Source organism: Rhineura floridana, chromosome 1 (genome assembly GCF_030035675.1).
Source record: "Rhineura floridana isolate rRhiFlo1 chromosome 1, rRhiFlo1.hap2, whole genome shotgun sequence".
Lineage (NCBI taxonomy): Eukaryota > Metazoa > Chordata > Lepidosauria > Squamata > Rhineuridae > Rhineura > Rhineura floridana.
In genome coordinates, this window is record NC_084480.1 from 179,030,553 (window position 1) to 179,091,500 (window position 60,948).

At 42.6% G+C, this 60,948-nt stretch overlaps 2 protein-coding genes across 4 annotated transcripts; one reads left to right on the forward strand and one right to left on the reverse strand.

The window, feature by feature from the left end:
* Positions 1-23,191: 23,191 nt before the first annotated feature.
* Positions 23,192-40,020, reverse strand: CCT5 (chaperonin containing TCP1 subunit 5). The gene is made up of 11 exons (XM_061588035.1): positions 39,718-40,020; positions 38,848-38,908; positions 38,584-38,748; positions 33,897-34,095; positions 28,968-29,160; positions 28,608-28,757; positions 27,410-27,529; positions 27,140-27,325; positions 26,289-26,426; positions 24,657-24,837; positions 23,192-23,445 (listed from the first exon to the last, which is right to left on the reverse strand). The coding sequence occupies exons 1-11, from the start codon at positions 39,820-39,822 to the stop codon at positions 23,318-23,320; spliced, it is 1,626 nt and encodes a 541-aa protein (XP_061444019.1). The 5' UTR covers positions 39,823-40,020; the 3' UTR covers positions 23,192-23,317.
* A 3,092-nt stretch (positions 40,021-43,112) lies between these two features.
* ATPSCKMT (ATP synthase c subunit lysine N-methyltransferase) lies at positions 43,113-54,132 on the forward strand. Of its 3 annotated transcripts, XM_061588050.1 has the most exons (5): positions 43,113-43,222; positions 45,795-46,096; positions 47,987-48,124; positions 51,813-51,863; positions 53,956-54,132. In XM_061588050.1, exons 1-5 carry the CDS (start codon positions 43,132-43,134, stop codon positions 54,121-54,123), a joined length of 750 nt encoding a protein of 249 aa, XP_061444034.1. In that variant the 5' UTR covers positions 43,113-43,131; the 3' UTR covers positions 54,124-54,132. The 3 variants fall into 3 exon arrangements, with proteins under 3 accessions (XP_061444034.1, XP_061444043.1, XP_061444052.1); XM_061588059.1 differs by lacking the exon at positions 51,813-51,863; XM_061588068.1 differs by lacking the exons at positions 51,813-51,863; positions 53,956-54,132 and adding an exon at positions 49,789-50,222.
* The last annotated feature ends 6,816 nt before the right edge of the window (positions 54,133-60,948 follow it).

Below are 60,948 nucleotides of genomic sequence, written 5' to 3' on the forward strand. Positions count from 1 at the left end.
GAATGCCACATAGAATGGTTCTGTTTAATGTACTAAAAGCGAAGCCAGAAAGATGTTCCGAGAATCATGTAGTCACTGTAACCCAAATAGAATTAAATTAGAAGTGCAAACAGGTTAGGAAAGCTTTGTAAGACAAGTGTATACAATCCTTAGACTTTAGACCAAAAAAGGTCACCATGATTAATATTTAATCTCTTTGCTCTATTCTTTTTGTTTTATGTGAGAGACAGTAGATGCATGTCCAGCATGTCGAGCTGGCATGTTTGAAATGACATTTTAAAATGATGATATATTGTAATTTGTTACATGTGCTTTGGGGAATCAGGGCCGGTTCTAAAGGGCAGCCAGATGGGGCACTGGCCCGAGGGCCCCTGGAGCTACAGGGGCCCCTCCGCTCCCCTTCCGTGATCCACGGCAGCACCCATGGATCGCAGGACAGGAGGAACTTTTGAGCCGCCCGCCATCCCCTCGCTTCACCAACCTTTCTCTCTGCTGTTTTTTGCAGTGCGCGCAGGATTGCCATCGATCAAGATGGCGGCCAAGGTTACTGTAAGGGGCTGAAGCCTCTGCCGCCATATTGGTAGATGGCAGCAATGCGCATGTGTGCGTGCCATCAACCAAGATGGCAGCAGAGGTTTCAGCCCCTTACGGAAACCTTGGCTGCCATCTTAATAGATGGCAACCCTGCATGTGCAGTGCATGCAGCCACAAAAAACAGAAGAGAAAGGTAGGTGAAGCAGGGGGATGGTGGGCGGTTTGGAAGCTCCTGTCCTGCGATCCGCGGCGGGGCCTGGGGCAGGCTGGTGCCCAAGGGCCCCGGCCCTGAGAATGGTATAAATATGTGCTGTAAAAAAATGAAGAGACAGAAAACTTTGTAAGTTCTCTCTGAACAGCTGTTTGTCAAAACAAGGTGCTTCTAACTGATCTGAAATAAACACAACGGAAAGCTGGTTTTCCTTACTTAACACTCATCTATCTCGTGTCTGTATAGTACACACACACACACCCTCCCCATCCCTCCATGAACACACAATCCCATCTCTTGGTCTGTCTCTATCTATACACAGATACCTTATGTTAACTTACCTTACCCCGTCCATCTATCCACCCACCCACAAACACGTGTTCCCCAGCTGCACATAAATATGTCCCCTATATGCACATACACATGCCCCCCACCCACAGAACAGCTCCCCTGTCTACCCCCCCCACACATACTACTCCATACACAAAAACAGTCATCCATCTGCACACACACATCTTCCCCAATACGTACATCCAGCCCCTCCCGTACTAACTCACACAGCATGTCCTCCATAGACACACACATCCCTACATATCCTACACCCCTAAGCACACACCTCTCCCTAGCCTGCATATCCATATCCCTCCCCTATCAATACATACGCATGCTTCCCTACCCCCACCCCATCTGTCATCCACTCAACAAACTCCTCCACTATACCCACATACCTCCTCTTACCCCTGCACACAAACTAGTCCTCACTGGTCGGTTGGTCGGTCAGTCGGTCTCTCTCTCTCTCTCTCTCTCTCACTCACACGTGTGCAAACCATTCACACATGTGTCCCTCTCCCATTCACACATGTGTCCCTCTCCCATTCACACATACTTTCCTTCCCCCATGCACACACATGTGCCTCCCTCTACTCACACATGACCCCATACACACCTGTCTGCCCATGCCGCACATTCATGTGCCCATTCCCACACATGATCCCCCGTGCCCACACACAAACATGCCTCCCCTCCCCACACACATCCCCCATGCACTCCATGTCCACAGACACACATCACACACGGGTCCAGTGCACATGTCCACTTGCCACACAGATCAACACATATGTAACTCAACCGTACATGCACATCCACATCATTCTGTCCTACATCCACACACATATCCTCAAGTCCATGTGCATGCATACACACACCTGTCCAGACATAAGCACTCCCATTCACACAGACACACCCACCTAGACTGCCCTGTTCACACACAGATGAACACCTCCACATCCATATACATACATGTGCACACTTACCCATTGTTCACAAAAACAGACACCCGTTCTCTCTTATACACACACACGCACACACCTATCTCTATGCCCACACACTCATACACACACACAGGCCTATGTCTTCAAACACAGCACTCCTGTGCATATATGCACGCACCCCATCCACACACATCCTTCAATAGATTCATACCTGTCAAACACATCCCACAAGGACATTTTCCTGTCCCCAAACACACATGCCCTAGGGCAAACATATGATCTTCTCCACACACGTAAACATTCGCTTCTCCCACAAACACATCTCCTGTCCTCACACACAGACTCCACCCACACAAACACACTCTTGTCCATACAGACATACAGTCATCTGCACATCCACCCAGATTATTTTTTATTTTAATTAAATTTATATCCCACCCTTCCAGGAGGAGCCCAGGGTGGCAAACAAATGGCAAAACACTAAAAACATCTATGAAACATCTTAAAAACAAAACATTTTTTAAAAAAATCTTTAAAAATATAGGTAAGAACTATTCTAACACATATGCAGACTGGGATAAGGTTTCCACTTAAAATTATCATCATCCTTTCATGCAAAGGTCCCAGGGTGGGTTACAACAATTTAAAAAAGCATAATTAAAAGCAGTTAAAAACCACCGACATAACTTCACAGAAAATCGGGTGGGTCCTAAAATTATACATCTCAGATGTTGAAGGCCAGGATAAAGAGGTGTATCTTCAGCATTTGCCAAAAGTTCTACAATGAAGTTACCAGATGCACCTTGGTGGGGAGGGAGTTCCATAGCTTAGGGGTTGCCACAGAGAATGCCCTCTCCTGGGCCACTACCATCCAAATTTCTGAGGGTGGCAGAACTACCAAAAGGGCACCCTATGCTGATCTCAGCACCCAAGAGGGCCTGTAGGGAAGGAGACTATTTGGGACCTAAGTCATTTAGGGCTTTAAACACTAATGTGAGCACCTTGAACTGGGCCCAGAAATGAACTGGCAACCAATGCAGCTGTTTTAAAATAGGGATTATATGAGTTCTAAGGAGAACCCCAGCCAGTAATCAGGATGCTGCATTTTGAACCAGTTGAAGTTTGAGTCATCTTCAAGGGCAGCCCCATGTGGAGCGCATTGCAATAATCTAGTCTGGAAGTTACCAGAGCATGGAGCACTGTGGAAATGTTTTCTCTATCCAAAAGGGGCTGAAGCTGGTGAACCAGCCAGAGCTGGAAAAAGGCACTCCTAGCCACCAAGGCCACCTGAGCCTCCAGTGACAGTGTTGGATCAAGGACTACCCCCAGACTGCAGACCTGCTCCTTCGAGGAAAGAGCAACCCTATCCAGATCAGGCCGTCTGAAGAGTTGCTTTATTCAGCAGAGTTCATTGGAAATATTAAAAGAATATTAAAAGGAGTGATGTTTATCTTTTAACAAGCCTTTTAAGTAGAGACCTTATCCCAGTCTGCATCTGTGTTGGAATTGCTTTTTAATATGTTTTTAAAACTTAAAAAAAATGTTTTTAAAGCATGTAAAATATATATATTTATTTAAAGATGTTTTATTTTAATAGGTTTTTAAGGATGTTTTGTTGTAATGCATTTTAATCACTGGTTTTATGATGCAGACAGAGCTTGGAAGATTACTTTTAAAAAGTAATAAATTACAGTTACAATTACATGGCCCCAAAAGTAGTAATTACCGTTACAATTACAATTGCTCTGAAAGTAACTGATTACTTTTTCCAAAAGTAATCACCACAATTACATTTCAGTTACTTTAAAAAAAACACCTACAAGGTGCTGGCCTTGGCTGCTGCACATCTAAGTAGCCTAAAACAACATTAAAAATAAACACACACATACAGAGGTAGTAGAATAATTATTTTTATCCATAAGATAGCAGTGGTGGTCTCTGTGATGTCCCTGTATATAGATATTACTGTAAATATGGTAAGTGCAGGTTTATTAAAGTATATATGGTAAGTGGACTGAGTGAGAGGGGGAGTACATGGGCTAGAATGCTGGAGAATGCTGGATGATTGGCTGAGTGTTTGCGTGGCTGAAGGTATAAATGAAAGGATGACAGTTGAGAGGTAGAGGTAGGTTGTTGTGGGTTGGAGTTGGTTGTGGGTTGGATTGTATTAGGCTGGTACTGAGGCATATTATATATGACTAGAAACATAAAGAGTAATGCAATATATGAAACCATACGCTTGTTAAATATTCCTTAAGTAATCTTGTTGTTTCCTGGTGTTTATAAATATTTTCTTGGTTTACCAAAAGCCTGATCCTTCGCTGGGGCTTTCATAGACCAGAAGGGTGCACAGGGTTTTTACCAAGGTGGAGAAACAGTATCAAATGGTGGCAGCGGTGAAGAGATAGTGTAACATCATCAAGTATCCAGAGCAACGCAGGGCTGTATGCTTTATAGGCACAAAGATACAGGGGGGTTGTGGCCTGCAAGTGCACCCAGACACAAAGTAACAATAAGCCAGAAGGAGACTAAGGCAAAGTCCCAAGGCAATATTGTGAAATAGGGAGTGGCTGGTGGTGCTGCCTAGCAGTGGGATCTTGCGAGATCTGTGCTAGAGCCGGTGAGAGAACAAATAAAAACCAGGGACCTGACAGGTGGTGGCAGCAGGAGGGATCCTAACAAGTGGTGGCTGTAATGGTGGGATACGAACAAGAGAGAGTCCCTAAAAAGTGGTGTGACTGTGAAGGGAATAACTAATAAAGATTACTTGTGAGCATGTGGTAAAGTGTGTGAGCTCCGAGAAACATGGCTGAGTTCATGACAATGAAGAGGAAGGAGCTGCTGGAGAAATATATAGCTTTTCATTTACCTCATGAGGGTAAAGGGGTGGATGAATTGCGGGTAGCATTAATAACTTATACATCAGTCCAAACCAAAGAACCTGTAACAGAAGAAACCCCAGAAGGGTGCTTAAGTAATCCTGCCTATGTGGAGTATTTAAGAGAGAAGTTAAAATTGGAGGCTGAAAGATTGAGAATGGAGGCTGTGGAAAAGGAAAAGCAGCGAGTGTTGGAGACTGAGAGATGTCAAATGGAGGCTGAAAGATTGAGAATGGATACTGAAAGAGTGAGAATGGAGGCTGAGATACAAGTGGAAAGGTTAAAATTAGAAAGAGAGAAGTTCAATTCTGAGGAGACAAGAAAAGAGATGAAGCAAAAATAAAAGTTACTCCAAAAGATTTTGCTGTGCATGAGCCTGGTCAAGATCCACAAGTTTACCTCACAACATTTGAAAAGGCAGCTCAGATGTGGGGGCTACCTGAAGATAAATACATGCAGTATTTATCAAACTTAATTAAAGGGGAATTGGCTGAGGTGTATCAATATTTCCCCTCAGACAGGCCAGTGACATATGCTGAGTTTAAAGAAGCAGTGTTCAAAAGATTTAGACTGGGGCCTGATTATTTTAGAAAACTTTTTAGAAATTGCCAGATACAGACAGGGAGGTCTTTCGTGGAGTTGGGGGCAAAACTGATGGACATATTTGAGAAATGGCTGACAAGTGCTAAAGCTCAGTCTGTGGAAGAGGTGAAAAGCGTCGTGATATTAGACCAGTTATACCATCAATTGCCACCAGAAATTAGGTTGCTAGTTAAAGATTGTTCCCCTAAATCTGTGCAGGAGTCAGCAGAGCTGACAGATCATTTTACCTCAAACTGAACTGGTTGGATGGGAAAAGCACAAAGAGATTTTAAAACAAGACCTAATACTAATGGCAGAAGGGATGTGGCACCACAGAGAGTAAACCCCCTAATAAAATCAGAAGGGCACAGGACACCTCAGATTGGGTCTGTGTATCCTAAAATGGAGGAGAAACTCTGCTTCAAATGTGGTAGGCCAGGACATCTCCGTTTTCAATGTGAAGCTACAAACCCCATCAGTAATCCTGTTCAAGGGAGAACAGTGAAAAGTGAACTGAGAGAAGGGAAAACGAAGAAAATACAATTCTGTCAAATAAGCGGGTCAAATGTACAAGATTTTGACTCAAACTTGAGAGAAGTGTGTGTGTGTAAGGGGCAAAATATTGGGCTTTGCTGGACACTGGTGCTGCTCAGACCTTACTGAGGCCAGATTTGGTAAAAACTGAGGAAATTTTACCTCAGAAAAAGTTAGTAATCCAAGGTGTGAGAGGTGAACCAGAGAGCATTCCCATGGCCCTAATAAAATTGAACTGGAGAGGAAAAGAGGAGACTTATAAAGTGGGTGTCAATGTCCAGCAACATGAACCCGTAATATTGGGCAGAGATGTAATGGGATCACAGGGAAAGATTTATGTGGTGACAAGACAACAGCTTGGTAAAGCTGCAGAAGCCATTTTGTCTGATGCTGAACAGAACAGGGTGGAACCTGTAACTGAGCCTGAGGTCGCCATGGCAACCCCTAGTGAGCCTGGAGAAAATGAGACTTTGTTGCGAATGTTTTCTACAGCAGAAGCACAGCAGTTTAGGGATGAGTTGGAAAATGATATCAGTTTAAAACCAATAAAGGAGCAAGCCCTACCACAGAGTAGAAGCACCAGCCCAAAAGGACTGGAACAGTGTTAAAAGACTTCTCAGATACTTAAAAGGTACTCTGCATAAATGTTTGTGTTTATCAGCCACTGGAAAAAATGATGTAGTATCCAATGTTGATGCTGATCATGCAGCAGATGAAATGAACAGGAAATCAACCTCAGGCATCGTGCTACAATATAATGACTCAGTTATAGGTTGGTATAGCATAAAAGAAGGTGTAGTTGCTATATCAAGCACAGAGGCAGAGTATATAAGCTTATCAGCTGCTTGTAATATACTTATCTGGTTTAAACAATTGCTCTCAGATGTAATGATGGATGTAAATACCCCCTTCACAGTTTATGAGGACAATCAAGAATGTGTAAGATTGGCAAATACAGAAACAGGAACTAATAGAACTAAGCACGTCCATATTCGTTATCACCATGTAAGAGACTGTGTGCAACAAGGCCTAATAACCCTACGTTATTGTCCCACTAACATGATGATTGCTGACCTATTTACAAAACCTCTCACCGCAGAAAGACATGACTGTCATGAACCTGTACCTGTTCATGAGTTATTAAAAATCCCATAAGTAATACCTTGGCTCAAGCAAGGGACTCTGGGAGATTTTACAGTTAGAAAAGCCTAGCCTCTGCCAATTTACAATCCTGAGTTTCACTTCTAGCTGAAGACGGTTAGAAGAAGCCTCAACAAGCTGCACCTGGTTATCTCTGCTGATTACGAAGTGCCTGGCACTCAAGGTCATCCCTGGCCTGTGAAGTTTGAACATCCAGTTGGGAGGGGGGGCTGTAAGGCACGAAAAAGTGAGAATCATCCAGAAAGAAGTTACATCAGCCAAATCCTGATTGGTCAATTAATTTTGGACCGTTAGGATTCTTTTCCTTAAGTATAGGGCTTGAGATCCATAGCTTTTGTTCTCTGATGACTTGGTACCAGAGTTCCAAACCCTTCTGCCTTTCATGGTTCCATGGGGTTGCCTATGGGAGGTAACCTATGCCTGGTTCCATTGCTTTATGTTTAACATCCATCTCTCTTAGGAGAGATGCCACTGCAACCAACTACCTCATGTGTAAGTAGTTAGGTAAGCTAGTTTGTTATTTTCTTGTTGTGTGTATGAATTCTCTTATAAGTACCTAAACCCCTGTTTGGGTGAAAGGTCTTAAAGGATTACTTGCTGCTATATTTGATGTGCACTTATATATCTTAATAAAGCTACTTCTATTTAACCTGGTGTGTTCATTAAGAGAAGGGGTGGTTCTGGATTCAGTACCTTGACCATTCTCAGTCACGTAACTACCAAAGAGGGAAAAGAAGTTAAAGCTTAAACTTAATTGGAGGTATTAAACCAGAGGTTCCTGGCAAGGAGTGTAACTGTGGCTCTTGCCTCAAAGGATCTTGGTTTGACCTATTTTCTGGGCTCAGAGATCCCCTGGCTCTGAGTGGACCAGTAACAGGGGTGGTGGCAGCCTACCTTCTACCTTGCAGGGTTGTTGTGAGCGTACACAGCCTTGGTAGGGGTGAAGTAATAGTTTTTCGGTTCCAGTCTCATTTCCCTAAGGGGGGAGTTTGGGACTGATGCATGGTCCCTGTGCCTTGACGGTAGGGATTCGTGACATGGTTGGCCGTGGTGTGGATCGAGACCATTCTTGCTCTTAGTGAACACACTGTGTGAGATAAGTGCTTTGCAGCAAGTTGTAAATTAAAAGAGACTTCTGACACAACCGTTTGTTACTTTGGGTAGTAAAGTTAGTGCAGAATGTCACAGAAGGTAAAAACCCGATCTCAAAAGAACGGAGCCACGGAAGTGGAGGAGATGGCAGAAAGCGTGTTGACTCGATGGCTTGCACAGCTGGAGGAAGGCGCGTCTGCCCCGTTACTTGCAGCTCAACCTTCTGTAGATGAGGAAGATGCAGTGCTTAAACAAGCTGAAGAATATGAGGAGGAAAGTGAAGAGGAAGAAGCCTCTGATGAGGAAGAGGAAGAACTGCCTAAAAGTATGCAGCGTTACCTAGCAAAACAAATGCAGTTGCTGTCTCTACAGTTTAAGGCTATGAAGGAGGATCACCTGAGTAGAGAGAGTTTTGCTCGTGAGCAGAGACAACCGCGGGCTGGGAGACCAGACCTCCATAAAAAAGCTTTACCGACTTTCCGTGAGACGGATGACATCTTTACGTTTTTTCAAATTTTTGCCCATGCTTGTAGAGACCAGGGTGTGGCAAAAAAGTACTGGATGAGTGCTTTAAGAATTAATGCTGAAGGTGAACTGAGAGAACTTTTGAACTCCGTCCCGGTGGAGTATGCTGATGACTTTGACCATTTCTACGCCCTAGCCAGATCACATTTTGCCCTGACTGCGGAGGACTGTTTCCGGCGCTTGGAAGCAGATCAGAAGAAGCCCAAGGAGAGCTTTGCAGCCTTTTCCGCTAGAATGGGTAGGAATGTGGAACGCTGGGCAAATACTGCTGAAGCAGCAACCCGAAGTCAAGTTTTAGATTTGTTTGCTAAAGAACTGTTTTACAGACGTCTTCCTCGAGAGTTGGTGGCTCTGGTCAGAGACCAGCAACCCCATACGTTGGCTGAAGCTGGCATGTTGGCAGACCGCATGTTTAAAAACAGAGCCGGAGGGGAGAAGTTTACCCTGTTTCAGAAGCCTGAGAACGTTCCTGTTAAACCGCTGGGGTGAGAGACTCCAGGAATGCAGAAACCATGGCAACCATCAGGAGGGGCGAGATCCCCCCAACCAGGTCCTGCTGTACCGGAGCCTGGATTACAAAAGAAATTCCTTGGAGAAATCCTATGTTTCAAATGTGGGAAAAAAGGCCACAAGGCTAATTCCTGTTCTGAAGCCTTGCCTAAGCCCACTCCTACTGGGAAGAAAAACCCCAAAGTTGCGCCAGTCATGCGTGTGAGAGACTTGGACGCACCGGGGGTGGAACTCCCAGAAATTTCTTCTTGGTCGGCAGAGGATGAAAATGATGGGGCAGAGGCGGACTTTGTATTCTCTGCTCCAAACTCACAAGACCACCCTGAAACTCCTTGTGGGCCTGCAGTTAAAACCGCCTCGGTGAGTGTTGTTTGAAATACGAACAGGGAAATGGAGGGAGGAGCAAATAATAGCCCTTCTACTAAGAAAAACTCCACCAGTTTTCTTTCACCTGAATGTAAGGAATGGGTTCAAACACAGTTCTCAGAGCCCATATATGTTAACTGTGTTCAGACCATGGGGAGAATAGACACGGGCAGTGAGATAACCAGTATTGCTGAACATTTGGTCAAACCAGGACAATATGTTCCTGAACTTACAGTGACCGTTACAGCATATCGTCAACAAACAGTTCAAGTGCCCGTAGCCGACGTGGTGCTTTCATACAAAGGCTGGACTGGACACCATAGAGTCATAGTCCATTCGGATGACCATTTATGGGATGTTTTAATTGGAGTTGATCTGCTGTTTCTAAGTCATCAAGAAGCTGTACGTGGGGCTGAGATAAATGCTCTTACTAGGTCTCAAACCTTGTTGAAACCTTTAGAAGACAATGTGGAGAAATGGCCACTAGATGGCGAGGAAGAGGAAGTTTCAGAAGGGAGGGCTGTGAGCCTGCCTGAGCAACAGGAAAAAAGTTCCTCTTGGCAACCCAGAGTGGGGGGGGGCAGAGGAATGTAAATTACCGGCAGCCCGCTCTCAGGAATTTAAGACAGCTTTATTAGAGGATGGAAGTCTGCAGAGCTGCAGGGAGGAAGCTGAAAGAAGCCCTCCTGATTTATCAGAGACTGTAGAAGTGAGATTTTATTGGGACAAAGGGTTGCTTTACCGCGAACATATTCCCCGTGGGAACTCCATGGACTGGCAACCGGCTAGGCAGCTGGTTGTCCCAAAACCCTTTCGACTGGATGTATTGCGGCTGGCCCATGATGTTGTGACTGCAGGTCACTTAGGGGTTAAACGAACTTTGTTTTCTGTTACCCAACACTTTTATTGGCCCTCAGTCGCTAAAACTGTCAAGGAATACGTGAAATCCTGCCCTATTTGTCAACGTACAGGATTTGCGCGTGATCATCCCAAAGCACCCCTACAAGTGTCCCAGATTGTGGCAGACCCCTTTGCTCGAGTGGCCGTGGATGTGATCGGCCCTTTTAATCCGACCAAGACTGGGAGGAGATTTATTCTGACAGTAATTGACTTTGCCACGAGATTTGCAGAAGCTATTCCTTTACGCTCCATCACTGCTCCAGTTATAGCTAAAACTCTGCTGGAGTTATTCTCTCGTTGGGGTTTCCCTAAGACTAACCTGTCTGACCGAGGGCCTGGCTTTGTTGCCAAGTTAATTAAAAAACTTTGGGAACTTGCTGGTATGGAACACCACATCACCACTGCTGGGAGTCACTCCTCGAATGGTTTATGTGAGAGAATGAATGCCACCATTAATAGGATGTTAAGAGCGTATGTGTTAGAACATCCTAAAGACTGGGATGTGGCTTTGCCTTTTTTAATGTTTGTCTATAGGGCTACCCCTTCTGCTAGCTTGGGCTATAGCCCCAACCAACTAGTTTTTGGGAGAGATTTGGTGGGGCCTTTGTCATTGCTCAAGACTGAGTGGGAGGGAAGATTGGAGTCTGTACCCGTACCTGTGGTGTCCTACCTGCAAAACCTGCAGAATCTTCTGAGGGATGTTTTGGCTGTTGTTCATGAGAATTTGGGAGAGGCTCAACAACAACAGAAGGCCTATTATGACACCCAGACAAAAGCAAGGCAATTTGCTGAGGGGTCAGAAGTTCTGGTATTGAAGGCCCAAGTGGACAATAAGTTATCTGTGGCCTGGGAAGGTCCCCTTATTGTCAAGGCCCAGTTGAGCGATACCAATTATTTGCTTGTTGATCCTAATTCCCATAAGAAACCCAAGGTTTATCATGTCAATATGATGAAACAGTATTTTTCTAGGAGACACCTGGTTTTGACTTGTATTCCTGCTCATGAGATTGCTGAGGATGCCTTCTCCTGTCTACCTGTTCCAGTCGACTGATACTCTTGTTCTTACCTGACCTACTGACTGATTTCCCAGCTCTGATGACCTTTGGACTGTTTTTAGACCTTGTTTTACTCTTTTACGCTTTTAACATGTTTTTTGGACTTTTACATGATTTTTATGGCTTATGACCTTTTTTGGAATTTGGACCAGCTTTTGGATTACCCCATTTTTTATCCTAGCTCTTTATTCATTTAATAAAGGCTTCTTTTTTATTGTTCCTATTTTTTGGGTATTTTAAGGTCCCTTAATCTGCTTTGGTGTTATTTTGTAATCTTTTTTTTTTTTTTTGCATTCTTTGAAATTTATTTAGAAGGCATAAGTCAGAAGTAGCTCACTTGCTTATTGTATTATTGATATATTTTCTTTTAATGTTGTATATTGTGCATTTTGATGTATTGATTGTATTTCCTTGATGTTTCTCTTATTCTTGGTTGCTGTGGCGATGAAGCAGAACTGTTTAGAGTTCTGACATCATCTTCCCGAAAAGGAGCGTGTCATGAACCTTCTACCTTGCAGGGTTGTTGTGAGCGTATACAGCCTTGGCAGGGGTGAAGTAATAGTTTTTCGGTTCCAGTCTAATTTCCCTAAGGGGGGAGTTGGGGACTGACGCATGGTCCCTGTGCCTTGACGGTAGGGATTCATGACAATGACGACTTTGTGAAACAGTTGGGTGTGACTGAACAACAGTAATCAGCTACGAACACCTACGTTATAAAGAATGCAGCCTCTCAGCCTGAGCCGACCGGGAGGGAGCGAGCGAGAGAGACAGTGAGGGAAAGGAATTGCTCATGTGTGTGTGGAATGCTGCAGCTGATAAGAGCCTGGTCGTGCTGTGAAGAAAAGGACGTACTGCAGACTGGAAATAATCACTCTGACCGTCTCATGTAAGAAGTGCTCTGTATATATGTTTATGCTGATATTGTGCCATATCTGAATATAAAGACAAAGACTGCTATCTACATGTGTTCTGCTCCTTTATCACGCCACAGTTCTATACAGGACATCTTGGTATAAAAAAGACAAAGAAAAGACTGACTGCTCATTATTATTGGCCGAACATTTCCAAGGATGTCAAACAGTACTTTTCCTTATGTGTTATCTGCCAAAAAGTGGGGTAAAAACAAAAGCTCCATTGAAGCCCCTTCCTATATAATAGGACAGCCTTTTTATAAAGTGGGAGATATGGTCATGGCATTCATTCCCAGAAAATGTGATAAACTGCAAGCCAGCTGGGAGGGACCATATGTCATTAGAGAAAAACTTGATACATTGACTTATAACAGCAGACAAACACACACACACACACGTCACCTTTCACGTCCACAGTTGTTCATCTCCATTCTGCTGCTACCTCCTTCTCCTTTATTCATGCTCTTGCCCTCTGGCTCCTTTTCCCCTTCACTCCATTATTCTCCACCAGAATCCATTTTTTAAAACCATTGTTTTCTCCACCCCATCTCACTCTCCACCTCCTCCCTCATCGCCTCCTACCCACCCACAGAGCACGAGGGAAGGGTGATGCTGCACAGAAGCCCAGTTTGAGGTGCATGATTTTCATCCACAAATCAGAGGAGCAGAAGACTTCCCCTGCTTCCCACCCAAGTAATGCCCAAAAGTAATGCTGGAAACTACAATTGCTCCACAAAAGTAATAAAATTACTCCTAGTTCTATTGCAATCAATATGTAAAGGAATTACCTACTCGTCCCTCAAAAAAGTAACGAATTACAAGCTCTGGTCCTGTACTGAATGTTGTCTTGCAGTGGTTCCTTGGTCTCACTGTCTTTAAATAAACCTACTTCCATTGGTGTTTCTGCTACATTGGCTTCTCTCAACCTAAGGTGCTCTATCAGGTCCATTATCTTCTCTTTCTGATTAATGAAGAGGCTTCAATTTTCTCCCCTTTCCATCTGGATTCCAAGATAGTAGGAGACATCTACCAGGTCTTTCACTTCTATTCCTTTTAAAGATTTCTCACAATTTCATCACTATCTTCCTTGTCTTGGTGACACAAGACCAAATCATCCACACAGTGTCAATGAACATGCATGTAATTCTTGAACCTTGAGTATAGTCAGGGGTCAGCCTTTGCTTGTGTGAACCCCTTCTTAAGTAGCAGTTGGTTTAAGTTTGTCATTCCAGGCCCTAGCAACTTGCTTGAGGCCATAAATGCTTTTCTGAAGCTTGCACACCAGTCCTTCTTTCCCAGGTTCTTCAAACCCTGGTGGTTGCTGCATATATATACAGTATCTTCCTCAATGTCTCTATATAGGAAGGCTGTCTTTACGTCCAGGTATTGAACTTGCGCCTTCCTTGAGCAGCAATACTGAGGATTGTTCTTATAGAAGTGTGCTTGACCACAGGTGTAAATGTTTCATAATAATCTTCACTGTACCTATGGCAGTATCCCTTAGCAACTAGCCTAGCTTTGTAGTGCTGGATATCCCCTTCTGCACCTCAGTTGGTTGTAAAGACCCATTTACATCCAGTGGTCTTTCTCCCTTTTGGTAGTTTGTAAGAGTCCATGTTTTGTTCTTGTGAAGAGATTCTGTTTCTTCTCCAGCAGCTTGCAGCCATTTGTCTGTCTCAGTATCTGGCATCCCTTCAATGTCTCGCCAATTGGAGGGCTTTGGTGTCTCCTCCACTCTGGTTAGCAGAGACAGCCTATTGGGTAGCATCCCTTTGTTGGGTCTGCTTGAGCGACTCACCTCTGGATCAGCTCTTGCACCCCCTTCTTGCTCGGGCTCACTTAAAGTTTTAGAGGTCACAGCCTCTTCTTGCTGTGACTTCTGCACTTTCTTCTGTTGGGATGCCTAGTTTGATTTTTGACATTTTACTGATGTTTGGTCTTTGTCTCTTATCAAAGTATGCATCTTGATTGTTTCTGTGGTAGGATCAAATATTCTGTAGCCTTTGCAGCCCAATTCATAGCCAACAAATATGCCTTATTCATTTTTGCAGTCTAGTTTGTCTCTCTTTTTTTTGAGAATGTAAGCATACATCTTGGATCCAGACACTCTAATATGCCTTACACTTGGTTTGGTTCCATTCCACAGTTCAAATGGTGTTACTTCTCTGTCTTTAGAGGGTAACTTGTTTTGCAAGTAAGTGGCTGTTATGATTGTTTCCCCCCAATATTTGTTTTGCAATCCAGCATCGAGCACATTTCTTGTCATTTCTAACAGTCTTCTATTTTTCCTTTCTGACACTCCATCTTGTTCTGGGGTATAAGGAATTGTTTTTTCATGTTTAATGCCTTGTCCCTTTAGATATTCTTCAATTATCTTTCCCCTTGTATTCAGCACCATTGTCAGTATACAAAATCTTGGGCTTTTCCCCAAATTTATTGCTTGTTCTGGCCACATACTCCTTAAACTTTTGTAACACTTCATTTTTCTCTTTAAGGAGGTAAGTGCAGACATACTTTGAAAAAATCATCTATAAAAGTAAGGAAATTAACGATTGGTTCTCATCTGAAAGGTGATTTTATTGGATGCCAGTCCATCACATGAGTATTAGTCTGCCATCTGGTGTCCAAGGACAGGAAATGCACTGAAAGTTGAAGCTTTGAGGAAGTACTTAGGTGTTGTTGGCTTGCAGAGCTCAGTTCATTTTTGGATGCAGTCCTCTGAGAGGTGTGCAGGTATGTGGGAAAGGAAGAAAAAACAGATGGAATAGAGAGGTAGAGCTGGGTGTCATCTGCATATTTTTTTAAATAGTTTTATTTGTGCATTTTCAAGAGTAAATGCAAACAAACTTACTCAAAAGAACCCCTAACTCCTCCCCTCCCCCCAGACATTCCATGTATATATATCATTCACAAAGAGCTAATTTGTTTAACAAGTTATGTGTAAGTATTGTGGTCAGTTGTAGGCTTTAGTTAATGTCATGTTCATTGTCTCAGCAGGTTACTCCAGAGATTGCCATGAGTTGATGGAGGTGTCCTAGGCAGGTTGCCTCTAATATGTTGAATAAAAATGTGCCACGTTTCCTCCACATCATCTTTGTTTGATGTGTCTTTTAAAGCCTAAACTTGCTTAGAGTTTTTCCATAAGTGCAATGGTCCATATTTTCTCCTATCAAGCCTCCAGTGTCATCTGCATATTGATGGCATCTCACTCCAAATCTCCTGATGACACCTCCCAGTGCCTTCATATAGATGTTAAATAGCATGGGGAACAAGATGGAACCCTGTGGAACACCACAGAATAATTCCCATGGTGCTGAACAGTAGCCTCCCATAACTACTTTTTGTAAGTGGCTCTGGAGGCAAAACTACTGAAGCGCAGTGCCTCCAATACCCACCTCCTCGAGATGTTCCAGAAGGACACTATGGTCAACAGTATCAAAAGCTACTGAGCGATCAAGGAGAATGAGCAGGGTCACATTTCCCCATCTCTCTCCTGACAAATGTCATCAACCAGGGTGACCAAGGCAGTTTCAGTGCCATGACCCCACCTGAAGCCAGACTGGAACAGATCCTAGTAATCGGCTTCCTCCAAGCATGCTTGAAGGTGGATCACTGTCACCTTGCCCAAGAAGAGGTTATTTGCCACTGGGCGATTGTTGTTTAATGCTTCTGGGTCCAGGGAAGTCATCTTAAGGAGGGGACAAACCACTGCTTCCTTCAAGGCAGAGGGGACAAACCACTGCCTCCTTCAAGGCAGATGGTACCTCCCACTTTCCAGCAAAGCATTATTCACTCCCTGGACCCACCCAGTCAGTCCACTACAGCTAGTTCTCAGCAGCCAGGATGGGCAAGAGTCAAGGGTGGACTGCACTTCTTCAAGCAGCTTGTCTACACTTTCAAGTTGTAATAATTGAACTGATCCAATACAAGTGGAACAGACATTGATCTGGACGCCTCTGTTGGATTTGCTCTAACTGTGGCATACAACTCTTTCCAAATCTGATCAATTTTGTTCATAAAGTGCCTTGCAAAGTTGTTATAGCAGGGTGCCATAGCAATGCTCTCTTGGCCAGATGACAAAAGCCTATTCACCCCTTGGAAAAACTCCGCCAGCCTGCTACTTGCAGATGCAATGATGGCAAAGAAGCAGGCACAATAGTGCAGCCTTACCCATGTTTAAGCAGGTTCGGACTGAGATTTGCACCACCTACACACCAGCTGCCAACCCTCCTATTTTATCGCACTCAGATCACTGAAATACCATGGCCGGGGCACTCAGAAGTGATCAGTTCGTTGAAAGAGGAAGGTCTTCAGTAAGTGCCAAAAAGACAACAGAGACTCTAATATTTAAGGGGAGGGAATTCCCAATGGCTGGTGCCACAACACTAAAGGTTCGCTTTCTATGTTGTGCAGAATAGATGAGATGGTATCTGCAGGAGGCCTTCACATGCCTAGCACAGTGAATAACTGGGTATATAAGGAATAAGGCGATCTTTCAGGTATCCTAGTCCCAAGCTGTATAGGGCTTTATACACCAAAACCAGCATCTTAGTCTGGTAGCTAATGGGCAGCCAGTGCAATTGTTTCAGCAGCAGGGTGACATGTTGACTATGTCCTGCCCCATTTTGCACTACTTGCAGCTTCTGGACCAACTTCAAGGACAGTCCCTCATGGAAAGCATTCCAGTAACTCAGCCTGGACATAACCAGCACATGGACAACAGTGGTCAGGCCATCTTGGTCCAGAAATGGCCACAGCTGTCTTACCACTGAGGTCACCTGGGCCTGTAGCAACAGAGGTGGATCCAGGAGCAACCCCAGACTATGAACCTGCTTTTTGAGGGGGAGTACAACCCCATCCAAAGCAGATGCATCAACTAACACAAACACTTGTCTACATGTGCACACACACACCTGTCCATACTCATGCACAGGCCTTTGTCTACCCCCCCCACTCCCGTGTACACATGCAGACATTCCTGTCCACACACTCCTTCTACACACATACATTTGTCCACAAGCCCTCCCAATTCACTCATATGTGCCCTGCCTAGAACCCTGTGCATATGCACCCCAGATTTATTTAAAACATTTCTATCCCACCCTTCTACCCTCTAATAGGGCACTCAGGGAAGCTTACAAAAATAAAATCAAACATGTACATAATAAAATTGTAAACAGTAAAATCACAAAAGCATTAAAATAAATTAAAATACATAAAATACAATACACACGCACACACAGGGATTGGTACTAAAGAGACTACAAAGGTAAAATTTAACATAGAAGGCATAAAATCAGTGTCAGGCTCTACCTTCAGTCCCTCCCAAAGGCTCTCCAGAACAAGATCGTTTTCAGAAGTCTCCAGAAAACCAACAGGGAGGGAGCAGAACAAACTTCTTGGGGTAGAGAATTCCAAAGCTTGGGGGCCACAGCTGAAAAAGCTCTCTCCCGCGTGCCTGTCAATCTAACATCTTTCACTCCAGGCATGCAGAGGAGACCAGAGGCAGATGATCTTAAATCCCAGGCAGGTACATATGGGCGTAAGCTGTCCCTCAGGTACATTGGTCCAAGGCCGTTTAGGGCTTTAAAGGTCAGAACCAGCACTTTGAATTGGGCCTGGAAACAAATTGGGAGCCAGTGAAGTTGATAAAGCACAAGAGTGATATGCTCCCTGCACCGTGCTCCAGTTAACATTCTGGCTGCTGCATTTTGAACCAACTGCAATTTCCAAACAGTTTTCAAAGGCAGCTCCACGTAGTGTGGGTTACAGTAATCAAGCCTCAATGTCACCAATGCATGTGTCACGGTGGCCAAGTCAACTGCCTCCAGGAACAGACGCAGCTGGTAGACCAGTTTGAGTTGGCCAAAAGCACTCCTGGCTACTGCAGCCACCTGATATTCAAGCAGCAAGGCAGGATCCAGGAGGACTCCCAAACTGCAGACCTGCTCCTTCAAGGGGAGTGCAACCCCATCCCTGGTGCAGTTTTTCCCTTGACCAGCAGTACTTCTGTCTTGTCTGGATTAAGTTTCAGTTTGTTACCCCACATCCAGCCCTTCACAGCCTCCAGGCACCGGTTTAGGATCAGCACTCCCTCCCTGCAATCAGGTGGTAGGGAGAGAGCGAGAGCTGAGTGTCATCAGCATATTGATGACATTGTACTCCAAATCTCCTGATGACCTCTCCCATCGGTTTCATATAAATGTTAAAGAGCATGGGAGACCGAATGGAACCTTGCGGTACCCCGCAGACCAATGGCCAGAGCAGTAGCCTCCCAGCACCACTTTCTGGGTCCTGTCTGTCAGGTAGGACCAGAGCCACCATAAAACAGTGCCTCCCAATCCCATCCCAGCTAGATGGTCCAGGATACCATGGTCGATCGTATCGAAGGCTGTCGAGAGGTCCAGCAGCACCAACTGGGATGCACTCCCCATCTGATGCTCGGCGTAGGTCATCAAGCAGGGCGACCAAGGCAGTCTCTGTCCCATGGCCAGGCCTGAAGCCTGATTGAAAAGGGTCTAGATAGTCCGATTCATCCAGGAAAACTTGGAGCTGAGCAGCCACTACCCTCTCAATCACCTTGCCCAGAAAGGGGAGATTAGAGACTGGGTGGAAGTTGTTAGGATCCACAGCGTCTAATGAAGTCTTTTTTAAACAAAGGTCTTATCACAGCCTCCTTCAACAATGTTGGGATAGAACCTTCCCTTAGGGAGATGTTAATTAAATATGCCAACCAGTCAGCCGCTCCCCCTCTGGCAGATCTGATTAACCAGGATGGTCAAGGGAACAAGCAGTGGCCCTCGATTCTCCCAGAATCCTGCCCACATCCTCAGGCTTTACAAGCTGAAAAGTATCCACAGAAAAATGACAAGAGGAAGCTTCGGGGACATCTGGCACAACTGTAGTTAAAAAGGAGTCCAAGTCAGTCCGAATGCGAGCAATTTTATCTGCAAAGTGCCTCACAAACATGTCACAGTGAGTGACTGAGGGCTCAGGGTCTAATGTAGGGCCAGAGCCCAAAAGACCCCGGACCACATGTGACCCCCTGTCCCGTCATTCACATAAATACATACATGTCCCCCTGGCCATATATTCACCCTCCCGTCCCGTCCCCCCCCGAAGCATGCCTTCCATCCTCATATACATCCGCCATTCACACTCACACATGGTTACACTCCATCACTTTCAATTTCTTACCTGGCATACGTCTGCCTGAATAGTGAAGTGCAAAACATAACATATTAACCTTTCTACTCAACAAACATCTCTACATATATCAGTAATATTTCAAACAGAAAAATTAGGTATCACTGTGAATGTATAAATGGAATATAAATCAAAACTTACACATAAATAAAATGCATAGCTAAACTAACAATAAAGCAAATTAGTTAACCATTTCAGATCTATATCGCAAGTTGCTAGCCTCTCCAGCTGTACCAATGGCTCTGTTAAAAACAAGTCTGTGATGTCTCCACTCACGTTTTTGCTCTGATCATATACATGAAAAAATTAACACAATCCTACCTTTAAGTAAAATTTGTAATGAACTAAGTATAGGCCTAACTGATTCAAAATATATTACCAGACTAAATGAACAAAACATGCAAATATTAAAAAAAAAAAACTATCACTATAATCCACCCATCTCTTTGGCTTCACCACAGCTCACTTTAAGAACATCCAGGCAGCAACTGCTTGGTGACATCAGCTACAGCAAGACAGAGCATTGGGGGCAAGCATCATTGTGACCATTCTTACACAGTAGTTAACAGATTTTTAAGCTTGAAAGGACATGCTGCTTTTCTACCACAACAGCCCACGAGACATCTTTCACAATTCACTGTTAACAGTTAAGATGAGCCTTGCCTGAGGAAAGCCAAAGGAGATACAAGGGGCTGAGTGGGGACTGGTGCAGGAGGGTGCAGGAGAGCTGGGCTGAGAATCCAGGTCCCCCAAATTCATTTACTTACCATCTGTGCTGAAGACCTACAACAAAATATCACATTGGGTTTCCTCCCTGGTATTAAATGGCTTTGCCTGCAGGAAGAAGTATAGTCAAATGTAACGCATTAATGGGGCCTACCTGACTTCACTCCTTAACTTACTAATACTTGAACAACTAAGTAATGCTAATTAATGCTATAAATGAAACATAAATTAACCCTTATAGGCAGGGTTAGCTAAACTAGCTACGATCTGTAATCCACAAAGCTCCCCAACTGTGCCAACAGCTGTCAAGAAATGAAAAGCAGCAACTGTCATCAGCTGGAACTCAGAACACTGTTGTGGCAGCGTCATTGTGATCTCAGAGCTATGTCTTTATTTTAAAGGTATATCCTGATTTCTTACTGCAGCAGCCTGCAAGGCAGCTTGGGAATATGAAACAAAAACCACAGCCATAGACAAAAAAAACACTAAGTCTGGCTGTCTTGCTGCTAGGCTGGTGGTTTCTTCCAATGCCAAACAAGCAGCTTAGAGGCTGAGTAACTGATGAATGGGAGGAGTGTGCCTTTCAGGAACAAAGCAAGAACAGAATGAAAGTAGCAAGCAACAGGGATGGAGTTTGCACCTTGTAGTGGCATCCCTACAGAGGGACCCCCTCTGCCCTCTAAATCAACCAAAGATGGGTTAGGGGGGCGGCAGTTGACTCTTTGTAATCTTAATTATCCAATGACAACTCTGCCCTGAAAGAGGCGGTGATCTGACCGCTCCTGAAAAAGCCCACCTTGGACCCACTGGTTTGCGACAAGTACTGACCAGTTGCAAATACCCCCTTCTTAGGGGTGATTAAGAGGGTTGTGGTGCAGCCATTGCAAGTACTCTTGGATGAAACAGATTATCTTGAACCATTTCAATCTGGGTTCAGGCCTGGTTATGGGACTGAATCTGCCTTGGTTGCCCTGATGGATGACCTTTATCGGGAGGACAGGGGAAGTACGACCCTGTTATTTTTACTTGATCTCTTGGTGGCTTTTGATACCATTAACCATGGTATCCTTCTGGGCCAACTTGGTGAGATGGGTATTGGAGGCACTGTTTTAAGGCTCAGAAGGGCATGGTGATCAATGAGCAATTCATCATATACATAAATATCAGTTTGTCTATGGGCCAAATATTATTTAAAATGCTTGTTTGAGGTTACACAAAGCAACACCTCTCCCTCCCCTAAAATTTTATCTGAGGAATCAGACACTACTACCTTTCCTGTGACAATCCATTCAGTTCTCTAATGATTAATTTGAACTCATTTTGAATATTTTTCAGCATTTTGAAACTACTAGAGATGGACACTCAGTTCCATGCATGCATACTCTTGTTCTTTCCACTGGGAGTTTGAGCAATCTTTGCGGGACTATAGTTATTTCCCCCCCCATTACAGATTTTGTTCTTTCTGGTCCTGTGCTCTTCCCAAGCTGCTGCTTGAACAAAGTGTGGCATCTGCAGTTAAAACAGCGTTCTCCGCCACCAAGGGGTAATCACCTCCAGCCATCCACCAGTTGATACTTTTCAAAGCTGCAGTCCCTAGTCTGGTACCACCCTCAACCCCCCCCCCCAAAGTGCCTGACAAGGCCTGCACCTACCTTTAAAAAATGAGCTTTTGGGGAGGATTGACCATAATCTCCGTTTTGTTTTGGAGTGCACGTAGGTGCTTTCCGTTACTGATTTTCTTCTGGGAAAAAGGAATTGTATGGTGTCTAATGCAGTTTCTCTAAATGTGCCTCTGGGCCCAAAAAGGTTGGAAACCCTTGCTATAAAGCGTTTTGATGTGGAATAACATGTGACAATCAGTTATTAGTATGATTTCATGTAAGGTATCTCTTTTTAAAATCTCCAGCAAGTCATCCTGTCAGCTATTAGTTCCTTGCAACAGAAACGTATGCAGTGAACCCATTCAATCCCCAGATAAGCTTTGGTCTACTCCATATAGTAACCCCCCTTGAGTGGGGGACTTTCCCTTTTGAAATCCACAATAATTTTCACCAATCAAAACACACACTTGCTCTATATGCATACAAAACACAGCCCCTTACATCAGAGGCAGAGTGCCTGTAGCACCCACAGTATGCTTTGGGCCATTCCAAAATCACACATGCAGGAGACTGCCCTCTATGAAATGGCATTAAATCATTTCTGGCTCAATGGTATCAGCATATCGATGACACCCTGCTCCATAACCACAAGAACCCTGTTCCATTGCTGTTCCAAAATCTACATCTCCTTTTTATTTTGAGTTCCTCCCAATTACAATTCCACAAAGCACCCTCTAAAACAATCCATGCAAAGATACAAAAAACAGGGAAAGAGGCAGTGGGCAATACTCAACTATCTTTCTGTGCTAGCACCAGAGTTTGCGCTGGTACAATGGGGTCCCCCTCCCGACTTTCTTCAAATTTGCTTTGGAGGAATCTCCACAACAGATTTTAGGGGACATGTAGGGGAGACTGTTCCATCATGGAAGGAGAAATCCTTGCGCTGACATAACAATTGCCTCATACAACCCAATGTTATACAAGTCACATTAATTTCTGTACTAGCATGAGGAGACTGGATAACAGTGGATGAAAGACAATGTGAACTATTTAAGCTTTATCTTTCCACAGTATCTTTGTATAAAGGGAGCTTAAACACATCCTAACAAGAAAATGCACAATGACACTTCTGAAAAAGTACTGACACAACAGCAATTTATTGATATGTATATAAGTGTATCAAACAGAAACACAACCCTATGAGAAGACACTGGATGTGGCCACTGCAGTTATCACATTTCAGATCTAATATTTTATTCTTCAGATTCACCCGGCTTGCGAATGTCATCAATCTTCAGAATCATTCTAACCATCTGAGTAGCCAGAGAGATCTGTTGCTTTTTGCCAAGTAAAGTTTCTATGACGTGTTGTTCCTTCATATCTGCCAAAAGAAAAAATTAAATGAACTGCATTCACTTGAAATAACATTTCCACTGCAATACCAGAAAACATGCCTGTTCTATCTACAAATAGTATTATCTGTGATATTATATAATGTTCTTGTAAAGCAAGTTATCAGTCACACTTGTCAAAAGCAGTTGTAACAATTCTTTGTTTTACTCAGGGTTAGAAGCAGCACCTTGGGACTAGGGTTGCCTGCATTCAAGAAGCATTTATCCAGCCTGTACCTTAGGACGAATGGCTGGCACAAACAGAGTTAGAAAGACCTGAAAAGACAACCACATAGTATGTATAATGCAAGAACATAAGAAGAGCCTGCTGGATCAGGCCAATGACCCATCTAGTCCAGCATCCACTTCTCAGCAGCCAACCAGATACCTATGGAAAGCCAACAAGCAGATGTGAGAGCAACAGCAATCTTCCCACCTGTGATTCCCAGCAACTGGTAGTCAGAGGCATACTGCCTCCAGCACTGAAGACCGTATGTAGCTCCTCTCAGTATCAATGGCACAAAAGGGATGACGTTTTTTATTAAATCCAGCTAAATAACCAATTATTTGTGGGGGATAGCAAGGCTGAAGTAAGAACGGCATTCATGTGTTAGCTGCATATTCAAGGACTTGATATCCTTTTTTATTACTAGCAGTGTGATAAACAGTGACTCAACGATTGAAGGACCTGGAGGATTTAAATATTACTAGTTGACTAAAAATGTTTGGAAGATAGCATTATTGCAAAAGATCTCTTATAAACTTCATTTTTTGCAAGGATGAGAACAACCAGAGACTTATATTGCCATATGGTGAGAATGTATGATTATGATGCAAGACATAATCTATATGGACACCTATCATCAGCAGTAAGACAAATATGGCTGTCATGAAGAAATTATCTTTATTTTTCCAGCGTACTTGCTATGACTCATTCTGTGATCTAGGGAGGTGGGGGAGAGTTGGGAAGGTTTGTTGTTTCAACTGAATTTTATGAATACTGTTTTTTATTATTTTTATTCTTGACTGCGTTACGCATCCCACTTTTGTTCTTTAATTGGTTTTTTGTATTTGTTGGATACATAAATGAACTTTTAAAAGACATTCCTGTGTTGGTATTTCTAATGCAATAATGCGTAACAGAAATATGATAAAACTATTGTTACATTCGCTGACACTTGTAGTATAATAAAGTTCTTACCATTTGTCCCTTTGCGTAAGCAATCAATACCCAAAGCAGGGTTTTCCTCTTTCACTTGCCGAGCTCGTATTGCAGCCATTGTCTGTATGGGATTCATACCACTATTCTCAGCAAGTGCCATTGGAATCACTTCTAAGGCATCAGCAAAAGCTCTCATGGCATATTGCTCCAGTGACGGACACTAAAAGAACAAGTATCAGAACTCAGTAGTGTCTAAAATATTCTATTTATCTAATACATACTGTTCTTGGGAAAAAAAGGAGAATCAAACAGAACACTGACTGCAAAACAGCTACAAGAAGCTCCTTATAAGCCATGCCATTCAATCTTAACGGTCGACTTTATTACATTTTCCCCACTTTTTCATAGGCTTTCAGTTGTTGCTGTCGTTAGAAAGTAGATGCTCAAGTTTCACACAACACAAATAATGTTTCTATGTCCAGGGTGAAAAGTCTGGCCACCTCCCCTGCTCTCCAACCCAAAGCAACTACATAGAGTCAAAAATGATATTTAATACAAGTGGACTATTCAGATGCTTGAAGCAGATAAAGAGCAACCAGAGATTCTTCGATTTTATAAGCCAGAATTCTGACCAATAAGCCTAATCACTGCTGAGAGTTACCCTGAATATGCTGGTATTTTTCATGTCACCATTACATGATACACAACACCAATTTGGCTCTACCTGTCCCAAAATTTTTATTCTGTCTATCCTCTAAGCAAAGGTTAACAGCATGCAGTAAAAGCAGAGTTGAACTTGTTCAGTTCCAACTTCCTCCCAAAAGATCTAGGTAAGCAGCAGTGTTCCCAGCAGAGCTCTCAGCAGCTATACTGTTTATATATAAAGCCTTACAAGTCAGTTGGATTACTGGTGAGCTAGATCAATAGGAATAGCTCTGATGTTAACCACTGTGATCAAAAGATGTGTTATATGAAAGCATGACCTTTTAAGCCATGTCTGATATTTTTATGTTGTTTCTTCACTTTATATTGGATGCAAAGTAGGACTGAGATATAGTGAATATCATGACACTACATAACCAATCATATTTGGCTGAGTGATTATGTCAAAGAGTGCAAGTGGAGCCAATTTAAATAAGCAACTTTGCAAGAGGTGGAAAAAACATCCAAGGGGGTATCTGAAAGGGAGAAATAATGGTCCAAGGTCATCCAATAAAATTCATGACTGCGCAGGGATTTGGACACACATTTTTCTGGTTCAAATTTGACACTCTAATATACTACAGGGACTGAATTGTATAGATGTGCTTAGATGCTAATAATCTAAAGATTTATTTGTGTGAACACATAAATGCTTCTTTTTTTAGCCTTAAAGAAATATTACTCTTCTGAAAAATACTGTAGTTTTATCAGTGCAGGGAACAATTCACCTTTATCAATCCACAAGCATAGAATTTATTTTATTTCTATCCCACCCTTCGTCCCAGTAGGAGCCCATGACCACACATACAGCAAAGTGAATAGGGTGCTACTGTTTGCAAGTGCTTCACTAGAAACCATGAATACAAGCAAAATTAAATCTGCAGTGCATTTTTTTTAACATCAATAGTTCTGCAATTGCTTAGTGTAAGTTGGTTAGCACGATAGACTAATTTTATTTTATTTTTTTACCTTATCTGCTGTTTCGCTAACAGCCAGTGCACAGGAGATCTCAGAAGCACCTCCACCATAAACAATACGGTTGTCACGAACAAGATTCCTGATCACACACAATGCATCATGAAGAGATCGTTTGGCTTCTTCAATGATCTTCCATTATATAAAGCAATTGCAGACAAACAAGAAGGTGAGGTTATAGCAACATTTCCAATGAACAGAAAATCTAATATGCATACAATATTTGAACAGCACAACATAGTAGCAATTTTTTACAGCTATCATTTGCTCAATGATAAAATGCCAGCTTTATTCTTTGTAGTGGCTTAATACTGCTTTAGTCTCATCAGGTTCCTAAGGCACTGATGCCTAGAAACCCTATCAAAACCACAGGTGAGAGGATAGGATGGGGAATTTGTTGCACAAGTGGAAGTCTGCTGAACAAGGGAAATGACAACACTGATACAACCCATTATATATAAAGTATCCAGAGTAAGTAGGAAAGGTATGGATGTGCTTTTAATGCAAGTGTCTCATCCAACAGAACAGTTTCTTTCTTGAGTATGTCATCAGTATTTTCATGGCTGACTATCCACCTTAAGTATATTGAAAGAAAGGGTGGCCTTCTAATCTCTAATGCTCTGCCATGAACTTTCCTTGAACTTTAAATACCTTGCTTAGGTTGCCAATTTCCAAGATTAATTTCCAAGATCAATAAGGGCACATACATGCATACTCATGATTACTATTTGTTCTTGCCACAACTTAGCAATTAACATTAAGGCAGATCAGAACAAAACAGTAAAAAGACTTTAACAAACTTGAAAACAATTGTGGACATTATGTTATGAAATTAGCTCACTTACCATTTTATTTCCGCCTCTAATGAAGATGGTCACAGCTCTGGAATTCTGGCACTGTTCAATTACAAGCATTTTGTCTTTTGTGGTCCCAAATGAGAGCTCCTTAACAATGCCAGCAAAGCCAAGCTTTTCAGGTGTGAGCTCACAGAAACGAGGTACAATGCGGCCTCCAGTCGCTATGGCAATCAGCTGAAAGCAAGCAGATAAAACTGTGAGGAGGAAAAAACTTTAAAAACACAGGAAAATAAAGGGCAGCAAGCGACTAATACTTACTTCTATTTCAGGGCCACCAACCCAGCGAACAGCAGGCAACTCATTCTGAAGCAGCAAGTGATTGGCTTCATCATCAAATCCCCATTGGCAAATAGCTAGGGTTGCACCAGTGTCCTTGATCTAAAAATAAAAAATGTCTTCCTTTACAAATGCTGGGTGGCATTCAACTGAGTCATACTCAGAGTAGACCCAGTGAAATCAATGGATTTCATTTAGTCAGGACTAAGCAAGTCTAGTTGGATACTACCCACTGAGTGTGCCTTCTAACAGCCTCCCTTCTAAACACTAATCAAGTTCACAGCCATTTCAACACTGCTCCAAGTGCATTCTCTAACATAATTAAGCTTCTGTTTTACACCAGATAAACCTCACCATAAAGAGGGAATTCTTGAAATTCTGAGCAATATGGTTCAATTTCTTTTTAGCACTGTTACATACAACAGAAATTGCAAGCAGTATAATTTTGTATGCTGTGATTCTGCAGGAATAAAAAGTGCGATTCTGTTTTCCTTTAAAGTTTCTAACCCTTATGATCGCAGAACTGTGCTTACAAGCATGTGAGATAAATCTCATAAGCCAAAGTAGTGAATAAATAACATATCTAGTGGTACAGGAACAGAGTGCCATGCATTGCACCTTTTCCTGCTCCATGACTAGGAATACTAGATTTATGCAAAACCGGGTTTTTATATACATGCCATTGTAAGAGTGGGTCCTAAACATATACATCTCATGTGTCAAAGGCCAGGGTAAAGAGGTACCTCTTCAGCATTTGCCGAAAGTTGTACAATGAAGTTGCCAGACAAACCTTGGTGGGGAGGGAGTTCCACAGCTTAGGGGCTGCTACAGAGAATGCTGTCTCCCACCACCCCAAACTTCCCAGGGTGGCAGAACTACCAAAAGGGCCTCCTCTGCTGATCTCAATATCTGAGAGGGTCTATAGGGAAGGAGGCGGTCTTTCAGATATTTGAGACCTAAGCTGTTGGGACCTATTTGGCTTTCCTTGATATAGAATTTGAATACTGGGTATAGAATTTTACTTTTCAAAATGGAATGTACAAGTACAACAGTCACTTTTAATACCATTTGACGAGGGTAAAAATAGTTAGAATGCTAATGAAGATTTTTACGACACTTTTCAAAATCTTTTTAGCATTATGGACAACAACATATCAAAACAAATACATGTCATTCTAACCTGTTTCACCATCTCATCAAACTTATCCTTCTCGTACTGCTGCAATGCCTTGTAGTCTTCTACAGATGTTACATCAAGCTTATGCTTAGTTTTTGGCTTAGGTGGCTCAAACGGACAAGTCAAAATTGCAATTTTAACATCTTTCAGTTCCTGGGGAAAGAGAGCTTACATATTAAGTGGGCAGTAAACGTTCAAGTTTCAATGACTAAAAATTAACAGTTTACACAAAAACAACCCATCTCTGTTTAAAATTATTACTACTATTGATTTGTTGAAATAAAGCTACTGAAATAAAGCAGGAATAGGGAAATCCAGATTTACAGGGGGAAAGCTCATTACCAAAATGAAAAGATCACTCACTTTAGGCATCTGTGGGTGGCTGAAATCTTTATCTACAATCACACCTTTTATTAACTGGGTGTCCTCCAGTCTACCACCAACTTTGCCTTGGACTTTTATCAGCTCAAAATCAACATCTCTGCGTTCCATATCTGCCACAGTTAGTACTGCATTTACAGCTATTTCTGCCATTTGTCTGTGACAACGATTAATTCTAAATACAAAAGAAAGTTTCATTACAGAATATTCAGGCAATAAAACAAAAACCAAGATTGTATCTTGTAAACCTGAGTGGTTTCTTGAAGATGCTGGAGGACCTACAGAAGAAGATACGCATCCTTAAAGTATGTCGAGGCAAACTCATTTTAAACTTATGCTCCAACTACATGTCATGTTAAATGCTTTTGCTCAACACCACCACTTTTATTTTAAAGAAAAACTAATCAACCTGCAGCAATTGGTGAGAAGAGGCAGTCAAACTATATGAAGAAGGGTGAGAAACATCTGGTCCACAGGCCTGATCAGGTCTACCACCCCTTTTCGAGCTAACCACACCCACCTTTCCCTGGCATATATGATATCAGGTGTAGAAAACTTCAAGCCACACCTAAAGGATGAAGAAGTGCATTCTAAACACACTTCCAATTCTTTCTTTGCAGATGTGGCTTGACTTTGAATTCAAGTTGGGGCTACAAAGGAACAATCTCTGTTTGCAGCTGCAGGATGATATCAATGATCTGACACCAGGTGGGTGTCTGGCCCACCTATTAAGGTGGCCTGTGGAGGGTTGGTCACTACTGGATCTGACCCTCCAGCCAGATCCAATCCACAAAGGGTAAACAACAGTATCTCCTCCCTTTTCCTGCCTAGCTACAGAAGCTGGAAAAAGAGACCCCACCAGAAGAGAAACCCCCTGAACCATTCCCCCCAGCACCTGCTGTTTCTTGGGGTGGGGGTTCCTCCCTCTTGCTCATGTTCATTAAACATGGCAGGGAGTATTGGGCTGATGGTGCTAATTAGAGACATGGTGAGCAGCTGCCTCTGCCTGCTCACTTCTCTCTGGTGGTGCAGCATAGATGGTTAGGCATGAAAGAAGCTGGTAACTTTTCCTCTAACTTGCTCACCTGTGCTCTTCCTGTGAGTGGAGTCCCACCACACCACCCAGTGAGAATGCAAAAAAGCAGGCACAGCTGGCAGCTGCTCCTCCAAGGAGCGCTAACCTTTGCTCACTCCTTCTGGGCAGCCCTACTAGACTCAAGCCTCCCCACTGCACCAAAACAGAGAGGGCACACAAGCAGATAGAGCTATTCAGATGGGGCTATTACACTCTGGCCCCAGGGACATAGTAGAACCACCTGAGGCCCGCTGTAATGAATTTGCTAGGCACTTCCAGGATAAAATCTTTAGCATCCGCCAGGACTTTAGACTCCAGTGTTATAGCAGATGAATCAAGCGAGGTATCCAGAGCACAGCCTTGTCCTGATTTCTTGGATGAGTTTCAGCTGGTACAGCTTGAGGACGTTGACAAGGTGCTTGGACAGGTTTGTGCAACCACTTCTGTGCTGGATCCTTGCCCTTCTTGGCTAATAAAAGCTAGCAGGGATGGAACAGCCGGCTGGGCCACGGAAATGATTAATGCCACTCTGCGAGAGGGGGTGGTCCCTGGCTGCCTGAAAGAGGCAGTAGTGAGACTACTCCTGAAGAGACCCTCCCTGGACCCAGAAAATCTTAATAACTATAGGCCGGTAGCAAATGTTCTATTCCTGGGCAAGGTCCTGGAACAAGTGGTCACAGGCCAGCTCCAGACACTCTTGGATGAGACCGATTATCTGGATCCATTTCAATCGGGTTTCAGGTTTGGTTTTGGCATGGAAACAGCCTTGGTCGCCCTGTATGATGACCTCTGTCGGGAGAGAGACAGGGGGAGTGCGACTCTGTTGATTCTCCTTGATCTCTCAGCGGCTTTCGATACCATCGACCATGGTATCCTTCTGGAGAGACTAGCTGAGTTGGGAGTGGGAGGGACTGCATTGCAGTGGTTCCACTCCTGCTTGACAGGTCGCCTCCAGAAGGTGGTACTTGGGGAACATTGCTCGGCACCCTGGACTCTCCAGTATGGGGTTCCGCAGGGGTCAGTTCTGTCCCCCATGCTGTTCAACATCTACATGAAACCATTGGGTGCAGTCATCCGGAGCTTTGGAGTGCGTTGCCATCAGTATGCTGATGACACGCAGCTCTATTTCTCCTTTTAATCTTCTTCCGGTGAGGCTGTCAATGTGCTGAACCGGTGCCTGGCTGTGACAATGGACTGGATGAGGGCTAATAAACAGAGGCTCAATCCAGACAAGACTCAGATGCTGCTAGTGGGTGGTTCTTCTGACCAGATGGTAGATATCCAACCTGTTCTGGATTTATTTATTTATTTATTTCAATTTCTATACCGCCCACAGCCAAAAGGCTCTCAGGGCGGTGCACAATATAGAGTAAAATACAATAAAATTACAAAGGTCAGTAAAAAGCATACATATTAAACAGTAAAACAGCCTGGTATAAATTGAAAGCTAAAAAATAAATTAAGTTAAAATGCCTGGGAGAATAAAAAGGTTTTAACCTGGCGCCGAAAAAAGTGTAGGCGCCAGGCGTACCTCATCGGGGAGACTGTTCCATAATTCAGGGGCCACTACTGAAAAGGCCCTGGATCTTGTTACAACCCTCCGAGCCTCTCTGTGGGTCGGGACTTGGAGGAGGGCCTTTGATGTTGAATGTAGTGAGCGGGTAGGTTCATATCCGAAGAGGCGTTCCGCTGGGTATTGTGGTCCCGCGCCGTGTAAGGCTTTATAAGTCAAAACTAGCACTTTGAATTTAGCCCGGAAACAAATAGGTAGCCAGTGCAAATGAGCCAGGACAGGTGTTATATGTGCGGATGGGGTTGCACTCCCCCTGAAGGAGCAGGTTCGTAGCTTGGGGGTTCTCCTAGAACCATCTCTGTCACTTGAGGCTCAGGTAGCCTCGGTGGCACGGAGCGCCTTCTACCAACTTCGGTTGGTGACCCAACTACGTCCCTATCTGGACAAGGATAACCTGGCTTTAGTTGTCCATGCTCTGGTAACCTCCAAATTAGATTACTGCAATGCACTCTGGCTGCCTTTGAAGATGGTTCGGAAACTGCAGCTTGTGCAAAATGCAGCAGCCAGATTGGTAACAGGGACCAGACGGTCCGGACATATAAAACCGATTCTGGCCCGCTTGCATTGGCTGCCTGTATGTTTCCGAGCTTGATTCAAGGTGCTGGTTTTGACCTATAAAGCCTTACATGGCTTGGGACCACAATACCTGATGGAACGCCTCTCCCGATGCGAACCCACCCATTCACTATGGTCAAGATCAAAGGCCCTCCTCCGGGTGCCTACTCCGAGGGAAGCTCGGAGAATGGCAACAAGGGAGAGGGCCTTCTCAGTGGTGGCCCCCAAATTATGGAATGATCCTTCTGACGAGGTGCGCCTGGCACCAACACTGTTATCTTTTCGGTGCCAGGTCAAGATTTTTCTCCCAGGCATTTTAGCATGTGTTTTAAATTGTTTTTATATTGTTTTAAATTTTAAAATTGTGTTTTAAATTGTTTTTAAAATATGTGTTTTAAATTGTATATTTGTTTTAATGTCTTTGATTGCTGTAAACCGCCCAGAGAGCTTTGGCTATGGGGCGGTATACAAGTGCAATCAATCAATCAATCAATAAAAGTGGTCACAAGCAGCAGCAACCATCACTTTCCCAATCCTTGCTACTGAGAGAAAGCATCAAGGAGCAGCTGCTGTTCCTTCTCATTCACCCTTTCACTGGGTGGCATGCAGTGGAGGACTGGGTTCAATTCTCACCTCGCAGAGTTAGAACACAGGTGAGTGAATGAAGTAGCTGCTCCTTCCTTGACCAATCCTCTAGGATGCTCCTCCCAGAGAGAAGGGAAAGCAAGCGGCCAAAAGCAGCTGCTCTGTTTCTTTTTAGTAGCACTATGAGCCCAATCATGCCTGCCACAATGCCCACAAAGGATGAGCAAAAGAGAGTAGGTAGGTGCAGGTGCTGCCTTCTCTTGCTTGTAGCTGCCCCACACCTCAGAGGTGGCAGAGCTCAGAGGCAACCAGCCCCCCCCCCACTTTTTTTCCTGCTTTTGCTACAGGGCAGGGTAAGGGAGGATTGCTGTTTTACAGTTCACTGTTTGATCACCTCCCCTCACTAGCAAGTGCTGCTGATTGGCTACTTTTCCTTCAAAAAAGAGAAGTCACAGTGTTAAGCACACTGAGTGATATCCAATGTTATTCATACTCAGAGTAAACCCAATGAAATCAATGGACCTAAGTAACTTAAGCCTGTTAATTACAATGTATCTACAGTAGGGCCCTGCTTTACGGCACTTCACTTTACAGCGGTTCGCTAATGTGGCAGTCTCAATTAGATGCAATTACACTAAAGCCCCACGCATATGGCACTTGTTCCGCTTTTATGGCGATTTTCAGGCATCGCGTGCCATTCTATTCAATGGGTTCTGCTTTTTGGCAGTTTTTGCTTTACGGCAGGAGTCCAGAACGTAACCCACCGTATGAGTGGGGCCCTACTGTATTCCATAGGATTTAATTCAATTGGACATCAGCCACTACTTTTTTAATTGTATAATGCAATGCATAATTTGACTCTCAGTAACCATAAGCGTGAATAGAACAGGTTACCAATTTTTAGTCAAGAAATGGAATTAAGTAGTACAGTGAGCACTAAGTCAACTTGTATGTAACATTTTGTTTTTTCTTCTAGGAATATAAAGAGAGATGCCACTTGGTAATTACACTGATGTAGGGGCCAGCTATCGTTTTACAGAGTGATGAGAGTTTGCAACCCACTTAAAGACACTTTGCCAGCAAAATTTCAATATGCAGGATTTTTTTTTTAAAGTGTACTTACACTTTAGAGCCCAGAGTAGTCTTTGCTGTCTGAATGAGGGGCTCGGTGTTCTCTGGTTCAACAGGGAAACTGTCACTGATCTTATCCAAGTGCTCAATAGCAATGCGAGCAGCTTGTTCATAACCATCTGCTATTCTGATAGGATGAATACCACGATCCAACAAGTGTTCTGCCTGTTCCAACAGAGCACCTGCAAGAACTGCAAAAGCGAAGTGATAACAAAAATGTCTTAACTATTTAGGAAACTTCCTCTCTGCATACAAAGAAGATAGATATTTCTGTTCCTGAAATGTGTACTAGCTGCATGCTGGCAAGCTCAAAAACATTTTTATTAACCCACCTGCCAACCCATGCCCATCAGAATCATTTGCAGAATACCAACTAACTGAAAAAAGCCAACCCTTCCAGTTTTACAAAAACTTCGTTGACCAGGAACTTGGACATCATTTACCTGCTGCAAGTGATCAGGTAAATAGCAATTTACAGGGTTTTGGAGGCAAATAATGGACTAAATACAGACAAGACTGAGACATTGTTGGTGAGCTCTTTACCTGCCCAGATGGTGGATGTTTATCCTGTTCTAGATGGGGTTACACTCCCCTTGAAGGAACAGGTTCGTAGTCTGGGGGTCCTTTTTGACCCTTCCTTGTCGCTTGAGGCTCAAGTGGCCTCGGTGGCTCGGAATGCGTTTTACCATCTTCGTTTAAGTAGCCCAACTATGCCCCTATCTGGACAGTGACGATCTTGCCTCAGTTGTTCACGGTCTGATAACCTCTAGATTGGACTACTGTAATGCGCTCTACGTAAGGCTGCCCTTGAAGACCATTCGGAAACTTCAGCTAGTGCAAAACGCGGCAGCCAGGTTGTTGACAGGGACCCGCCGGTCCGCGCATATAACACCTGTCCTGGCCCGTTTGCACTGGCTGCCTATTTGTTTCCAAGCCAGATTCAAGGTGCTGGTTTTGACCTATAAAGCCTTACACGGTGTGGGACCGCAGTACCTTATGGAACGCCTCTCCCGCTATGAACCTACCCGCTCACTTCGTTCAGTATCTAAGGCTCTCCTCCGGGTACCAACTCATCAGGACGCCCGGAGGATTGTTACTAGATCTAGGGCCTTTTCTGTAGTGGCCCCCGAATTGTGCAACAGCTTACCTGAAGAGATACGCCTGGCGCCTACGGTACTTTCTTTTAGGCGCCAGGTTAAGACCTGGCTATGCTCCCAGGCATTTTAATTTTAATGTTAATGTTTCATGTCTAATGTTTTTAGTCTTAAATCGTGTTGATATTTGTTACTGATTTTATTGTAATATTGTATTTTAATCTGTTTTGTACACCGCCTAGAGAGCTACTAGCTACGGGCGGTTTATAAATGAAATAAAATAAATAAAATAAATAAATAAATAAAAGAGGATCAGACAAATTAATGAAGGATAAGGCTGTCACTGTACAGCCACAAGAGTGGCTGTATACTATAGGCAGCATGGATTTTTTGCATTCCGTAATGTTAAATTGAAAATACCCCCATGCCATACTTCTGCCTCCCATAAGCTCATTTCAAAACAAATCTTACAAAACTTATATCCTGAGCTCAGAAAAGCTTGCTTAACAACCCTCTAAGTTTTCGTGGCAATGCACAAAATACTCAGAGAAAATCCAGAGTTCAAAGTCTAAAACCTGAGTAAAATAATCCAGAGCCCTGTTGGACTTTTTTCTGTCAATGGTCTCATAATTTGTTGAAATTAATTAAAAATCAGCCATGTTCACAGAGCACCTGTAATTCTATTACTGACCTTGCCCCATACTCTGACCTACACTTTCTGCAGTTTGAAAGTTTTAAAAATGCATAGCTGATTTTTAATTAATTTAAGAAAATTAATGCTGGAGTTTATGATAGTGCAGGCATGCTCAGTAAAAACCAACTGTCAGTGTTCTAAAGGTCAGACTCACAGCTGTTTGGTTTGGCTAATAAGGGGGCCACACCCACACCAGACATTTATTCCACTTTAAATAGTCATGGCTTCCCCAAAAGAATGGTTACTACCATTCACCATATGCTCAGAGGCACATGTTACCAATTCTTCCACGCTATACAGGAAGAGGATTGGACTGTGAAAGACCAACCCAAATTGTGTTCGCATTTTGACAAATTTGTAGGGCAGTATAATATCTCAGAGAGGAGGTCAGGTCTCCTACTTCCCTGGTGCATTCACTATAGCTGCCCAATTTCCCAGCTTTTAAAAATTTGATAGAAATATCTGTTGGCTATCGGTACATTCTTAAACTGCAAGGTTTTTTGCCTATTAGTGAATTTCTCTGCTTTTTAATCTGGGAGGTAAGAAATGAGATGCTATGCAAGTTTGCTCAGAATGGAAAGATTATTTCTGTTATTTGGGCTGATTGCGGGTGTTGCCACCACTCACCATATGGTCAGAGGCACATGGTACCAAATTCTTCCAAGCTACACAGCAAGTGGATTGGACTGTGAAAGACCAACCCAAATTGTGTTTGCATTTTGACAAATTTGTAGGGCAGTACAATATCTCAGAGAGGTCAGGTCTCCTGCTCCCCTGGCGCATTCACTATAGCTGCCCAATTTCCCTGCTTTTTAAAGTTGGATAGAAATATCTGTGGGCTATAGGTACATTCTTAAACCACAAGGTTTTTTGCCTATTAGTGAACTGCTTACTAGTCACAATGTCTATGTTCTACCTCCAGTGTCAAAGGCACGCCTCTCCCGCTATGAACCTACCCGCTCACTTCGTTCAGTATCTAAGGCCCTCCTCTGGGTACCAACTCACCAGGATGCCCGGAGGATTGTTACTAGATCTAGGGCCTTTTCTGTAGTGGCCCCCGAATTGTGCAACAGCTTACCTGAAGAGATACGCCTGGCGCCTACGGTACTTTCTTTTAGGCGCCAAGTTAAGACCTGGCTATACTCCCAGGCATTTTAATGTTATTATAATGTTCAAATTTAATGTCAATATGTTTTATTTAATGTTTTTGTTTAATTTGCTGTTGTTCGTCACTGATTTTATTGTATATTGTATTTTAATCCTGTTTTGTTCACCGCCCAGAGAGCTACTCGCTATGGGCAGTTTAAAAATGAAACAAAATAAATAAAATAATAAATAAATAAATAAGCTATCCAATACAAGATAATAGTTATCCTAGCCTCTTAACATTCAAAACTGAGAAACTCTATGACAGATTTTATAGAAAAGCCAAAGAGTGATATTCAATGTAATACAGAGAGTAGAATAAAAAGAAGTCAGGGTAGCCTGTCAATATAATACAAATCTATTTCTTACATTGAACTTAAAATAACAGCTTTATAAAGGATTTTTCTGCCAGATAATAAATACCACCATATGGATACAAATTGCTCCCACTGATCCATATGATGGCATTTATTGTCTGAAAAAATAGTCCGGGGGGGGGGAACGACAGTGCTGCTGTTTGACAATCAGGAGGTTTACATTTTTCATTTTGAAAACTTAGGAAGAAAGTTTGTTATTATGCTACATCTTAAAACAATTATACCTTCTGGATTCATGCTGAAGCTAGTGTTCACAAGTCTCAATTTGAGATGGAAGATATTTTAGTCAAAACATATCTGGCTATGGAAGTTAAGTTTCATGCACACTGTACATGCCGTTACATCCTAAATGATTCATACAGTTATATGTATCTAGTTTGCCAATGTTTACTGTATATGGAATTACATCTATTGCTTTCTGCATCTATGATATTTTATAAAGCTATTATTTTAAATTAATAATTTTAAATTAATATTTTATTAATGGAAAAAAATGTATTATATTCACAGGCTATCTCTTTTGTATTCAGAGATCATTGGTCAGGGACCATATATTCTTGTTCTGTTTTTGATACTGAGAGTACACCAACTGAAATCAATGGACATACATCCATTTGAATGGGTCCACTCTGAGTATGCCTTATCTGGACATCACCAGAAGTTTCTTAAACTAACAAGACTTTACCAAATATCACATATAGTCATACACACCACCCCAACACACACAAGATTTCCAAAGTAACAGCATCTAGGGCCAGTTGTTTTACAGAACATACAGGACATTATATAAAACTCAAGTCATGTTCAAGTATTATTTCCAACATGGTAACTTCTGAATTCAAAAGTACTTCATAGGCTTGTTCACGTAAAGCCACTTTTATCACCTTAAATATTAACATGTGGATAAAATCTTAGTACCACAGTATAAGGTGTAGCCTGCAATTTTATGCACACATAGCTGGGAGGAATCTCTACTGAATACATTATTTAGGAACTATGCAAGGCTAATTAACTTATAGAAATTAATCCAGCTGCACAGTCCAGGCAGTTACTGCAAACACTGCCATTTTATGCTAACCAGCTTGGTAAAGTTTTATGCAATTGATGTAGCCCTAAGTTGTTTAGTAGTCAATCAGTTGCAGCAGTACCTATTCTGTTCTGACTCTATAAACATACACAAAAATACAATATGGAAAAGTGTGTAAAAACATATTAACTTTAATATAATTAAAAATACCCACCCAGGTATCACATCATATGCCTACAATTCTTAGTCATTATTGCACAGCTTTTCATATGTTTTATAGTGAATTCAAAAACTTTTTTGAAGTTACAAAACTGTGCTAAGACTTGCATTTCTAGCCTTACCAACAACTCCTGTGGTTCCATCCCCAATCTCATCATCCTGTGATTTTGCCAGCTCAACCATAAGTTTAGCAATTTGGTGGTCCACATCCATCATGTTCAATATGGTGGCACCATCATTTGTCACAGACACGTCACCATCCTTGTCAACCATCATTTTATCAAGGCCTACAAAAAACATTTAAACAGCAAAACATCAGTATAAATAGAAAAAACCTTCTAACACAAGAGGATTAAAAGCTTACAACATAAAATAATTATACTTACCATTGGGCCCAAGTGAAGTTCTTAGTGTATTGGCTACTGCCTTGGCTGCCAGTATGTGAGACTACAAGAAACACAAGTACAGAACCAGTATTACACCCTGCAAGAACAGTATTTTCTAAAGGTGAAGGAGACAGCTCTTATTTTTTTAAAAAAGGCAACAGTGTGTCTTTATTAGCTAGATGGAAGAGACATAACATCATTTTAAGGATCAGAGAAATGTCACAATTTTTACTACTACTTTTTAGAAGTTTTATATTGAATCTACATGTACACATGAAGGTTTAACTCATGAATTATTACCTGAACAGTTACAGTTGTATTAAAGTTTAGGAGGAAAATATCATGCCTCTAAGAACAAGTGCTTTCTCTCCTGTGCAGTTACACAAGCCTCAGAATGGGGGTGGGGAACCTGTGGCCTCCAGATGTGGTTGGACTCCAACTCCCATCACCTCCGTTGAACATGGCCACTGGCCAGGGGTGCTGGGAACTGTAGGGCATCTTAAGGGCTACAGGTTCCCCACCCCTGCCTTGAAATCTGCAGCAGAACCTTCTGCACTTAGCTTCCTTTCCTTAGCTTTCCCACCTGGGCCTTCTCTGTTGTGGCACCACAGTCCAGGATTTTCATCCCTAAGGAGTGGGGAAGCACTAACTACTTCAACAGGATTACCAGTATTAGAATATGAACGAATGCAAGACCCTAATAGCGAATCTAACTGATGTGATACTATCATTGATACAAATATTACTCCATTGCTCCAACATCACCTCTGATAGCTGTTGTATGGAAGGTTGCTACTGTAAACTACTTAAGCATATACAGCCCATTCACAAATTGACTGGCGGTGGCCCAACTCCTTCCTCGCCATTTACCTTGAGGGCCTCTATGCCTGTTGTGCGGCTTTTCCGCTCTTGGTCCTTGAGGATGAGGAAAGGCCTCCCGTACTCGTCAAACGCCAACGTCCCCATGGCCGACATGATGGCAGATCCTTCCCTGTGGGGACGCTACACGAGGCCGCTTGAAGATGGACTAACGGGAAACAAAGAAGGAAGCCCGCGTGAGGAAAGCTTCAGCTCCTCTTACCGACTCCGGCCGCTCCTTTCTCGCGAGACCTCCCAACGGGCAGAATCAGCGCATGCGCCATAAGCTGCCTCTTTGCGGAGAATTTTCTTTCTCAAATTCTGCCTCGAGGTAAGCCTCATTCCGGAAGCTTCCGGGAGGAGGTACGAGCGACTACGCACGCGCGTTGGCCATATAATCCATAGAGATAGGGAGAAAAAATTGAGAGACGTATAATCTGAACTTCGAGTAAAAACCGAACGCCTCTATTGGACATGATTCTCCTCTGAATTTTCTGTCTCCACACCATACGTCGAACGCAAAATGGCGTGGCTCTATCCGATAGACTTAGAGCCTGTCAGTATATTTACCGTGAAGGGTTTTCTGTAATGGAAGTAAATGTACTTCTGTTTTAGACCGACGGTGTACTTAAAGACTTCGATAGTGTGACTGTCAGCTCAATGCTGTACATGTCTGCACAATGTTACACCTGTCTGCTTACTGTTAGGTACTTCCAGGTATACAATTGCCGCCTATAGAACTCGGTGACCCTTCTAGCGTTGTACTGTAAGGCATTTCATATGCAAGAATCCCAAGTTGGATACTTCCAATCTAAAATCGAACTAGATTTCAACACCTTTTTCCAGTTCCAAATATGGTGCGCATGTATGGTTATGGAGACTAGAACATTATGGTTATAGCAGGCAGAGCTTTCACCACGGATTGCAAACAAAGAATGACGCTTAGACGCCATAGACAGGTAATTATAAGACTTACACACAGGCCTGGGTACTTCTGCAGTTCTCCCCCCCCCCCCATCTTTTCCAGTGCAGTCTGAATGAGGACATAAGAACATAAGAAGAGCCTGCTGGATCAGGCCAGTGGCCCATCTAGTCCAGCATCCTGGTCTCACAGTGGCCAACCAGGTGCCGGGGGAAGCCCGCAAGCAGGACTCGAGTGCAAGAACACTCTCCCCTCCTGAGGCTTCCGGCAACTGGTTTTCAGAAGCATGCTGCCTCTGACTAGGGTGGCAAAACTGGAAACAGGGTGAGAAAACTGGAAACATTCATTTCTATTTTCAACTAACCAGTAACCATGGTTACTAATTATGCCAAACCTGGATAAACTGCTTGGTTTTAACTATGGTTTAGGATTGTAAACAAGCTATGGTTTGTGATCTTGGATTGTTGTCCTTAACCACAGTTTATGCTAACTACAGTTGGTTCAGACAAAAAAAGTAAATGATTAATTGAAAATGGCAAAGGCTTCCAATTTTGTCCTCATTACATTGGAGGGGGGAGTGGAACACTGAATTCTTCTGCAACTTAAAGGGGTGTTTTATATGGGTGAGTTTTGGCTGGAAAGGCAAACTGGCATAAAGCCACCAACAGAGGACTATGTTGCAAGTTTATTGTAAGCCATTTTCTCCCAGCCACATCCGAACCACACATGCATTATGGTATTAACACTTACAAGGCACATCATTAATGTTTAAAAACTAAAACTCAACATTTTCCATTTTAAATGACCCTGTTAGAAAAATGATAAACTCCTGTTTTTGCTTGCCAGTGTGGTGTAGTGGTTAGAGTGTTGGACTACGACCTAGGAGATCAGGGTTCGAATCCCCACACAGCCACGAAGCTCACTAGGTGACCTTGGGCCAGTCACTGCCTCTCAGCCTCAGAGGAAGGCAACCCCCTCTGAATACCGCTTACCATGAAAACTATTCATAGGGTCGCCTGTAAGTTGGGATCAACCTGAAGGCAGTCCATTTCATTTTCATCTTGCACCACATTCATTTAGCAACTGGAGCACAAAGAATTGTCAACATTGGTGAACATTGATTGATTGCTGAGAAAAGTGAAATTCTTTCTCTAGCAACGATCAACAAATGTATCAAGAGACAAGAAGAGTAAAATGTCTGGGTTATTCCAAAAGCGTCTGTTCAGCATACAAAGAAGGGGAGGATGTGTGATGTTCCTATATATTAGTGTATATATGGTAAGTGCTGGTTGTTTAGAGTATACATGGTAAGTAGTGAAAGAGGAGGGGGAGTGAATGGGCAATAGAATGCTTGATGATTGGCTGAATGTTTAAAATGGCTGACAGTATAAATGAAAGGATGACAGGTAAATCTGGGTGAATGTGAGGTTGTGAATTGTGGAATCTGGGGGGAGAAGAGAAAGAGTGGATTGCTTGGTGGGGTTTGAGAGTTGTTTGCCAGGAGAGAGTGAAGAAGGAGAGGGGTGGAGTTCGGATTAGTATTGAGTAAAACCATATGCTTATGTGCCTTAAGAAGAAATCTTGTTAATCTTGTTAGTTTTGTTATCTTTAATAAATACTTAATTTGGTTTACCAAAGGCCTGATCCTTGGCTGGGGTTTCACAGACCAGAAGGGAGGGTAAGGTAATGACCAAGGCTGAAGGGGAACTGTAACAAATGGTGGCAGCGGTGAAGAGAATAACAATACCAGTATTCAGAGTCTCTGGGAATACTAGTATTGGGACGTGACTGGTGGTTGCCTAGCAGGGGGATCTGTTGAGATCTGTGCTAGAGCGGGGAGAGAAATCATAAGAGAGAGCGGTCCGGACTGGTGGAGTCCCTGGTGGTGCCTAGAGACAGGCAGTAACCACGAGCAGGTAGGAACCTGACAGGGAGAGCCAGGGAAGGACGCCTCACAGGATGCTGCTGCCCAGTCACAGCTAACCTAAAGACCTGGATTTCTCCAGTCTTTTTGAGGAGCTCCTCTCACTTCCACCCTGAGAGATGGGGGGGGGGTTGAGGTCCTAGAAAAATCAGAAATTTTGCATCTGTGTGCCAAGGCAGCCTTTCATATAGTTTGGGTGCCCTTCTAACATTTTCCTATCTCTGTGCGCCAACCACTCTTGGGAGGATCCTAAACCCAGCGTTCCCCCACCTTCCCCTCTTTTCACACTGTGACAATTGTGATACTGTTGAGACAAAACAAGGCGTCCGTATTTCAAGAAACATTGAGGTAGGGGGTCTTTAAAATTCAGTGATATCCTTTTGTTTGTTTGCAATGGGAAAAACGCAAGGGAATCAGTTCACCCCCTTCGTGGTCGTAATGGTACAGTCAGTTGGGACCGGAAATAGCAGTTTTCCTGGCGTTTCCGCCAAGAGGTTGTGTGCTTCTTTGCGTAAGTGATGTGGGAGTCGTTTTGTCCGTTGCAGGTGGGGGTAGTGTTGGTTATTCAGAATTCAGTACCATGGGTATCCGTGGGTCGTACTTCCAAGTTAGGCTGCAGCCTGAAGCACGAGCCTCTCAGAATTCTAAGCAAACAAGAATAGGATCAGGCTGTAGGTATGATTTGCAAGCTTATAGCCTCGTCCTGTGCATATTGGTAATGAGTACTGTTTCTCATAAAATTACATTTTTGACGGCATACATACATATTTGATTCTCACTGTCCTCACCTTTTCTCTCTGTAAAGTCACCATACTCTCTCTCTCTTTTGCCACTTGAAAGAATAACAATAAAAAGGAAATTGTGATAAACCCTAGTTGAAAGTCTTGACCCACTGGTCAAATACCAACGACCTGTTTATTTTATTTACTTAGTGATATTTATATGCTCTCCAATAACAAAATTCTCTAGGTAGGTTACAACAACAATAAAATGCAACTATAAACAAAGTATGAAGCAGAAAATAAAATGAGTATAACAAAACTCTCACCCTTAAACAGGTTTTAGATTTTGAAATAAAGGACTGTATTCAGTTTCTACCTTTGCGGGCAAGGGTTTTTCCTCAGTGGGAGGTGCCCACTAGGAGGCAGAGGGCAGTTTTTTGCAGGTTCTCCCGTGCATCCCCAAGTACCCTCTCAACATATGTTCCTGAGGATCCCCCAACTGTCCAGAACAGATTTTTGGGGTGCTGGGAGGTTAAGGTGGTGAGAAGAGAATCTGCTTCTCAAAAATGGTCTCCCCTCCACCTCTGTTAGTAGATACATCCACTAAACCAACAGCACTAGGACGGCCAATTGGATTCTGTCCTGAGAGTTGAAAAGTCTGGAAAAGAAAAAAGCTCTTTGCCTGATGGTGACAAGGCCATAAAGTAGGTGCCAGCTTAGCATCTCTGAGGAGAGCATTCCACTGCTGGGGTGCCACCACTGAAAAGGGCCATTCCCTGTGAAAGCCACCAGCCAGCTCTCATTTGGTGGGGCGTCCCAGATGAAGGCTGCATAGGATGATCGCAATGTCTGGTTTTGTACATATGGGAGGAGACAATCGTTCAGGTAGCTGGGTCCCAAGCTGTTTAGGGCTTATAAGTTAGCATCAGCACTTTGAGCTGAGTCTGGAAACAGACTGTCCTGCTCCAGTTAACAATCTCACAGCCCTATTCTGGACAAACGGAAGTTTCTGGACAGTTTTCAAAGGTTACATACAATTCACTGAAATAGTCCAAATGGGAGATTGTCAGAACGTGGATAACTGAAGCAAGGCTATCTCCATCCAGATGGGGTTGCAGCTGGCAAATCACTCAAAACTGATAAAAGGCACTCCGAGCTACAAAGGCCTAGATTTTTTTTTTTTGGACCTACAGAATTCCATTGTGTTATCTATTATCTTGTTACATAGCCTTTAATGGACATTGCCATGTATTTTATTCTGTTCTGTTAGTATAAAGGCTATGTCAGACCATGCTCATTATGAATATATACAGCCCAATCCTATGCAGAATTAGGCATACGACAATTGAAATAAAAAGGTTTAGATGTGCCTAACATAGGATGGAGCTTATAGTCTTCTCTAAATATCTCTGATCCACATCTGGCTCAGCCCCAAAAAGGATAGGTTTCTAAATAATGTGCCATAGCCTCCAGCCAACTATAACATAAAACTGCTGTTTCCTGTACCACAACATATGTAACATATGGTTGTGGGACTTAGATATGAATAAGCATGTACAGGATTAGGCCATTCATTTCAATGTAGAATTTGCAGTGAAATGAACAGCCTAATTCTATGCACGCTTACTCATCTGTAAGTCCCACTCAAACCAGTTGAACTTACTTCTGCATAAGCAAGCATAGGATCCGTCTAAAAGTGTCTTAATTCTCGGTGATTCTGCTAATGCATTCGAAAGGAGTACATTTGCCTACTGAGCTTATATATCATATGACTTGCAAAAAAACTTTCTTTGCAAATGGGATTCAATTTATGTATGAACATCAACATTTCCAGTGTTGGAATACCAATAAATGTTACAGTAGAAATGCCAAAGGAAATATTTCTGAAGAAAGATCGTCCTTCATTATTCAGATCTTGTGAGGCTTGGGTAGCATGCGTTAATCATGGATTATGTGTGTAAATTTTGTACTATTTAACTGAGAACAAAGCTGAGGCATAACTCCGTTTCTCTCATAAGTCATTTTCATTAATATGATTTGAGGCAGTCTTGACAAGAGACAAAATCCAAAAATGAAATTAATGTTATAAATTAGAAAGCAGAGGCATGATCCACCCAAAGTCAGGCAAATTTTAATTCCATTAATGTGGATGGGAGAGATTTAAACACATATTTGATTATATAATTAACTAATGGAATTTGCTGCTATAAGGTGTGGTGATGGGGCATGGCTTTAAAAAGGGATTAGACAAATTTGTGAATAATGAGTTTATCTATTAGAAGTATATCTCTGAATACCAGTTAATTGAGGGGCAAATGGCAGGAGGGAGCTGTTGCCTTTATGCCCTGTTTGTTGTTTTCCCAGAAACATCTGGCTGGTCTGGTGATGCAAACAGGATGTTTAGACTGGATGGTCTGATCCAACAGAGCTCTTTTTTTGTAGTATATCTCCTGTTGAAATCAGCGCATTAGGATATAATTTATATTCTTTTGTTTATATATAAATATTTTCCCTTTTTTAGGTGCATTTATTATGTCAAAAATACTTCCTGGAGGCAAGGAAGAAGCAGCACAAGATATTTTGACATCGATTTACACTAATGACGGCTCTAAACAAAGGAACTGGGGCTTACTTGTCACCAGTATTATTGGTGGGACATTAGTGGCTCTGTACTCTGTTGCCACGCCGTTTATTGCACCCGCGCTGAGGAAACATTGCCTGCCATTCGTCCCCGCAACATCAAAGCAGATTGAAAATGTCTTAAACATGCTAAAGGGCAGAAATGGGTCTTTGGTTGATATAGGTAGTGGTGATGGACGCATTGTAAGTTGAAACCAGATTGTTGCTGTTATGAAAAGAACTGTGGAGCCATGCAAGTGTATGTCGACTTATGCTGCACTGTGTAAAAGGTGTTTGTATTTTTATACAACAAAATAGGAATGGAACTGGCAAATACATAGGAACACATAAAGCTGCCTCGACTAATACATTGGTCCATCTAGTCCAGTATTGTCCAGTCTCAGGCAGAGGAGTCTTTCCCAGTCTGGCTATCTGAGATTCTTTAACTGGAGGTGTTGCCAATTGACCTGGGGACCTTATGCATGCAAAGCATGTGCGCTGTCTCTCAGCTATAAAATACATCAGTAAAGTTGCCAGCTGCAATCCAGAGTTTTCCCTCCCACTTGTAAATGTGCTGCTGAATTGAGCATTGAAGCACTTTGACTTTTACTGCACTCCCCCCCCCTCCAGGATTTTGTACATCCCTCCTTGCTGCTGTAGCAACTGGGACTCCATGTGTATTCTAGTCCTAGGACAAAAGGACTAAAGGAAAAATGAGAGGGAGAGAAAGTGGCTGTGGCTGCTTCACTCTCTGATTCAGGCTGCAATTGACTCCTCCTTCCCCCCCCCCCCAGATTTTCAGAGCAGCAGAGCAACTGTTGCATCTTCAGTCTGCCTGCTCATGGCAGCCACAGTGGAAGGAGGGGCACAATGATTAGACATAATCTCTGCCCCATCTCCAGGCTGGCACAGAAGCTAGGTCTGGATGAGGCCTAATGCCAGCCGGCACTGATCGTGAGACCAGCTCAGGATCCAGCAAATCCAGGCCGGCTCATCCCTGCCCTTGGAATGCCCCATTGGGCAGCTGGCATGAGACCAGCTCATCTAGGGGAGCAAAGCAGAGCTTGGAAAAGTTACTTTTTTGAACTACAACTCCCATCAGCCCAATCCAGTGGCCATGCTGGCTGGGGCTGATGGGAGTTGTAGTTCAAAAAAGTAACTTTTCCAAGCTCTGCGACCTCCATACAGTCCATCACAACCCCGCCCAGTGTTGCGCGGGTAGTTATGGATTGCTTTGCCAATCTCTCAATAGGCATATGGGCAATGGGACCAAGAAAGGAGCATGATGGAAGAAGTTGCATCTCCATCTTCTTACACCATTGTAGTCTGTTACAAAGGCAAAGCTTGACCTGACAACCCTATTAATAAGTGGGTCCAAACTATCGCCTCATCTGCTTGTTATGAACAAAATTGACAGACCCCAATTAAAATGATGAGCTAAATCTACTTGTTCGGATATCTGCAAAACTAAGATTTTCAAGTAACTGGGCTCCTTTAGGGAGGAAGGGCAGGATATAAGTCTCATAAATAATTGCTTCAGCAATGAGAAACCTTCCTTTTTACAGCTCCAATCCTATATATGCACATTAGAAATTAAGTCCTATTGAACTCAATATACAATAGGGTTGCCAGGTTCTATCCCTGAGACTGATCCTGTATCTTTAGGAGAAGAGAAAGTCAGCGAAGTGCAGGTGTTCTTGCAACCCTGTAATGGGAAAAACCACAAGGTGGAATTCTCCCTCCCCCCTGCACAACTTTTAAAGATACAAAAGACCTCTTGGAGGCTGGGCCTGGCAACCAACAGGTCTTCTGTATCTTTAAAAGTAGTGCAGGGGGAAGGGAGAATTCCACCTTGTGGTTTTTCCCATTACAGGGTTGCAAGAACACTTGCACTTGGCTGACTTTCTCTTCTCCTAAAGATACAGGATCAGTCTCAGGCCATGAACCTGGCAACCCTAATATACAACACTGTACATGCTTAAGATCCTGCTGCATGTTCACTTTACTTAAATTATTTTCTGTATTTTCACAAAGTATTGTATTCTAATGAATCTGTTTCTTGTACTGAACAAACACTGATTTATCTTTATGCAGGTAATAGCAGCTGCAAAAGTTGGATTCAAAGCTGTTGGTTATGAATTAAATCCCTGGTTGGTATGGTATTCCAGGTACTGTGCCTGGAGAGAAGGAGTTCATCAAGATGCCAAATTTTACATTTCAGACTTATGGAAGGTATGTGAATATTTTTAATAGTTCAGTGATGCAAATAAAATGGTCAATTACAATATTAGGTGTGGCTTTTAACATTTTAAAAATGCTTCATACATATATTAAAATTCCAGTGGAATCACTGGACTGTTTTTAGGAAAAGTGGAGCACACATTTTAAATTAAATTAAATTAAAACCAGAGACAAACTGGCAATTTCCCTTTTCTCCTTTCAGCACCCCTTTCGTTTGTGTCTGCCAAGGCCAAACTAGAGGTGACACCATTCATGCAATCATCAATGCCTATTTACCCTAAGAAGAGATGTGGGAGGGGGACATTTAGTCCTTCTACACCCAAGCCCCATTGTAGTCTTGATCTGGATCAGGGCCCTCCACCTGCTATTGCATTGGGAAAAAATTCCCATTGAACTGCAGTAGGGTTGCCAGGTTCAGGGCCTGAGGATGATTCTGTATCTTTAAAAGAAGAGAAAATTCAGCCAAGTGCAGGTTTTCTTGCAACACTGTAATGGGAAAAACCACAAGGTGAAATTCTCCCTTCCCCCTACACAACTTTTAAAGATAGAGAAGACCTCTTGGAATTCGCTGGTGTCTGCAATACTCTACGAGAGTTGAGGCATGGAGTTCATTGGTAACCTCTGGAGCCATGGGGCATCCCATGGCCACCCCCTTGGTCTGCCAAAAGAACTTTTTGTTGAATGAAAAATATTTTTTCCGTAAAGCTATGTCAGCCAAAGGGGTCAAAAAATGAGTTGGTAGATTCCGTACTTCACGTTTCTGTAATACATCAAAAATTATATCCAGTGCCTGATCTTGTGGAATACTTGTATATAAAGATATGACATCCATGGTGACCAGGATGTCTTCAGGCTGAATCTTGATTGGGCCTATTTTCTGTGGAATCCCACACATATGATCCCATAGAGGGAATAAAAGGTTTTAAAAAATAGTCAACAAACTGAGACAATGGTTCCAGGATGGAGTCATTGCCTGAAACTATGGGACGACCAGGGGGAGGACTGACGCCCTTGTGAATCTTTGGCAGCACGTAAAATAAGGGGACCCTGGGGTTTTTCTTGGCCAAAAATTCAAACTCAGAAGTGCTGATCCACCCCATGATACGGCCCTCCTCCAGAATGTCTTTGATGTGTGCACTTATTTCTTTAGTAGGGTCAAATGCAATTGGCGCATACGAGATCTGATCCTGTAATTGACAAAGGACCTCAGCCTCATAGTCCTTACAATTTTGAATTACAATTGCACCCCCCTTGTCTGCTTCCTTGATAACTATGTCGGCGTTTTTTGACAATTTTTGCAACGCATCCATTTCTATTTTGGTCATATTGTACCATGGTGTATGTTCAGTTGCTTCCAGAGTCTCAAGTTGTTGCAGAATTCGTCGTTCATATATCTGGATGGCTGGGTCTGTTGGCCCAGGTGGCATGAATGTGGAGGGAGTTCTAAATCTCGATTGTGCATCCTGGCATATGGTACCTTGTTTTTGGAAGTAATGTTTCAATTTCATGTTTTGAAAAAATTGGAATAGATCAAAGCGTGTCTGTACTAAATCGTGTTTTGGCGTAGGAACAAATGACAAACTTTTTTCCAGAACTCTCTATTTCTGATAATTCTTTGTCCGATAAATTGACAACTATGGTTTCCTTCTCCTTAGCTGTCTGGGAGAATGTTCTTCCAAGTATCTTTTTTGGCCCCTTCGTCGTGTATCTGTACGTTTTGGTCTCCTGGGGGGATCCTGAATAAATGATGCTGTACCGAGCTAGTAGAGATATCACTATTTTCTCCCATTGACGACTCCCAATCTGAGAATGAGTCATGTTGCCGTGCGAAAGTGACTCTCTTTTTGGACCTCTGTAGCCACAAATATACACGATCATTGTCATAGTCCTCTTTGTCCCTGTTGAATTTGTTATGTTTGAAATCCTTGAGTTCTTCATGAAACTTTTTGAGATCTTGATCCATGGACGCCAGTTTGTGGTCATAATCTTTGAACTGTATGATGTTTTAAGAGCCTTGACTTCTTCATCTATGCTGACTTGTATAGGTTCATTCATTTGGAGGCACGTTTCTATTAATAAAATCATTAAATCCTGTGAACATTTATTAAGTACAGCACACCATTTTTTGCTGAAATACTGGTTTTCTTGAAACATGCCTAGTTCCTCCTGAATTCTAAGGCCTCTTGGAATTCGCTGGTGTCTGCAATACTCTATGAGAGTTGAGGCATGGAGTTCATTTTTTATTTTATTCTTATGTAGCTTGAATAAATTGTTCCATGAGGATTGTTCTGGGCAAACTGTCTGTTCAAAAATGGAGGGTCTGGAAAGTAGTTTATCCAGATGCTCTTTGGAGAAGCTGAGTGTGTTGTCCCACTCCATTCCCAGGGAAAATGACGGAATGACAGCTATGCATAGAGCTAATGCCTGCAAACTTGACATTTTGTTATGTCCTCAAAAAAGAACAGTGCAGAACCGTACAGCATGCATCCTTCCATTCAATCCGATCACTAAGAGACTCCAAACATACATTAGCTCCAATTGGCATTTGGTCCAGGACCTGCCAGGCCTGACAACACAGCCAATGGTAGCATTCAAAAGAACAAGAAATCTCAAGGACTGGTTGATTCATACAGACTATGTAAGGAGTGGTGATAACAAGCGTCAATCAATGATTTTCCACACATCCAGTCCAACAGGACACCATCCATGTGGCCACTGTTCATACTGCAAATTCACCCAAAAGAAAAATGTTTTTGTCAATCCCAACACTGGAAAGCACATTCAAATCCAGGAATTCTTTACCTGCAACTCTGCAGGAGTTATTTACCTCATTTCCTGCCCCTGCAATCGGATTTATGTTGGGAAGACATCGAGACCATTAAAATTTAGGATTGGGGAACATATTTGCAATTTAAGACATCAAAGAATGGGTGCTCCATTGGTTAGACATTTTGTTGAGAAACAACACAAGGCAAATGATATAACATTTTGGGCCATTGAAAGAGTTGTGGGCAATGATAGACTACTCAGCAGGAGAGAGCTATTCTGGGTTATCCCCTTGAAAGGTCTGGGACCTCTGGGGTTGAATGAGGATTTGGATTTCTCTGAGTTCAAATAAAATCAAAAACAAGGGTCCTGTATGAAACTTGGCTGACTTTATGTAACCACTGAACATGTCAGTCAGTCACTGTAAATACCAGCTGGATCAGTCAAATTTGTCCGTGCAATGATTGTGCAGCTGGGCTGATTTATACACTCGTTATGGACACCAGCAGCATTTGAGTTTAGTTGTGTTTAGTGTAGAGCTGGACAAAGAATTTGAATTGCCTGGATAGAGTAAAGAAAACAGATCTCCACTGCTCCTGAAGAAGGATAAATTCTGAAACACGTTGAACATACAATAGATCTACACAGCACCAGAGCCTGTCTCTCTTTCCTGCCTTCAGTTTGGTGCTTTTTCCATTTTGTTTCCAATATTTGACTGCAGTCAAAGAATAGTTGATCATTTCTGCCATGAGACAGGTGGAAGGAAAAGTTTAATTTAATTTAGATATAGAATTGCTGATCCTTATAGAATGTAGATGTATGAACTAGGTAAACATTTTCCCACATTACATACATATAGTCTTTATATGTGCAATTATAAAGGGTGAATATTTCCAATTCCTTTTTTTAATAGGTCAGTTTTTCCCAGTATACAAATGTTGTTATATTTGGAGTACCTCAAATGGTAAGTGTCTGTTTTTTAACCATAAGATTATTCAGAATGCTGGCATATAGAAATCACTGAGATTCTTGATAATGAATAGGTAGGACAGAACCATTGTTTCATCTTGCAAAAAACTTAAGTAATACCATCTGCTGCTAAAAGGTGAAACAACAGAAGTTTTCATTCAACTCTTCAGATGCAGAGGACCCTGTGCCATGGGAGCATAGGATAATACCCACCTACTTTCCAGGCTGAGCACCCTTATCCCTCTTCCAGGCCCACGTCACATTCACGCTTTGGAAGTTTGAATAGGTACTCTGTATGGAGTGTCCAGTGCACATAGGCTGAGCCTGTGCAATCTTTATTATGTGTGGATTGGTACTCTGCAAGTTGAATTCTATGCATGTAGACTCTATTCATAGACCCAGAGGAGGGACAGGTGGAAGTGATCTCACTCCCCCACTGTGCGGAAGCAGAAAGAAGACTTTTCTTAAGACGCTTGCTTCAAATACTGTAGCATATTTAGTATTAGTTTTCAACATTGGCTTTAGGCTAATCTCAAATATAATCTAGCGGCTTTATTTTCCATAGCGCCTTCATAACAAGGAAATCTCTGGTGGAGGAAACAGATATTTGACTTTGTCCTGAAGGATCCTTGTCAAAAATATTGAACAGAACAATTCTTGTTGAGTGAAGCCTTTAACTGAAAGCTTGTTTCTAGGCCAAGTCTTCCTTACCCAGTTCCTCATAATATTTTTGTCAATACCCATCCTTTCCCATTACTGTTCCTTATGTGGGCCCCAGTGAACAACAAAGGCCTCCTGGATACAGAAAAAGGGTAAGCAGGCTGATATATACTTTTGAGAATAAAAACATTGTGAACAGTCATCACATTTTCCTCCTTTGGGACCCACTACCACTACCACCACTACTACTGCTACTGCTACTACTACTACTACTAGTAGTGGTGGTGGTGGTGGTGTTCAACTCTAGGCTCTATGCAGTATTTAATGTTAGAAAGACCAAAAGCAACCCACAGACTTATAAAAACAATTAGGAAAATGGAAAGGGATATAAGACCTGCCTTGAACTATATAAGGAAAGGTAGGCTAGAAATATTTTAAATAAAAATAGATGGAATAAGAAAAAGGCACAGATGAAAGCTTCAAGACTCAGAGGGAGAGACCTTTTCAGCACTTGCCAGGAGAGAGGTGCGAATGTTGGGGAGATGTCACTGAGTTACAGATAAAAGAGGGAGTTGTGAAATAGAAGTAACACAATGTTTATATAAGAGAAAGGTATCTAATAAGAAGCATGAGGAGAAGGCAAATAAAGGGAAAGAATGGAAGAAAGACAAGAAGAACCAAGGAATGATGAGATCTAAAGGCAAAAAATAGTGATGTACTCAATCTGTAATTTATACTGGATCCAGTAAAGAAATAGGGAAGGGAGTGTGACAAAGGCAAAACACTGGCAAAATGAGGTGCATAAAAACAACAGGCAGCACAACTGAGGATGGATGACCTAAGAGAGGGGCAAATCAGAAATTACAATACTTAGGCTGGGAAAGAATTAAGAATCGACCAATATCTCTGTATTGGAAGGGAAACAAAGAAGAATGAATTTTAACAATATTCAAAGCCAAACCTGATAATCTTTGGTGGTTTTAATGAAAATTTTAAAAAATTAAAAACAGAAAAAAATCTTAAGTCTCCAGGATTTTATACCTGGAAAGGATGAACCTAGGTCTATCTTATTCTCTTTATATTGGTAGCAGTTCCTTCCTCTACAGAGTGTTCATCACAGGCTACACCTGTCGTTTCTTGTGCTGATTTGCTACCAGCATTTATCTGTTTCTACACAGCCAGCATTTTTCTTTCACATTCAGCAAACCTATTGTTTTAATTCTTGCATGCCTTTCCTAGCTCTTCTGTCCTCTTTGTAGTGTTCCAAGGGTGATTCCAAGGTTCTAAGTATTCTGCTATTTAAGTCCTCACTTGATTTTGTATTCCCATACATTATCTAGTATGTATGTCCCATAGCGCATTGTCTCCTCTATGTATGTCCTCCATGTCATCTGAAGGTTTTTTAATTTTCTTTTGTTTCTTCACAGATGCTACAACTAGAGAAGAAGCTTGGAGAAGAGCTACGATTAGATGCCAGGGTTATTGCCTGCCGTTTTCCCTTCCCCCACTGGAGGCCAAATTATAATTTTGGAGAGGGCATTGACACTGTGTGGGCATATGATTCAGAATCTTTTAGAATGAGAATAAGAAAATGATACAATTAAGACTAAGTGCATTCTTTCTAATTAGTTAAAATTCTAGGAATATTGCTCTGGTGACTTTAAATGGTAAATGTGGGTGTTTTGTAGATAGCATTGTGTCTCTTATGTTGGTGGGAGAACATTTCAGAAGTAATAGCACTGATTGCTTTTCTAACTGTTGTATCCTGTTATCCTTAAAGATCCAGCAAAGTTTCAGTCATCAAAGAGACTTAGGGCTCATCCAAACGGAGCGGGATAATCCACGTTTTCCATATCTGGTTCGTCATCTGACAGTCCTCACTTTGCCTGCCTGTTTGCTCTTTCCCATTAAAAAAACCCGCTTTTTTTTGCGCCCACACACGCAGCCAGAGGACCCGTACTTCTTCTCGCTTTTTCCCAGCTCCGTCCATAACACTCCCCCCTATCAGTCAATTGGTCCGCAAAAATATGACATATGCTCCTCTCCCCCTTTGCAACAAAGCACAACAAGGCGCATGCGCTTGAACGTACGAGTGCGAAAGTTTGAATTTCCTTATGGTTTGGTAGTAGTGGCTGTAACGGAGTTCCTTGTCGCTCACTGCTCTGGAGCAGCGCCAGCGGGGGGGGTGTCTCCAGGTGCCCCTGACCATCCAGGGGGATTGTGGGCAGTGCAAGGGATCAGAGCTTGTAATCGCGGGGTGAATTCCCCTGTAACCTTTGGGCTCATTTACTGCAGAGTTCAGCCCGGACCGTTATGCGGCTCGGCGGCAGTAATGCTGCCCCTGAGGGAAGCAAACAGCCTCCCCCACGGGTGGCCGCTCTTGGCTCGGGCAGGGAATGGAGGCAAACAGCACAGGCTTTGCGGTATTCCCTCTGATAAAAGAAACATGCAAACCACTTATATACCTATAATTCCTGTATTTTTGTTTGTATTTGCGATATTTTGCAAAACCAACTGTATGCTTTTCTACCTTTACGCATATTAACGTTTCTGGAGATACACATGATTGCAATTCCACGTATTTCTCCAGAACAGCAAGTAATGATGTGTCATATCTAGGAAGGTAGACCACCAGTCTCTATGGTTGCGGGTGGCTGAGACGCTCTAGCAAACCACTTATATGCCAATAATTCCTGTGGATTTTTTGCTTGTATTTGCGATATTTTACTGTATGCTTTTCAGCTCAGCTGGGCTGCAGATAACCTGCAGGCTGTGGTTGAAATTGACAAGACTCAAAGTGAGTAGCCTTGCAGGCAGGAAAACGAAATTGACTAAGGGTGCCTAAGTGTCTGTAATCCAAGAGGAAAGCCTCTATTTCTCTTCTCCCCCCCTCTCCCTCCACTCTAGATGCCTGGAAGCAAAGACCAATATGTTCAAGAAGGGCATTTGATGCGGGGGGGGGTGAGTGGGGGGAGGTGGAGGTTAGGCAAAGATAAATATTTTCTCCCTTGAAAAAGTTTCCAAACAACCACAATTGCAGATCTCACCCTGAGCAGCTGCCCAGTTTGCAGGCTGGCTAAACATTAACCACTGTTGCTGCTTCTGTGCAAATGTGCTTTTTTGCATCTGTGCAGTAGAAGTTGCAGGGGGCCCCCCCAACACCACACAATACGTGATTGGCTGAGAATGAGGGAAGGGATATGGGGAACTGCCCATCAAACGCCCACAGCTGTAAAGTCCACGGTATTGCATCCGAGTGCCTGAAGGTACAGCGGATGATTCCCAGTTTAAAAAAGCAAATTGCATGATTTGTTGTATTGCAGGAGCGGGTTTAACTGCGCCAAAATGCGCAAAAGCGTGCAGCGTCATATGGACGACGGAAAAATAATGAAAACACAAAGCGATCATGTCACACATTCTACAGTCGTCTGGATGAGCCCTTATACACACCGCCCGCCCACCCCCCGTCATGGTTGAACGGGATTAAATTAAATTTAAAAAGTAAATTACAGAATTGTGATTTACTGATTTTTGAAAATGCATTGATAAATTATAAAATCTAATAAGTTTTTGTTTTGTTTTAAAAAAGGGCTTTTTGATGTAGCTAACCTTTCCTTGAGTATTCTTTTCGTCTTGTGTTAAGATCTTTTGCACACTTTCTCTGAAGCAGGTCCCTTCCTCCGTGCTTGCTGCTCCACCTCCCCACCCGCACCACTCTCCCTACTCGGTACAATCATACTTTGCCATGACAAGAAACAGTATTGTCACATTACAGGAGGATCGAGTTCTTAAAATTCCCTGCCAGAGTGCAGGGCTATGGATAGAAAAGTTGTGGTGGGCACACCAGTATGGGCATGGGGCTGGAATCACAAATCAGTACAAAGACGTAGAAGCAGCACTCAATATATTTAAATGAAGGTTATTGAATGAGTGAAATAGGTTTAATAAAGTACAGTGTAATGTTAATATAAATAAGTGCAAAGCAATGAGGTGTAGTAGCAGTTGAATGGTTTTTTATGCTGTATGTCCTTTTAGGCCTAGATGCTCCTTTTTTTTAACATGAACACTAAAAAATTACGGGAAAGTCCTGGAATATCCCTCAGGGAGACATGTTCCTGCATTTCTCCTACTGCATGTGGCTTTGCCATGAACTAGGCAAGGAGACTCTGGGTTAGGGTCACAGTGTTATGCTTCCATCATTTGCCACTGTTCGTGCCTGATGTGGTGGCAGACAGTTGCAAAGCATACTATCAGTTCATGGGCATGTGGGAAGCTGACTTATATGGAGCCCTACCATTGGTCGATCTAGCTCTAGACATCTAGTATTACCTATATTTTCTGGCAGTGGCTTTTTAAGGGTTCAGGCAGGGGACATTCCCAGCCCTATCTAGAGATGCTGGGGATTGAGCATGGGACCTTCTGCATGCAAAACAGATGCTCTACCATTTGGCTGTGGCCCTTTTCCAGGGATTTGGTATGGCCAAGCACCTGACAAGGCCCACACATCTGAAGTGGCCTATGACCAAGAGTTCCCTGGACCTTGCTGCTTTTCAGTGTTGCCATGTGCTCACTTGCCTACCTACCAATTCCCTCTAGTCCAGAGAAGGTGAGCAAACGAGGAGGACTTGCTGCGGAGTGGTGAGGAGAACCCACTGAGGGTGTATTGGCTGGGGGCCCCTGGAACTTAAAACTGGCACTGTTACCAACAGTGTTAGCTTTCTTACCTCTCAGAAATCAGGCATAGCTCCTCCCCTTCAAAGTTTCCCTCTGGATGGAATGGAATCTATTTCTATTGTCAATGGATGGAATCTATGTTATAATGTGTTAGTGAACATTTTTAACTCCAATTGGCTAAGCTGGTGTTAAGGCACAAAATATTCATGATTAACATCCCAACTGCCCGGAAGTAAGCCTTTCAGAAAGTTTGCAGTCTAGCTTCTGTGAAGAAAGGGAATGTTGTCGGATTTGTTGGGACAAAGTAACTTTGTGGATGATGAAGAAAAGATCCCAGAAAGTATGGATGCTAAGGGATAGGAAGCAGAAAAGACAAGAACAAGAGTACAGAGAAACAACAAGGGCCAAGAAGTGAGGGTAGGGGGTGAATTTCACATCTTCATTTAAACTAACCAGCCAATTATTTGACTACATTTTCAGAGAATGTATAGGCAATACTAAGTTTAATTTTTCCTGGAAGTAGTGGCAAGATAAAATGGGTGGGGAGGGGAGTCTGCTTTCCTCCCCATTTTTTCATTGTTCACATCTGTAAAAAGGCGCAAAAGAGTTTGTAAGAGAGAGGGTGTTGGGAGAAAATGCATGTGCTCCAGTCACATGTTGTTAACTAGTTTCTACATAATGTGGCAGGGATAATAATCCAGTTACAATTCACCATCCATATTCTGTTACAACTAGTCATGCATAATTGCGCACCACTAGAGCTGAATTAGCTGAATGCTGTGCATTCAACGAAACTGCAACACAAGATAGGTAGCATCTCCCAGTTGCCTTGCCAACAAGCACCATTTTCTCTCCCCATCCCCAGATATGTGAGATGTTTATTGGGCCATGATGTCATCATAACTAACCAAATCTGTCTGGCTACGTGGAATAGTCACATCATATTAACTACATGATCCCTGATTGGTATGGATCACAGACAGCAAAGAAGAAAGAAACCGTAAAAATGGAACTGAAGCAGCAGCTTTTGGGGATTGTGAACCAGCATGGTTTGGGAGGGAATGAGCAGCTCTTTGCCCTTTTTGAAAGTCCACTTTTCAACTCAGTGTTGTTGTTTTTAGTGTGAACGTAAGTGTGTGTATTGTTGGTGTTATGTGCCTTCAAGTCGATTACGACTTCTGGTGACCCTATGAATCGCTGACCTCCAAGAGCATCTGACATGAACCACCCTGTTCAGATCTTGTAAGTTCAGATCTGTGGCTTCCTTTATGGAATCAATCCATCTCTTGTTTGGCCTTCCTCTTTTTCTACTCCCTTCTGTTTTTCCCAGCATTATGGTCTTTTCTAGTGAATCCTGTCTTCTCATGTGTCCAAAGTATGTTAACCTCAGTTTCATCATCATTTTAGCTTCTAGTGATAGTTCTGGTTTAATTTGTTCTAACACCCAATTATTTGTCTTTTTCACAGTCCACGGTACCCTCAAAGCTCTCCTCCAACACCACATTTCGAATGAATTGATTTTTCTCTTACCCACTTTTTTCACTGTCCAACTTTCACATCCATCCCTAGAGATAGAGAATACCAAGATCATGTCTGAATGTTCAGTGATACATCTTTGCATTTGAGGACCTTTTCTAGTTCTCTTATAGCTGCCATCCCCAGTCCTAGCCTTCTTCTGATTTCTTGACTATTGTCTCCATTTTGGTTAATGTCTGTGCCAACATATTGATAATCCTTGACAAGTTCAATGTCCTCGTTGTCAACTTTAAAGTTACATTAATCTTCTGTTGTCATTACTTTAGTCTTCTTGATGTTCAGCTGTAGTCCTGCTTTTGTGCTTTCCTCTTTAACTTTCATAAGCATTCATTTCAAATCATTACTGGTTTCTGCTAGTAGTATGGTATTGTGTGAGTATCTTATATTGAACGCTTCCAGTCTGTAGGCATGGCCCATTTTACACTTCCTTTCTTTGGAATTGGGATGTATATTGAACGCTTCCAGTCTGTGGGCCATTGTTTAGTTTTTGGTGACAATTTTTGTCAAAATCTTGACTGATTCAGTCTCAGTAGCTTGTAGCAACTCTATTGGTATGCCATCTGTTCCTATTGATTTATTTCTTCCAAGTATTGTAAGAACAGCTTTCACCTCACATTCTAGAATTTCTAGTTCTTCATCATATGGTTCCTCTGTGAATGAATCTGTCATCCTTGCATCTCTTTTATAGAGTTATTCAGTGTATTGCTTCCATCTTCCTTTTATTTCATCTTGGTCAGTCAGTGTGTTCCCCTGTTGATTATTCAACATTCATACTCTTGGTTTAAATTTCCCTTTCATTTCTCTAATCTTTTGGAATAGGGCTCTTGTTCTACCTGTTTTGTTGTCCTCTTCTATTTCTATACAATAACTATTGTGTGTATGTGTGTATGTAGATAATTTAAAAATTGTGGGTAGGTAACATGTATAATCTGATTGTAAGCTTGTAGGCATGGCCCATTTTACACTTCTAACAGTTTTGCACAGCACCTAGATTTTTTGTTTTGTGTGTAATGCACACACTCACCTAATCTAGTCTCCTTTTTTGTACCCTTCTTAGAAAAGCATTCCATTTACTGATGGTAGGAAGGAAGGCCTTAGCTAATACATAACCATGTTCATTAGTAGGTGCTGTAGCAGTCCACAAATCTTTCAGAAGTAATTGCTTTTTTAATGAATAGCTACATGTTGGTATAGAATTTCAGCATGACAGTGTATTTAATAGTACTAATGTTAATGTCTACAATTACTAGTTACATTTGCTGAACGTTATTCTTCTGGCATTTTATTAAAAGGATAGCAAAGGTCATAATGACAACTTAGGCTGCAATGCTAACCCCATTTACCTGGGCGGAATTCAACTGGATTTCTGAGTTGACATGATTCTGATTGCACCGTTAGTTCTGATTTAAAAAGCAGCCTGTCTGCAGGGTTTGTGCAGTCTATGAGATCGGGCTGCATTTGAGAAAAGAGAGAGCCAGCACAGCTATCGTGTTTCCCTCCCCTCTTTCAGTGATTGCACCTGCTCTCATCCCCCAGGTATTTCCCACAAGCAGAGAGTCTCAGAGGAGAACATTACCTTGTGTTGTGCTCCCTGAGTAGTAAGAAGTTATAAGGCAGCTTTCCAGTGCCAGTTTCCTTGTGATGAGAAAATACTGGACATATACAGATAGAGCAGGTGGGAAGCAAACAGGAACAGATGATGGCACTAGTCCTGATTTAGCGTCAGTCCCAAAAATAACAGCAGCAGCACTCCCCCACCCCCGCTACACATACATGAACATCTGCTTCTTGCTAGCTAGCTCCAAAAAAGTATTTGCCCAAATTCAAACTGCCTCTTCTCCCTCTCATCTCAAACCCCAACCTGGCAGGTCACATATGACCTGTGTACCAGGTTTGAGACACATCAAATGGTCATTGCAGCAAATCCCTTTAGCTGTGAAGCTATTGTTGGATCTTACGCACTTCCATGTGTTTTATGTCCATTTGTATTTTCACTGTTCAAAACTATGAAGCTATTCAAAAGCCTTGAATAGGTGCTTGTATCTTTACTTTGCATTGTTGTGACAGTGTTCAATGCTTACTGCTTAGTCTTACCAGGCAGTGACTTGAAACTGTCACCAGGCAGGACTTTGCAGATGTAGCATAGTCTTGTGGCTGACTGCACAATTCTGTGCATGGTTCCCAGAAGTCTCATTGTGTTCAACAAGGCT

Excerpts from the sequence above, each read along its gene's own strand:
- CCT5 (XM_061588035.1), bottom strand. The coding sequence starts at position 39,822 with ATGTCGGCCATGGGGACGTTGGCGTTTGACGAGTACGGGAGGCCTTTC. Across the intron at positions 26,427-27,139 it reads TTAGAGGCGGAAATAAAATG|ATCATTGAAGAAGCCAAACG; the intron begins GTAAGTGAGCTA and ends ATATAATGGAAG. Across the intron at positions 24,838-26,288 it reads TTAGCGAAACAGCAGATAAG|TGTCCGTCACTGGAGCAATA; the intron begins GTAAAAAAATAA and ends TTGTTCTTTTAG.
- ATPSCKMT (XM_061588050.1), top strand. The coding sequence starts at position 43,132 with ATGGGTATCCGTGGGTCGTACTTCCAAGTTAGGCTGCAGCCTGAAGCA. Across the intron at positions 43,223-45,794 it reads AACAAGAATAGGATCAGGCT|GTGCATTTATTATGTCAAAA; the intron begins GTAGGTATGATT and ends TCCCTTTTTTAG. Across the intron at positions 51,864-53,955 it reads TATTTGGAGTACCTCAAATG|ATGCTACAACTAGAGAAGAA; the intron begins GTAAGTGTCTGT and ends GTTTCTTCACAG.